This window comes from Rhinoraja longicauda, chromosome 34 (assembly GCF_053455715.1).
Source record: "Rhinoraja longicauda isolate Sanriku21f chromosome 34, sRhiLon1.1, whole genome shotgun sequence".
Lineage (NCBI taxonomy): Eukaryota > Metazoa > Chordata > Chondrichthyes > Rajiformes > Arhynchobatidae > Rhinoraja > Rhinoraja longicauda.
Window position 1 is genome coordinate 14,960,841 of NC_135986.1, and position 71,689 is coordinate 15,032,529.

At 47.2% G+C, this 71,689-nt stretch overlaps 4 protein-coding genes and 1 pseudogene across 4 annotated transcripts; 2 read left to right on the forward strand and 3 right to left on the reverse strand.

Moving 5' to 3' along the window:
• Positions 1-7,641: 7,641 nt before the first annotated feature.
• Positions 7,642-20,748, forward strand: LOC144609261 (histone H2A-like). The gene is made up of 2 exons (XM_078427689.1): positions 7,642-7,867; positions 20,347-20,748. The coding sequence occupies exon 2, from the start codon at positions 20,347-20,349 to the stop codon at positions 20,746-20,748; it is 402 nt and encodes a 133-aa protein (XP_078283815.1). The 5' UTR covers positions 7,642-7,867.
• On the reverse strand, positions 7,735-44,380 carry LOC144609591 (uncharacterized). The gene is made up of 4 exons (XM_078428095.1): positions 44,101-44,380; positions 30,829-30,996; positions 8,007-8,090; positions 7,735-7,850 (listed from the first exon to the last, which is right to left on the reverse strand). Exons 1-4 carry the CDS (start codon positions 44,285-44,287, stop codon positions 7,735-7,737), a joined length of 555 nt encoding a protein of 184 aa, XP_078284221.1. The 5' UTR covers positions 44,288-44,380.
• LOC144609186 (uncharacterized) lies at positions 16,264-17,010 on the reverse strand. Its single transcript, XM_078427605.1, has one exon. The coding sequence runs from the start codon at positions 17,008-17,010 to the stop codon at positions 16,264-16,266; it is 747 nt and encodes a 248-aa protein (XP_078283731.1).
• Positions 36,330-36,740, forward strand: LOC144609191 (histone H3). The gene has a single exon (XM_078427611.1). The coding sequence runs from the start codon at positions 36,330-36,332 to the stop codon at positions 36,738-36,740; it is 411 nt and encodes a 136-aa protein (XP_078283737.1).
• A 7,181-nt stretch (positions 44,381-51,561) lies between the features above and the next one.
• On the reverse strand, positions 51,562-51,871 carry LOC144609707 (histone H4-like; annotated as a pseudogene).
• Positions 51,872-71,689: the final 19,818 nt, after the last annotated feature.

The window sequence follows — 71,689 nt, forward strand, 5'->3', positions numbered from 1 at the left end:
AAAAATAAAACGGGGAGGGCGGCTCAACAGTGGATCACAAGGGAAATCACGGGAAGTGTTAAATCTAAGGAAGAGGCATATGAATTGGCCAGAGGAAGCAACAAACTGGAGGACTGGGAGAAATTTAGAACACAATAGAGGAGGACAACGGGGTTAATTAAAAGGGGGGAAAAGAGCATGAAAGAAAAAAACACTAGTCTTACTGTCTCCGACTACATTCTATCTTTGTCCCACCCCCTCACCTAACATCAGTCTGAAGACGGGTTTCGACCCGAATCAATAGATTCAGGATCAGGTCCTGTGGATTGGAGGATAGCTAATGTTATCCCACTTTTCAAGAAAGGAGCGAGAGAGAAAACGGGGAATTACAGACCAGTTAGCCTGACTTCGGTGGTGGGAAAGATGCTGGAGTCAATTAATAAAGAGGTAATAACAGTGCATTTGAATAGCAGTAAAAGGATAAGTCAGCATGGATTTATGAAAGGGAAATAATGCTTGACTAATCTTCTGGAATTTTTTGAGGATGTGACAAGTAAAATGGATGAAGGGGAGCCAGTGGATGTAGTGTATCTAGACTTTCAGAAAGCCTTTGATAAGGTCCCGCACGGGAGATTGGTGACTAAATTTAGAGCGCATGGTATTGGGGGTAGAGTGTTGACATGGATAGAAAATTGGTTGGCGGACAGGAAGCAAAGAGTAGGAGTAAACAGGTCCTTTTCAGAATGGCAGGTAATGGCGAGTGGAGTGCCGCAAGGCTAGGTGTTGGGGCCGCAACTGTTTACCATATATATTAATGATTTGGAAGAGGGAATTAGAAACAACACTAGCAAGTTTGCGGATGACACAAAGCTGGGTGGCAGTGTAAACTTGAAGAGGATGTTAGGAGGTTGCAGGGTGACCTGGACAGGTTGAGTGAGGGGGCAGATGCATGGCAGATGCAGTATAATATAGATAAATGTGAGGTTATCCACTTTGGTGGAAAAAACATGGAGGCAGATTATTTTCTCAATAGAATTAGGTTAGGTGAGGGGGAGGTGCAGCGAGACCTGGATGTCCTTGTGCACCAGGCACTGAAAGTTGGCATGCAGGTACAGCAGGCATTCAAGAAAACTAATGGAATGTTGGCCTTCATAACAAGAGGATTTCTGTATCGGAGTAAAGAGGTTCTTCTGCAGTTTTATAGCGCCCTGGTAAGCCCACATCTGGAGTATTGTGCATAGTTTTAGTCTCCTAATTTGTGGAAGGACATCCTTGTAATTGAGGCAGTGCAGCGTAGGATCACGAGATTGATCCCTGGGATGGCAGGACTGTCATATGAAGAAAGATTGAAAAGACTAGGCTTGTATTCACTGGAGTTTAGAAGGATGAGAGGGGATCTTATAGAAACATATAAATTTATAAAAGGACTGGAAAAGCTAGGTGCAGGAAAAATGTTCCCAATGTTGGGCGAGTCCAGAACCAGGGGACACAGTCTTAGAATAAAGGGGAGGCCATTTAAAACTGAGGTGAGAAAAAACTTTTTCACCCAGAGAGTTGTGAATTTGTGGAATTCTCTGCCACAGAGGGCAGTGGAAACCAAATCACTGGATGGATTTCAGAGAGAGTTGGATAGAGCTCTTGGGGCTAGTGGAGTCGAGGGATATGGAGAGAAGGCAGGCACGATTATTGATTGGGGACGATCAGCCATGATCATAATAAAGGGCCGAATGGCCTCCTCCTGCATCTATTTTCTATGTTGCTATGTTAAAACCACATCCTTCCTCCAATCTGGTGCCGTTTACTGTTCAGCCAAAATGCAACATTGTGCAGGTGTGTGAGTTAAGTTCCTTCTGCCATTCCTTGGGCCTCTGGACCAACTGATTTAGATCCAGCATCAATCTTAGATAACCTTATTCACTGTCCACTCTACCACTAACCAAGACAATCGCATAATCATCCAAATGATGGACATAGATGATAAACAACAGTGGACCCAGTGCTGATCTCTGCAGTACACCACTGGTCATAGGTCTCCAAACTGTCAAACAGACCTACAGAATCATCTCTACCAAACCAGTTTTGTATCAATTGGCTACTTCACTCTGCATCGCTTGTGATCTAACTTCTGGACCTGCCTACCATACAACACCATGTCAGGTCTTGCTAAAGTCCATGTAGCAACATCTGCTGCCTGTCCCTCACCAATTTTCATGGTTCCTGTTTGAAAAACTCAGTTAAATTCGTGAGTCACAATTTCCCTTTCACAGAACCACCGTGACTGTTCCTACTCAGTCCTTGCCTTTACAATTGCAAGCAGAACTTGTCTCTCAGAATTCCCCCCCAGTAACTTTCGCACAATTCACTTTAGGCTCACTGGCCTGTAGTTCCCTGCCTTTTCCTTGCAGTCCTTAAGTAAAGGCACCACTATAGCCACCCCGCAGTCTTCCAGTACCTCATCCATGGCTAACAGTGATGCAAATAACTCTGCAGAGCCCCTGCATTTTCTTCCTTGGTTTCCCACACTGTCCTCGGATACCCTTGATCAGGCTCCAAGGATTTCCACATTATGCACTTTAAGACCACTCTTTCATAATGGTGCAAAGAACAGTGTGGGTCCCTCACCCCACAATGTTTGTGCCAAACATGATGCCTGATTAGGTCATATGGTCAGAAGTGAGAGCAGTAGAATTAGGCCATTTGGCCCATCAAGTCTACTCCGCTATTCTATTATGGCTGATCTATCTCTCCCTCCTAACCCCGTTCTCCTGCCGCCTCCCCATAACGTTTAAGACCTGTACAAATCAAGAATCTATCTATCTCTGCCTTAAAAATATCCACTGACTTGGCTTCCAAGGCCTTCTGTGGCAAAGAGTTCCACATATTCACCACCCTCCGACTAAAGAAATTTCTCCTCGTCTCGTTCCTAAAGGAACGTCCTTTAATTCTGAGGCGCCTCTAGTGCAAGACTCTCCCACGAACGGAACCATCTTCTACACATCCACTCCACCCAAGCCTTTCACTATTTGTATGTTTCAATGAGGTCCTCGTTCATCTGTACTCCTGCGAGTAAAGGCCCAGTGCCTACAAACACTCATCGTAGGTTAACCTACTCATTCCTGGGACCATTCTTGTAAATCTCCTCTGGACCCTCTCCAGAGTCAGCACATCCTTCCTCAGCTTGGCTGTCTGAAACTGGTGCCATATTGCAGTAAGATGACACAAAACGTTGGAGTCACTCAGCAGGACAGGCAGCATCTTTGGAGAGAAGGAATGGGTAATGTTTTGGTTCGAAACCCTTCTTCCAAATAATCTTTAGACAGAGATCCTGCCTGTCTGCCTGAGTTACTCCAGCATTTTGTGTCTATCTTCGATTTAAAACAGCATCTGCAGTTCCTCCCGAGCCATATTATACTGATGTGTTCTAAGCTACACTATCCGCCTTTCCACCTATTTCCGTATCATCCACAAACTTGGCCACAAAGCCCTTAATCTCCACTGCCTGTACATGATCCATACCTCTCTATTCCCTGCACATTGTTGTGCCTATCTAAAAGCCTCTTGGACACCACTATTGTATCTGCCTCCACCACCTCCCCAGACAATGCGATCAAGGCCCCCACCACTCTGTGTAAAAACACTTGCCCCGCATATCTCCTTAATACTCCCCCCCTCTCAATTTACAGCTATTCCCACGAGTACTGTTCATTTGCAACCTGGGAAAAAAGTTTTGACTGTCGACTTTATCTATGCCTCTAATCTTGGGACATGTTTGCAGACATCACAGTTCTCGTCCCTGAATTCCACAGTTTATGTGACGTTCTCAATGGCTGCCAATATAGCATTCCACATTGATTCTTCAGGGACCCTAATCTCTCCTTCGTTGCCTTTCAATATGCTTAAATAATCCCCAGGTTATCTCCATAACCTTCTCTGCTAAAGATATCTCGTGTCTTCTTTTTGCTCTTCTGCTTTTCGACGTAAGTGTACTTCTTCATCACTTGCACTCCCCAAGAGATTTGCTTCATCCCAGCTATCTACACATGATATATACTTCTTTTATTCCTTCCTCTACTTTCTAAAAATATTGAGCAATTCAGTTTGTTGACAAATACTTTATTGAACTTTTACAGGTGTACAGAAGCGTACTGTTGCATCACGGTCTGGTTTGACAACTCAAAGGCCCATGTACGAAGGAGACTACAGCCACTCCACCCTGGCTGTGCTCACAATTCACTCCTACCATCAGAAAGAAGGTACAGAAGTCTGAAAATCATGGTCATCAAGTTCAAGAACAGCTCTTTCCCAGTAATTATCGTGATTTTGAACATGACACAATACTAACCTCAGCTATGATCTGCTGTGCACCATGTTTTTAGCTGCATTATGGATTTCCGTTGTTGCACAATTTTGGTTACCAAGTAATGTGGTTACAAATTTAATGTATGTTTAACTGTTAATTATGATCTGTGTGCTCCTGTGTTAAATGACATTTGAAGCTGCAGCAAGTGTGCATGTCATTGTTCTATTGCGGGTACATATCTATATACTAAAATTCTCGTTTGTTTGTTTGTCCCTGAACTACAGCCAAAACGGTACACGATAGTGCAGCGATTTTAGGACTACCTTACTCACCATCTGGTGCTAGTGGAAGAAGTTTAATTGAAGTAGGTGTTACATTTTTTAAGTTATTCACATTTTTAAAGTTTAAACCTATCTCCGAGGGAGGGAGGGGGCAAGGAGAGGTTGAGTGGGTGGGAGGAGAAAGGGGGAGGGGGGTGAGGGGCAGCGATGGGAGGAAAGAGGAGGAAGGGGGGTTGGGGGAGGGAGGGGGAGGAGGAGGGAGTGAGGGTAGGAGGGGGAGAGTGGGGGGGGGGAGGGGGAGTTGAGGTGAGGAGGATGAGGGGGGGGGGGGAGTGGGGAGGAGAGGGGAGGGGGGAGGAGAGGGTGCTGCACCAATGCAGGAGAGGTTTAGGCCCAACGGGTCCACTTGATTTAATGACAATTATGCGTCCTTGAATTTTGAGAGCCCAAATATCTCTTGTGGACCCAGCTTCCTTCATCCTGATGGTCACTTTCAATGAACTCTGATATATTGGTCAAAATGGACAAAACTGGATTCCCTTTCAGCATCTAGTTAACTTTGCCCAAATGATTTGGGTTTTACTCGAGTGTCATGTTATCTCTTTAGTAATAGCAGCTGACATTTTCCTGTGACACCAAATGCTGGAGTAAATCAGCCGGATAGGCAGCATCACTGGAGAGAAGGAATGGGTGACGTTTCGGATCGAGAAACATCTATCTTCGATTTAAACCTGCAGTTCTTTCCGACACATTTTCCTGTGGCAGGTGGTTGAGATCATTTGCCCGGTGTTTCCTGCTTCCCCCACCCCCCCCCCCCCCCCCCCCCCCCCCACCCACTCCACCTTTGTTGGTATGGAATTGTTCTCTTTGTTGTTGCCGGAAGGATACTGCCCCTAATCTGGGAATATTTGGAAAAAAATTAAAAATGCCAGCTCAACACCAACTTTTTTTTAACTCTGGAATGATGAGAAGATAACCTAGAAACTTGTCTGCCCTCAGCGCCAACAGCTGTCTAGATAACAATTTTGATTGCAATTTTTCAGGGATTCCCCTAACTTCCAGTTCCTGATTTACAGCCATTTGTGCGAGGTTCATTGTATCCTCTGTAGTGACTCTGACAGACTCATGGGATTGTGCAGTACAGAGACAGCCCATGTGGCCCTCCATACTGACGATTAAGAGCCCCACTGTACCAGTCCAGTTTATCATACTTGCTCCATAACCTTCAACACTGCAACGCTTAATGTGCTCTCCCAGATACTTGTTCACTTGTGTTATTGTTCTTGCATCCACCACATTTTCAGGCACCATATCCCACATTGCAACCACGTTCTGAGTGTAATACAACCCTCAGGCCCCATCTAATTCTCGCCTTCCTTATCTGGCAGCGATTCCCACTCACTCTGCTGTCAACAATTTACCACCATTGCCCCTCAGACTCACTTTGCACAGAATCACCGCTCACTTTCTCAATAAATTTCTATTTTATTTTATCTCACCAGAAACGCTTACTCTTTACACGATTCTGACTGGCTGCATCTCTCGCCTCTTACTTTGCCCTTTATCTCTTTCATTAATTTTTCGCTGATCTTTTTCACTTCTTCTGCCTTGGAAACAATTTATTTTGTTCAAGTTTCTGTCTTGAGAAAAGAGATTCTATTTCGCTTCCCCAGTTGCACATTTGACACCAAAATGTCTCCGGAAGCCGGGAAGCACTATGAGAGTCATTTTTTTTAACTTCTCCAGTGCTTAACACCATCCGGCCTGCACTTCTAGGCAGCAAACTGACGAAGATGCGGGTGGATGCACCATTGGTGTCCTGGATCACCAACTACCTGACTGGACGACCACAATGTCAGGCAACAGAACTGTGTCTCGGACATGGTACTGAGCAACACGGGGGCCCCACAGGGGACGGTACTCTCTCCCTTCCTGTTCAACATATACACCTCGGACTTCAGATATAACTGGGACTCCTGCCACCTGCAGAAGTTTTTGGATGACTCTGCAATTGTGGGCTGCATCAGTGAGGGGAGGAAAGCTGAATGCAGAGGGGTAGTCAAAGACTTTGTTGAGTGGTGTCGGTTTAATCACCTGATGTTGGACCAAACGGTGGTAGCCAGAGCCACCTTCTTCGCTGTTGTGTGCTGGGGCAGCAGGGCAAAGGCCGCGAACACCATCAGAATTCACAAACTCATCTGGCTCCATCCTGGGCGCGGAAGTGGATTCATAGGAGGTGGTCTTGGAGGGGAGGATACAGAACGCCACAGGATATCCCTCTTCCCTGAGGCTATCAAACTGTGCAACTCCTCCCCTTTCTGTCGTGGGGTAGACTGACCCACCTCACCTCCCCCCACCCTCAAATCTTTGCACATCCCCAACCCTTTCCACTCGTCACTTTAATTTCATGTTTCATGTATCTAGTGTTTTATGACTGTTGGCAGTAGGGTTGCCAACTGTCCCGTATTAGCCGGGACATCCCGTATTTTGGGCTAAATTGGTTTGTCCCGTATTAGGCCGGGGGGGGGGGGGGGGGTGTGTTTGGGGGGGGGAGGGGGAGGGGGGGGGGGTGGTGGTGATGTAAGCCTGGACGCTGCAGGCCCCGACGTTGTAGGTCCGGACAGTTTCGGTCCAGACAATCGAGTTTTTCGGCATTTTAGCTCCAAACACTCTGGACGTCATCTGTTCCACATTTGGGAGTGAGGTTGGCACCCCTACCGACGACAGTATTATTTTTACAATTATTAATATATTCAGTTTCTGTCAACTCAATATCAAATATCATGTACCTTGTGTTTTATGACTGTTGGCAGATCAGTTTCCCTCCTGGGAAAAGTGACTGATTGCCAGCTCACTTTGCCCTTCCCCGGGTTGCGGCCGCCCCTGTCACGTGATGCGAGACACCTTCGGCAAGCCATTTGCGCGATTACGTCACAGATACCGTGTAGCGTCACTGACGTCGTTCCCTAGGCAACCGGCCGGTCGGGGCGCGGGGCGGCGGCGAGGCCCACGGAGGGGGAGGGGCCTGGGCCCGGGGGTGGAGCCTGAGGTAAAGGACTGGACTGAAGGGGGTCGGTCTGTACTTGCTGGAGTTGAGAAGAATGAGAGGTGATCTCACGGATGCTCTTGTGGTTTGCAGACTGGTTTGGAGAGATGGAGAAAGCGGCGATTGTATCAGACGAGCTGGTCCTTGCTCTCTGCCATTCCCGTGTGGATCTGGGGCCTGACTGGTGGAGTCTTGTGGGCCTGACTGCTCCTCCACTGTGGACATCGGGGTCTTCTCTTCCTGCCTGCCGGGCAGTGAACAGTGAGTAACGATGATAAAGGAAACAGGCCATTGTTAGCTGTTTGTTGGGCGAAAACGAGAAGCTGGTGCGACTTGGGTGAGGGAGGGATGGAGAGAGAGGGAATGCCGGGGTTAGTTGAAATGAGAGAAATTAATATACCTCTGGGCTGTGAGCTGTTCAAGCGAAATATGAGATGCTGTTCCTCCAATTTGTGTTTGGCCTCACTCTGACAATGGAGGGGACCTAGGACAGAAAGGGCAGTGTCAGAATGGGAAGGAGAATTAAAGTGTTTAGCAACCGGGAGATCAGGTAGGTTCAGGTGGTACCTGGGGAGGGGGTGGTTTGGGTGGGAAGAGATGAGTTAACCAGGGAGTTGTGGAGGGAACGGTTTCTGCGGAAGGCGGAAAGGGGAGGAGATGGGAGGATGTGACTAGTGTTAGGATCCCGTTGGAAATGGAGCATTATGTCGGAACATTATGTATTGTATACGATAATAGACAATAGACAATAGCTGCAGGAGTAGGCCATTCGGCCCTTCAAGCCAACACTGCCATTCAATGTGATCATAGCTGATCATCCACAATCAGTACCCCATCCCTGCCCTCTCCCCATACCCCCTGACTCCGATATAATTAAGAGCTCTATCGAACTCTCTCTTGAAAGCATCCAGAGAATTGGCCACAGATTTACAATTCTCTGAGTGAAAATATTTTTCCTCATCTCCATTCTAAACGGCCAACCCCTTATTCTTAAACAGTGGCCCCTGGTTCAGGACTTCCCCAACATTGGGAACATGTTTCCTGCCTCTAGCGTGTCCAATCCCTCAATAATTTTATATGTTTCCATAAGATCCCCTCTCATCCTTCGAAATTCTAGTGTATCCAAGCCCAGTCGCTCCAGTCTTTCAACATACGACTGTCCCACCATTCCGGGAATTAATCTAGTGAACCTATGCTGCACTCCCTGAATAGCCGGAATGTCCTTCCTCAAATTTGGAGACCAAAACTTCACACAGTACTCCAGGTGCGGTATCACTAGGGCCCTGTACAACTGCAGAAGGACCTCTTTGCTTCTATATTCAACTCCTCTTGTCATGAAAGCTGACATGCCACTAGCTTTCTTCACTGCCTGCTGTACCTGCATGCTTACTTTCAGTGACTGATGAACAAGGACACACAGATCTTTTTGTACTTCCTCTTTTCCTACCTTTGGGACAGGTATTGGCTGATGGGGTGAAATTTAAGGACTAGGGGAAGTCTATCTCTGTTGCGACTACAGTGGTTTGCAGGGATCAGTGATCAGTGATGAATAAGGTTATCTTACAAGTTTACAACTGAATATATATCAACTGGAAAAGTAGCCAACAGAATAGCAGATGAAGTTTAATTCAGATAAGATAACGGAGATAAATCCACATAAGACAAGAACTTGTTTTTTGGATGACAAATAAAGATATCTTGAATCTTGAAGTTGAACCAGTGCAGAACATTCATAATAGAGTTCAATTTGAGTTTATTGTCACATGCACGAGTACAATCAGCTGTTGGAACAATAGAAAATCTTGCTTACAGCAGCATCAAAGGCATGTAGGCTTAGATAAATGCACAAAACAAAATACATATAAATTGTACATTAAAATAAATAAAATTCTTAAAGAAAGATGACTGCAAAACCAAAACAAAGCACAACAACAAAAGTCTATAACAGTGCAAGAGTTGTGCCATAGTGTTCCATTCTCGAGGTATGATTAGGATTGTGTAGGTCAATCCTGTTCAAGAACCTGAGAGTTGTATGAAAGGAACTGTTCCTGAACCTGGTGGTGTGAAACCTCAGGCTTTAATGCCTCCTGCCCAGGCAGGAGAATAGATTTGAGAGAGAAAGATGGATCAGCAATGATTGAATCGCTGAATAGACTTGGTGGGCCGAATGGCCTAATTCTGCTCCTGTGACATGAAATTAACCATTAATCTATTACTTTGCCCAAACCCTTTGCCCCTCCGCATTGGTTGCCACTTTGGTACCTCACAGCTTCACTCTTTGTCTACCCTCTTGTTTTCAAAATATCTCGGGCTCTGTGAGGTTTTCCCTAAGCTGAGCTGCCACTAATATTTCAATTTATTCACAAAATGCTGGAGTAACTCAGCCGGTCAGGCAGCATCTCGGGAGAGAAGGAATGGGTGACGTTTCGGGTCGAGACCCTTCTTCAGACTGATGTCAGGGGGGCGGGACAAAGGAAGGATATAGGTGGAGACAGGAAGATAGAGGGAGATCTGGGAAGGAGGAGGGGAAGGGAAGGACAGAGGAGCTATCTAAAGTTGGAGAAGTCGACGTTCATACCACCGGGCAGCAAACTGCCCAGGCGAAATATGAGGTGCTGCTCCTCCAATTTCCGGCGGGCCTCACTATGGCACTGGAGGAGGCCCATGACAGAAAGGTCAGACTGGGAATGGGAGGGGGAGTTAAAGTGCTCGGCCACCGGGAGATCAGCTTTGTTAATGCGGACCGAGCACAGCTGTTCAGCTAAGCGATCGCCGAGCCTGCGCTTGGTTTCGCCGATGTAAATAAGTTGACATCTAGAGCAGCGGATGCAATAGATGAGGTTGGAGGAGGTGCAGGTGAACCTTTGTCTCACCTGGAAAGACTGTTTGGGTCCTTGGATGGAGTTGAGGGGGGAGGTAAAGGGACAGGTGCTGCATCTCGTGCGGTTGCAGGGGAAAGTGCCCGGGGTTGGGGTGGTTTGGGTAGGAAGGGACGAGTGGACCAGGGAGTTACAGAGGGAACGGTCTCTGCGGAACGCAGAGAGGGGAGGGGATGGGAAGATATGGCCAGTGGTGGGGTCCCGTTGTAGGTGACGGAAATGTTGGTGGATGATATGTTGGATCCGCTGGCTGGTGGGGTGGAAGGTGAGAACGAGGGGGATTCTGTCCTTGTTGCGAGTGGGGGGAGAGGGAGCAAGAGCAGAGCAGCGGGATGTAGAAGAGACCCTAGTGAGAGCCTCATCTATAATGGAGGAGGGGAAGCCCCGTTTTCTGAAGAACGAGGACATCTCGGAAGCCCTAGTGTGAAACACCTCATCCCGGGCGCAGATGCGGCGTAGACGGAGGAATTGGGAGTAGGGGATAGACTTTTTGCAGGGGACCGGGTGGGAAGAAGTGTAGTCCAGATAGCTGTGCGAGTCGGTGGGTTTATAGTAAATGTCCGTCACTAGTCTGTCTCCTGTGATGGAGATGGTGAGGTCCAGAAACGGGAGTGAGATGTCAGAGATAGTCCAGGTATATTTAAGGGCAGGATGGAAATTGGAGGTGAAGTGTATGAAGTCAGTGAGTTCTGCATGGGTGCAAGAGGTAGCACCAATGCAGTCGTCGATGTAGCGGAGGTAGAGTTCGGGGATGGGGCCAGTGTACGTCTGGAACAGGGATTGTTCGACGTACCCGACAAAGAGGCAGGCGTAGCTAGGGTCCATGCGAGTGCCCATAGCTACGCCTCTGGTTTGGAGGAAGTGGGAGGAGTCATTTGACAGTTTGCTCTCCTAAATTCATGCTACAGAACTCCACCCTCTATGTAACCTTAAAGGACCTCCCCAGTCGCTAATCCTCTTAAATCTACCGTGCACTTCCATTTATTATTATTTTTTTCTTTCTTTTCTCTCGTTTGTCATATTGGTGTGTTGTGCTGCAGCAATTAAGAATTTCATTGTTCCATCTGGGACATATGACAATAAAACACTTTTGACACGACTCTTGTTTTAATCAACCCCTCAATATCCCTCAAAATCCACAGTTCCCAGGACTACATCTGCTTGCCCAACTTCATTCCTTAGGATTAGGTCCAGCACTCCCCCATTAAACTCAGACTATCTATGGACTATCTCCTGCACTTCAAAAGTCTCACTCCTTATCCTTTCACACTTAGGTGATCTTAATCGCATCAGCCTTTGTCCTCAGCTTATAGTTGTTTGATGATGCCATTTATATCTACACTTTGCTGAGATCTGCAAAGCCCTGTGTCCTCACAGTGCAACGCCCCGGGTTGTAAAGGCCTATGTCCTCACAGTGTGACGCTCTGTGTTGTAAAAGCCTGTGTCATCACAGTGCAATGCCCCACGTTGCAACATGCAACACTTAACACGCAACAAAAGGTTTTCAATGTACCTCTTTACATGTGACAATAAACAAAACTAAACTAAAGTAAAGGTCTGTGTCATCACAATGCGGCGCACTGTGTTGTAAAAGCCTGTGAGGCAGAAACTATAACATTTAAAAGACTTTCGGACAGGTACATGGGTAAGAAACATTTTGAGGGATCTGGGTTAAATATTGGCAAGTGGGAATAATGTGCATGAGCAAGATTGGGGTGACAGGCTTGTTTCCGTGCTGTTTGGCCCTATGACTCAATGAGTTCCACATTACGTTAGTACTGAACTTCCACAACAATGTATCCCCCCTCTCTTCAAATATCTCCAGTGATCCAGTCTCCACAACCCATTTGTGTCAAAAATGTTGCAGAGATTCACCTCCCCTTCCCGTGCTGAGGTTGCACCAGTTGGTGTCCCTGCAGGACTGTGGTTGTTTTTTCCTTGGGCAGTCCCTTTGCAGTCCAGAGCTGGTTTTGTCCGAGTCTGTGTCCTTCCAGTGTTGCTGTGGTTGGTGCAAAGCTCTCTGTTCCCACTGGGCTTGGTATGGTCTGCACTGGGCTGTGACTTCACAGTGTTGTGCAGGGGGTGTTACTGTCATTATCTGTCCAGCAGAGCAGTTGGTGCTGGGAATCTTTGGCCCCACAGGCTGTGCTGGGTTGTTGGGGTTTGTGTCACTAATTACTGTCCTGTGTTGCATGTAGTCATAAGTTCATAAATTATTGGAGCAGATTTAGACCATTTGGCCAATCAAGGCTACTCTGCCATTCAATCATGGCTGATCTTTCTTTCCCTCTCAACCCCATTCTCCTACCTTATCCCCATAACCCCTGACATCCGTGCTGATCAAGAATTTGTGAATTTTTGCTTTAAAAATAATAATTGATGGCTTCTGCAGCCTTTTGTGGCAATGAATTCCACAGATTCACTGCACCCTGTCTAAAGAAATTCCTCCTCATCTCCTTTTTAAAAGCCTTTTTTTCAAAAGTTGTGGCCTCCAGTCCTAGACTTTCCCACGAGCGCAAACATCCTCTCCACATCCACTCTATCCAGGCCTTTCATAGTCATAGAGTGATACAGTGTGGAAACAGTGCCCTTCGGCCCAACTTTCCCACACCGACCAATATGTCCCAGCTACACGAACCACCGGCCCACATATGGTCCATATCCCTCCAAATCTGTCCTATCCATGTACCTGTCCAACTGTTTCTTAAATGTTGGGATAGTTCCTGCCAAAACTACCTCCTCTGGCAGCTTGTTTCATACATCTACCACCCTTGGGTGAAAAAGTTACCCTTCAGATTCCTATTAAATCTTTTCCCCTTCATCTTAAACCTATGTCCTCTGGACCGCGATTCATCTACTCTGAGCAAGAGACTGTGTATCTGCCCGATCTATTCGTCTCTTGACCTTGCACACCTCTATAAGTCTTACACACCAGTCTGAAGAAGGGTCTCGACCCGAAACATCACCCATTCCCTCTCTCCTAGATGCTGCCTGACCTGCTGAGTTACTCGAGCACTTTGTGATCCCTTCGATTTGTACCAGCATTTGCAGTTATTTTCCTACACCTCTATAAGATCATCCCTCGTGCTCCTGCGCTCCAAGGAATAGAGTACCAGCCTACTCAACCTCTGCCTACAGCTCAGACCCTCCAGTCCTGGCAACATCCACGTAAATCTTCTCTACATTCTACAATCATCTTCACAATCTGCAAATCCACCCACTTCTGTATCATCTGCAAACTTGCTCGTCAATATCTTCACTATTCTGTAAATTTCATTGAGGTCACCCTCATCCTTCTAAACTCCAGCAAGTACAGGCCCAGAGCCACCAAAAGCTCATCATATGTTAACCCAATCTCTGTGGCCCTGTCATGCAGTGCTGTGTATGTTATGGGTCAACACCCTGACAATACAATGCCTGCTGATGTAAAGGTCTGTGCCCTGACAGTACATTGCCAACTATTGTCTATTGTGTTGCTCTGCATTCTTGCCCACTCCATTGAAACGGAAACTTCATCCTCTCCTTCCCCGTTTGTTTGTTTCTATCTTCATACACTTCTCTTGGTGATCTATCCCTTCAGAGTGGATTAACGTGAACAAGACGCTTGTGTTTGTTGCTGCTGTTGTTTTAATTGTGAAGTGACTGACTGTTGCAGTCTGTTGTTTTGAAAGCAGGCATCCCATTATCTATTCTAGAAAACAACATAGTGCCAGCTCTAGGACCCCTCTTCCTACCCATCCCTGGACCATGATCCCACACACCAGGTCATAATTTCACAGACCATTTCTAATTTTATCACTTCTGGCTGTCTGCCTTCCACAGTCTCCAACCTCATTGTTGGAGCCATTTATGCTTAATTCAGTTATTGTCATTGTGTTATGGCTATGTTTTAATATTTCTAGTTTATGTCTTTTTTGCCTGTTTGTGGGTGTGACTTAATGTGTAATGGGGAGTGTCTAGATTGGAGGAGGCTAGTTTGGCGACAGAGGTTGTGGGTCAGTTTAGACTCGGAGGATGGTGAGCATACAGTTCACACACGCGCTCGTACCATAGGCTTGTATCATCTATATTTGTAAGAACCATACGGTAATAACTGCAAGAATTCTAGATATTGTTTGAAGAATAAACAGTTGATAAAGTACGGAAACTGATGAATTACTCTATGATTTGTGCTACTTTAATAAAACCAATTAATGAAGAAAAGAAGTTTGGAAGATTCGTTTTGTCATATAAGGGTGCGACGTGTGCGTAAGCTATAACTACATTTCATCCCCGAGCAGTAATGGCTATCGAAGTGGGATTTCGAGATGGTTTAGAAACTGCCATTACACTCATTGTTTCCCATCGCCGCTCAGCCTGGTTTTACCTTCTCCCCAAAATCCATCATCACAACTGCCCTGGCAGACACATTGTTTCTGCCTGCTCCTGTCCCACTGAAATATTTTCCACATATCTCGACTCCATCCTATCTTCCCAGGTCCAATCTCTCCTGACCAATGTCCAATATATCTCACACGCCCTTCTTCTCTTTAATGACTTCCAATTTCCTACCCCCACTCCCTCATCTTCATTATGGATGTTCAGTCACTCTACACCTCCATCCCCCACAAGAAAGGCCTTAAAGCCCTCCGTTTCTTCCTGATCTGCAGAAACATCCAATTTCCCTCTGCCTAACGGAGCTGGTCCTCACCCTTAACAACTTCTCCTTTGACTCCTCCCACTTCCTCCAAGGCAAAGGGATAGCTATGGGCACCCCGCATGGGCCCCAGCCATGCCTGTTCTAAAAGGCCTTATTCTTAAACTGCGCCCCCTGGTTCTGGACTCCCCCAACATTGGGAACATGTTTCCTGCCTCTCGCATGTCCAATCCCTTAATAATCTTATGTTTCAATAAGATCCCCTCACATCTTTCTAAATTCCAGTGTATACAAGCCCAGTCGCTTCAGTTTTTCAACATATAACAGTCCTGCCATTCCGGGAATTAACTTAGTGAATCAATAGCAAGAATGTCCTTCCTCAAATTTGGAGACCAAAACTGCGCACTGTACTCCAGGTGCAGTCTCACTCGGGCCCTCGACAACTGCAGAAGGAGCTCTTTGCTCCCATACTCAACTCCTCTTGTCATGAAGGCCAACATGCCATTAGCTTTCTTCACTGCCTGGTGTACCTGCATGCTTACTTTTAGTAACTGATGAAAAGACACCCATTTCCAAATTTGACACCATTTAGATAATAATCTCCCTTCCTGTTCATACCATCAAAGTGGATAACCTCACATTTATCCACATTAAACTGCATCCCACTCACACAACCTGTCCAAATCACCCTGCATCCTATCATATATCATATCATATATATACAGCCGGAAACAGGCCTTTTCGGCCCTCCAAGTCCGCGCCGCCCAGTGATCCCGAGTTGGTGCTTGGGCTGAGACGGGGATTCTGTCAGTGTTACCGTCTCACTGACAATGAAAGGCTTTAAATTCAGCTTGAAGCCAAACGTATGCCCAGTCCGAGTGATGCTTAGCCCGGTCACACCATTTAGTTGTATTCCAGACACTGGATACCGGGGGGGGGGGGGGGGGGGGGGGGAATGGGGGATGCAGCGAATGTCAGCGAGTTACGAGGGACCCCCGGTAATTTAAATGATTTCCCCCGCTGGCACTGAGCTTGTCCCGGGACAGGGATCACTTGGGTCTGGATCAGCTCTTTCCTGAGAAATGTGAGTGGCTCTGAGAAGAGCCGTTGGGTTCAGGTCTTTACAATGTGCGCTTTTTAATTCACTTTTTGGTCACTGCCCTCTTGGGTTTAGCCGATTTCGGCTTCACCGGGCTTTTTACCGGCTTCTTTCCTGCCTTTTTCACTGCGACCTTTTTGGGTGTTATCGGCGATGCCTTCTTGGGCGATACTTTCTTCGCCGCCGTTTTTTTAGCCGCTAGTTTCTTGGCCCCAACTTTCTTGGCGGGAGATTTCTTCACCGTTGGTTTCTTGGTGGTAGTTTTTGCCAATGATTTCTTGATCGGGGTTTTCTTGGCCGTCGGTTTCTTGCTCTTGGATGTCTTGGCTGCAGGAACCTTCGCTTTCTTTATCGGTTTCACGGCGGCTTCTCCCTTACCGGTCTTGAAATAGCCCTTGTTCTGAACCAGGACACCGTTTGCTACTCTCTTCCTGATGCACAACAGGATCAGGCGGCGGGACTTCATCAGATCGACGCCTTCGGCCCCCAGACCCTTCTTTATCGCAACTAAAGACAGCCCATGGCGATCGTGGCAATCCGCAACAAGCTTGTCGATCCGGCAGCCCAGATTGGGACCGGCTGCTTTGCTCCGGGCGGCCGCCTTCTTCTTCTTGGGGGCCTTGGTTTTAGCGGCGGGGACGGCTTGAGGAGCCGCTTCGGCGGCTGCGGTCTCGGTCATGTCGGCGACTCTGCACAAGCTCTCTCTGACACTCAGGACTGAGTGAGAAATTAATCGAGTGGCGGCGGCAGAGAGCAATTTAAAGGCAGCGAGCGGACGGGGCGGAGACATCCTGCTGTCAGCTCCCGGCCCCTCCGCCTCGTTGTGTTTCTCTGTCTTCAAAAACCCTCCAATTCCAATAAAAATCGGACACCTCGGAGACATAGACTGACCTCGGTACATCTCTGAGACTGGAATGTTTATTGTAGAGTAAGTCCGATACGAATTAAAGGCAGCGCTTTCCATTTAAACCCATTTCACTGATGCACTGAGCGCGTTCTCTGTCCCGATCGCTGACATGTTCGCTGCTTTTCGGCAGAAATATCGAAACCAACGTAAACTTTGCCGTTAATTCCCACTTCAGGACTGAGCTGGGAAGTGGGGCGATCCCGTGCCACTGATATATTTACATTTTTCACCAGAGGGACTGGGAAATCCGGCGAAATGTTCGGACACACAAACACAGTGGCATCAATCTGAGTCGCCCGCCCTTTTAACACAGTCTCTGACACAATGTTCACATCTACACATTCACAGCTCGGACAGTTGGCCCCTTGCACAGTTCCCAGGGTGGGATTACCTCTCCGCTCCACCCATGCTGTGGATTCTCGGGGGTTGCGTGTAGTTTCCCAGCTCAGTAACTGTTAAACTCGCTGACGCCGCCGCTCATCAGAGTCTCTGATCCCTGGATTCGGATTCGTCTCGTCTCTTTCTTGCATGAGCGGCCCTGTATTTATAAACAGTCCAACGCCTGACACAGACTCCAGTTGTGCTATCAACAGCTCACTGCATGTCTGAAATATGATTTATTTACTTGTTCTTTTTTACCGGATAATATTATGGTAAAGGCTCCCCACTAACTCTTCAGTCACTTGCTCTTCCTGATTTCCCAATAGGAGGCCCAGTATCGCCTGCTCTGGAGAGAAGGAATGGGTGACGTTTCGTATTGAGAAATATCTATCTGCGATTTAATCCTGCAGTTCTTTCCGATACATTTTCCTGTGACAGGTGGTTGTGACTTGCCTGGTGTTTCCTGCTCCCCCCCTCCCTAAATTCACCTTGTAGGACCTCATTCCGCTTTTTACCTATATCGTTGGTGCCAATGTGCACCACAACAACTCTCTGCTCGCCCTCCCCCTCCAGAATGTTCTGCAGCCGCTGAGAGACATCCCTGACCCTTGCACCAGGGAGGCAACATACCATCCTGGAGTCTCGTTTGCGGCCGCAGAAACGCCTATCTATTCCCCTTACAATTGAATCCCCTATTACTATAGCCCTTCCACTCTTTTTCCTCCCCTCTTTTGCCGCAGAGCCACCCACGGTGCCATGAACTTGGCTGCTGCTGCCTTCCCCTGATGAGCCATCTCCCCCAACAGTATCCAACATGGTCTATCTGTTTTGGAGGGAGATGACCGCAGAGGACTCCTGCACTACCTGCCTACTGCTCCGCTATCTAGTGGCCACCCGTTTCCTTTCTGTCCGCTTATCTTTTAATTACGGTGTGGTCAACTCACTGTACGTGCTATCCACGACCTTCTCAGCATCGTGGATGCTCCAGTATGAATCCAACCGCAGCTCCAACCGTTCAATGCGGTCTGCCAGGAGCTGCAGCTGGACACACTTCCTGCACACGTAGTCATCAGGGACACCGACAATATCCCTGATCTCCCACATGTTGCAGGATGAACAATCCACGGGGCCGATCTCAAATGCCATGTCTTACCCCCAAATTAAATCAACTCACTCCCACTTAAAAAATCTTAATCCTTTAAAATGTACCTTTACTAAAAAGCACTGTATCCTTAACTCACTGAACCCTTACCTCACTGAACCCTTAACTCACTGAACCCTTACCTCACTGAACCCTTAACTCACTGAACCCTTACCTCACTGAACCCTTAACTCACTGAACCCTTACCTCACTGAACCCTTACCTCACTGAACCCTTAACTCACTGAACCCTTAACTCACTGAACCCTTAACACACTGAACCCTTAACTCAAACCTGGGGTTACTCCCAATCAGCTCCTTCCTCTAGTCCGCTTCCACCAATAAGCGGCTTCCTCCAGACCACTTCTTTTGAAGTGTGATGGAACGTTATTAAACCTCCAACTGGACGCTGTACCAGCCACTCCAACCGCTCCTGGGCCTCTGTGAAAACAAAGCCCTGCGCTCGGTTTTTAAACCTACCGCCCGGACGCTGCACCAGACTACATACACCAGACCTCCCACCATTAACTCCATCTACAGTTCACTCTGCCTCGAAAATGGGGGAAATAATCAAAGACATCCCACCCAAATCATTCCTCCTTTGCCGTGCTCTGGTCCAACAGAAGCTCGAAAGCTGCTGCGCCAGACTTGGAAACAGTATCCTCCCCTTCATTAGCAGTTTTCTGAACGGTTATTCTATAAGCTAGGGCACTGTCCGATTCTCCTCTATCCCATTGAGGACAATGCAAAGGAACCAATGTGCTAAAATGCTAACAGGTTTATTCTGCACTCTGTGTCTTCCCCTTTGCTCTAACTATTGTACGAGTTTGAACTGATTGTCTCATTGTATGGTACAGAAACATAGAAACATAGAAAATAGGTGCAGGAGTAGGCCATTCGGCCCTTCGAGCCTGCACCGCCATTCAATATGATCATGGCTGATCATCCAGCTCAGTAACCTGTACCTGCCTTCTCTCCATACCCCCTGATCCCTTTAGCCACAAGGGCCACATCTAACTCCCTCTTAAATATAGCCAATGAACTGGCCTCAACTACCTTCTGTGGCAGAGAATTCCACAGACTCACCACTCTCTGTGTGAAGAAATGTTTTCTCCTCTCGATTTCTGATCCTTTTGGATAGCAAGCAAAACAAAGCTTCTCGCTGTCCTTTGGTAACTGTGACAATAATAAACCTAAACCAAAAGCATCTCTCTCTGTGGAATTAATCCACATTCAGTGTGTACTGTAAGTGGGTCAGGATTGAGTGACTGGGAATGTGGGGAATCCGTGTTCATAACAGATTTACAATGGAGATTTTTAGACTATTGCTTGAATAGTTTTCACTTTATTTGGTTTTTCAAATTTCAGGCCCTTTTGGGGAACAAGGGTTATTTTCTGCACATCCCTTGTTGCTGTCTGATCATTGGACATTGATGCAGCTGTCTGATTGGGCTATTTCACACAAAGGGTGGTGAGTGTATGGATCGAGCTGCTGGAGGAGGTAGTTGAGCCAGATACTATTGCATTGTTTAAGAAATATTTAGACATGTACATGAATAGGACTGGTTTAGAGGAATATGGGCCAAACACAGGCAGGTGGGACTGTTTCCACACTGTATAACTCTGACTCTATTGTATGTGACCATTGACATTGAATGCTGTACCATCAATTGTAAGAGGCCGACTTTATTCCTCGAGATGCCACAAGAGCGAATGCGAGAAGATGTCCTCATTCTCTGTGCGCAGAAGTTTGTGGAAATGACTGGACGAGGGAAAACCGGCAGCAAAGCCAAGGCCAAGCCTAAATCGCGCTCATCCCAGGCCGGACTGCAGTTCCCGGTGGGCCGTGTTCACAGGCTCCTGAGAAAGGGCAACTATGATGAGCGTGTTAGTGCTGGAGCCCCGGTCTATCTGGCTGCTGTGTTCGAGTATCTGACGGCTGAAATCCTCAAGCTGGCCGGCAACGCGGCCCGGGACAACAAGAAGACCCGCATCATCCCCAGACACCTGCAGCTGGCCGTCCGCAACGACGAGGAGCTCAACAAGCTGCTGGGAGGGGTGACCATCGCTCAGGGCGGGGTGCTGCCCAAGAGCAAGTAAATCAGTGAACCATCAATCTAATGACCCAAAGGCTCTTTTCAGAGCCACCCACATTGTCTGTGGAAGGGCTGAGCACTGGCTTTGGAGGGTGCAGGGATTTCCATTCAGTGCAACCAGCTTGTGTATCTGCTGGAGATGAGTCGCCATTCACCCATCTTGCTCTAAATCCTGCAGAATAACCTTTGCTGCCTTGATTTCAACCATCATTTATTCGCACACTAAGAGGTCTGTATCAGACCGGAAGCTTTCCCAATCGCGATTCCCCACATTAGTCAGCAGTGTGTGTGGGTTTGGAACCACTGCTGGCCAATCTTCCACCACCTCGTTGACTACTCGCAAATACTAATCTCCACCTTGACTTGTCTGCTTTTAAAACTGGCAACAGCGGGATGTTACAAGGATTTTTTGTCTTGACGAGTACTCCCGCCTCCAACAAACCCTGTATAGTTACTGCTATGCCTTCCTCTGCTTCTGGCTTTAAGGGGTATTGTGGTTTCCTTGGCAAAATTGCCCCCTGCTTCAGTTCTATTTCTACCGGGTTTGCGGATTTCACTTTTCCAACATCTGTATCATGATGTGACCACGGGCCAAGTGGCAGCCTGGTTAACATGTCTTCCTTTGTCTGACCTTCTCCCTTCTGTAATAAACATAGATGTTGCTGGGGACTAATTTCAACCTCTTTTGTCGTTCCCACCATATCTATGCTCACCACTATCTTGACATAATTATCGTCCTCAGATTTCCATACCTTCGGTGTAAATCTTTTCCAGTTAACAATAGTGTTTACTTGCTTCATCATGAGCCCCAAGTCCCTGGACTGATATCCCTTATTTACTAGTAATGTCATATGGGGTGCAGCTCCCGGCACCCTATACCATTTGTCAAAAAAGGTTTTCCATTTGATCTGTAAGGCTGCCCCTTGTTTTCCAACTATTATAGCTTCTGCCCTTAAGTGATGCTGACCGCATGTTCCCAGGCGCCACAACGTTTCCTGCCCTATGTCCTGGGTTTCGTCAAAACATATTGTACAATGTAGTTCAGTTTTGGGTGGGGTTGCTTCGGGTAATATGGTCATTACTCCCTCTTTCCATCTGTTCCACGTATTCCAAATTTGATCTTCTATATTTCCTATCCAAATTACATTAGCTTTCCTAGCTTCCCCCATAAACAGCTGGGTATTTAATTTCTCCACGTTCAGGCCATTTCTGGTACATTCTAACTTTAATTCCAGCTTCAACAAGGCATCCCTACCTAGCAGATTAATGGGGGTTCCTTTAGATACCAATATCGGTAATATTATTTCCCTATTACTCATTTTTAAACTTACGGGGTTTGTGCATCGTGTTAACTGTGTTTTTCCCGAGAACCCTACAGTTTTAATAAATGTTCCTGACATGGGAAGGTGGGAGGCATACTGCGGCTGCACACAAGTATATGTAGCGCCAGTGTCTATCATCATAGGTGTTACTCGTCCCCCCAAAATTACCTGAACCATGGGTTCTTCTTCTGCCTCCTGTGTTATCATTGGGTAAAGTCTCTTCCCATCCGGGTTCTCTGGGCACCCCTAGTATCTAGCAAAGGGGTTCACAAGTCCAGTCGGGCCTCCGGCCGAGCCGGTTGGGGCTTGCCCCGGGTAAAAACCCTGCTCATCCCCTGTGGGTCCCTGTTGGTACGGGCCGGGCCACGGACGGTGTGGGCAGTTCCTCCTCAGGTGCCCTACCTGATTGCATCCCCAACATATTCTATCAACTACCTGTCTGCCTACTGTCCTTCCTCTTCCCCTTGCTTGTGCTCCCCCTTGAGGGCCCACACATATTCTATCAACTACCTGTCTGCCTACTGGCCTTCCTCTTCCCCTTGCTTGTGCTCCCCCTTGAGGGCCCCAATCCTGTCGGGGCTGATTCCCTGATCTGTTTTGCCCCTGATAGGACATTTGAGGAGAAGCTCCCCCAAAGACATTTATTATTGGCATGGGATTCTCCTGCCTCTGCCTGGCTCTGTCATAGGACTCACTCTGCATCAGTGTATCGTTCACTTCTGCTGTTTCAGCCAGGTCTGCTGTTACTGCCAGCATTTTCTTTCCTTTTTCACGCTCTTTCTTTTTTAGTTCTTCTAGTTGCATTTGCATCAACTTTCTCTGCACCTCTTCTTGTTGGTTCTCCATTTTTTGTCTCTCCTTACATTTGTCGACTGCATGAACCAGGTGGTCCCTGAACTGGGAGTGGGATATGGTTGACAATTCCACTACCACCTCCAGTCTGGACTTAACTGGAGGAGACATGGCGTCCACTATAGCGGTCCGAAACAAAGCGGTCATCAACTCGTTACCGTCTATGTTTCAAGTCTCCACTTTTTCAGTTGATCCTCCAGATAAGCCGCTGGGTTCTCCGTGTCCCCCAGCGGGTCTCCTTTCAATGTCTTTAGGTTCACTTTGAGCGGGTAACAGTCTCTGAGGGCCTGCCATACCCTCTGCCTGACTCGATCAAATGGCGTGCCATCAATCATCGGGTTATTTGCTGCGTTTTTTATCCCAGCCATTTCACATAGTTCTGCTAACTTCGTGGTTCCTATTACCTTCACCAGTAGTGCCTTCAAATCTCCCATAGCCAATAATCGTCCTGTAGTCTCCTCCTCAAAGGCCCTAATCCATTTTCCTGCCCCGTTATATATGCTGGGCAAGGTGTTTTTCAGCCCTTCTAGGTCTCGGGTCGCCCAAGGAATATACTGGGTTTGTCCTCCCTTTTTCAAAAGTAACGGCATCATTCCATCCCTCAGCTCCTGTCTCTCGTTCACCATCTCTTGTTGTGGCTCCATCTGTATACTTTCCCACCTCATTCTTTCCTGGGCGTACCCCTGGCTTTCCTTTCTTTCTCTTTCTATAGTTTTTTCCAACTCCCTCATCTCCATCTCTAAGTGCTTCATGGATGCCTCTATTTCTCTTCTATGCTCCCTTGTTCTTTCCCCATCACTTTCCAATTCTGCTTCATTCTCACAGTTTTGCCCTGTTGATTAATGCCTGTTGATTAATGCCTGTTGATTACTCACCTGTGTTTCTGCGTTGCGGTCTCCCTCATACTCCTCATTTGCTGCCTGACGGATCTCACAAATCTTTCTGTCCCTGAGATCCCTGAGGACCTGCAACCTTTTAATGTCTCCTTCTAGTTCCTGTTCTTCTTGCCTTATCCTTTCCTTTTCTCGCTGCCCCCTTCTTTGTCTATATTCCTTTATGTCTTGCCCATTCCTCCAAACTTCGACCTCTCCCTCTATCTCCACTATCCCTTTCACCAATGGGCATTGCTTTATTCCGTCCTGGCTGGAATAGGGAGGGGGGATACCCAGGGTCCCTTAGGCTGGGGTACAGAGTTGATTTTTCCCCTGAAGCTCCTGACTTTCATGCTGTTTTTCGGGTTTTTCACTCTTGTTTGGGGTGGTATTCTTTTCCTGGTATGCTTTCCTCAGCCTTTCTCCTTCAACAATTTAAGCACGCCTAGTTCTTTTTCCTTTTTTGTTACTCGGATTTCTGATTTATCCTTAGGCTTATAGTTCTTAATCAGCACTTCCATTTCGTCACACATATTTATATCAAATGTGCCTTCCCTGGGCCATTTTGTGACTAATTTTCCCGTCCTTTTTTCCCATTTTTTAGAGTGTTTTTTAATATCCTCTTTGGATATGGGGAATTTCTTACTTAGTATTTCAACTGCAGTTATTTTATTCATTGTACTTGTCTTATTTTAGTGCACTTAGTCAGTTTAAATGCAGTCCTTGTTCTCACTCCGTTCCGTCTCTATAGTCACTATGCTACCTACTACGCTATTTCTATTTTCTACAGTTCTACTATATTCCTTTAATATTTTGCAATTTTTATTTTTTACAGTTCTACTATAATTCCTTTAATATTTTGCAATTTTTATTTTTTACAGTTCTACTATATTCCTTTAATATTTTGCAATTTTTTATTTTTTATGTTACAGGTATGTAGGTTAATTGGCTGGGTAAATGTAAAAAATGTCCCTAGTGGGTGTAGGTTAGTGTTAATGTACGGGGATCGCTGGGCGGCACGGACTTGGTGGGCCAAAAAGGCCTGTTTCCGGCTGTATATATATGATATGATATGATATGTTATCCAATTATTCCAATTTTTGACCCTGCACGTACAGACCCCTAGCCGACCAGAGTAATCCCCGGTTAACTAGAGCGGTATCCACAGGACGTTTTATCCTGCCTATCCAGACCCCTAGCTAACCAGAGTGATCCCCAGTTAACTAGAGCGGTATCCACAGGACGTTTTATCCTGCCTGTCCAGACCCCTAGCTAACCAGAGTAATCCCCGGTTAACTAGAGCGGTATCCACAGGACGTTTTATCCTGCCCGTCCAGAACCCGAGCTAACCAGAGTAATCCCCGATTAACTAGAGCGGTATCCACAGGACGCCTCATCTATTCAGTCCCCTATCCTCTTAGGGCGGCGGTATCCACGAGGTCCTCGTGACGTCACAAATCCACTTTCTTAACTTATCTATTTTCTACTTACCCCACTGCGCAGCCCTCTTGAGCAATCCTCCGGGTCTCTTTTTAGAATAGTTTAGACAGATTCTTTGGATCGGAGAGGCCCTTTAACCGCCTAGACGCTTCTGTGTCACCAGCGGCCCCCCGTTTCAACAGGTTATAAGTCCAAATGAAGCGGAAAACCGCCTACCTTTTAGCGGGTGGCCACCCTTGTCCTGTTGTTCCCGGGAGCCCCCGTGGGGCTAGGAAGCGCCCTTGGCTGGTCGTCCTTTATCGAACAGGCCTCTTTCCAATCCTGCCGACTACGCCAATTTTGTCGTGGTTACCGGTGTTCGAAATGAAGCAGATGACACGGAGAATTCTTCAAGAAGTTAGAAGCCTTTATTTGCAAACAACGGCTGGAACAATCAGGATGTCAACCATCTGACTGCCCACTTAGTGCCCGGGCAGCCTATTTTTATAGGATTATTCTAAACCTTATCTCCTTTGCATTACCTCATACCCACACTCCTTTCTTCAGTCCTTCATTTCTTTGTAGTACCTGTTTGTCCCGCCACCATTAAATCCCATTTAGTAATATATCCTTATCTCAATGCTCATATCCCTTCATATTTCGCCTCCCTTATTTCCTGCTAGTCCATCCCTCACATCCATCCATCACCCCAAGGCCTATGTTTTTCCTTATCTCTTCTCTTGCCACCATTAAATCCCATTCATTGATGAATGTCTGCATCTCTTCGGATTCTGCTACCCTTATCATCTAGGCTAAAGCAAGGGTACAAGCTAAAGCAAAGGAGTGTTATGTTACAGAGACGTGTCAAGGGTAAAGAATGTCTAGAGCGCCTTAATTAGTTACAGAAAGACGCCTAATGCCTAAGTAGTTACAAACCTTAAACAACAATGTGTAAAATAATACACTCCTGGTCCTTTACACCACCCGCCTCACCCGCAAAGCATTGAGCATTGTGGGTGACCCCTCCCACCCCTCCAACAGCCTCTTCACCCTCCTGCCTTCAGGGAGAAGGTTTCGCAGCCTGAGGTCAAGCACCACCCGACTAAAGAACAGTTTTTTCCACCAGGCTGTCAGGATGCTGAACTCTCTCCCCTCCCTTCCTCCTCTCTCCCCTGCCCCTATTGGACCTGGACTTTAACACCCCACACACATGCACATCCAGCACCAGACACTTTTTAAAAAAAAATTTAACGCATTTGAAGTGACTATATTTTATATTTTATGTTGATTGTTGTTTGCTGTGCCTTTTTAATTTTAACTTAGTTTTATGCACTTTGTTCCTCGGGATTGTGGGAAACGGTATTTCGATTTTCTGTCTGTGTAAACTGGCTGAGGATTGACAATAAAATTGACTTTGACTTTGACTTGACTAATACCGTAACAATGTCTAATGTATAAAATAATATCATGCATAAAATAATATCGTATTATCTCCCATAGTCCCTGAACTGAAGAACGGATACGCTGGCTGAGGACTCAGCCCAGAAGAGCTACAGGAGGATGATTACTGGGAGATGGTTCACTAGGATGTTCCCTGGATCAGAACATTCTAGTTACAAGAAGAGATTGGATAGAATGGGGTGTTTTCCCCAGGGTGGAGGAGTCTGAGGGGTGATCTGATCTGAGGTGCACAAAATCATCAGGAGATCCATATGGTAAACATAAGGTGGTGCGGGCACCCAAAGCAGATTAGAGGGGAGGAGGTTTAGAGTGAACTTGAGTGGTATCTACTTCACACACATAGTGGTTGGAATCTGGAAAGCACTGCTGAGGAGGTTGTTGATGCAGGTAAGCTTGCAACATTGTAGCATCCCAATACAAATTCAATCACCAAGCAGAGAAAGCTACGGCCCACCGGGGATAAATGGGACCCATTCCGTCTCTCCGGTGATGCTGCCTGCCCCGCTGAGTTACTCCAGTATTTTGTGTCTATCTTCGATTTAAACCAGCATCTGCAGTTCCTTCCTACATACGGAGGCTAATCTTTGTAGGAAAGAAACTGGAGATGCTGGTATAAATCGAAGGTAGACACAAAATGCTGGAATATCTCAACGGGTTAGGCAGCATCTTTGGAGAGAAGGAAAGCAGACCTCCCAACACTTGATTTTACCAATTCAGAATTTTGATGTCCAAAATTCAGCATTTTACACCAAAATTCATAATATGGCGCGTAATGCAACTTTTCAGCAAACAAATGGTATGCACGCCCAATGCGCGTACGCGATGCGCTACATTCATGTGTGGAAAACTACTATTATTTCCAACAGTCTGTAGTTCTTGTACTACATGTACAATGTCAGACCTGTCATGAGTATATTCAGTCTGAAGAAGGGTCTCGACCCGAAACGTCGCCCATTCCTTCTCTCCCGAGATGCTGCCTGACCTGCTGAGTTACTCCAGCATTTTGTGAATAAATACCTTCGATGAGTAAATTCTGCTATTTATAGAAAGATTATTGAACAGAAATATTTTTCACAACACAAAGAAAAAATTGATTTGTTTTGTTATCTCTGTTTTGCTACACAAACTGTATGACTAAGTTATGAAGAAAGAGTTTCATTTAAAACTGCACATACCTAATTTCATTGAACACATACTTGCTCCAGTGGTCTTCAACAGCATATCACAACAGTCCATGGTCCCCCCACCCCCCGCTACCCTCTCCACCACCCCCACTACCCTCCCCATCCACTCCCCCCCACTCCCACTGTACCCCGACTCCCCCCTACTCCCCCTTTCCCCAGCCTCCCGTCCAACCCCCCACTCCCGCCTCCGCCCTACTCACCCCCTTTCCCGCCCTGCCTACCCCATCTTTTCCCTCACCTTCACTACCCCTCCCCCGACCCCCACTCCCCCCTCCCCTGCACCCCATCCCCTCTCAACATCAACGGGCCTCGCGCTATGCAGCGAGGCAAGCGACGAGGCGAGGCCAACGGCATGTCAAGGCGAGGCCAGCGGCGAGGTGAGGCGAGGCCAGCGGCGAGAGGCGGGGCGGGGCGAGAGGCAGGACGAGCGGCGATGTATGGGTTTTGCGGAACAATGTGAGGTGAATTCACAGTGGCGGAAATGAAATAAGAAAGCGGAATCTTTCCACCAAATCCGGAAGGGTTGGGAGGTCTGGGAATGGGTGACATTTTTCTGGTTGAGTCCCTTCTTCAGACTGATTTCAGGAGAGCGGGTGGGACAAAGATAGAATGTGCCACTTTATGTTTCTTTTTTTTTTTCCTAATCAGATGTGCAGCACTTTGGTCAACGTGGGTTGTTTTTAAATGTGCTATACAAAAAAAATTGACTTGACTTGACTTGACTTGGTCAGGAAGACTAGTGGGAGAACTGGAAAGGGGGAGGGGATAAAGAGGGAAAGCAGGGACTATCAGAATTTAAAGAAGTCAATGTTCATCCTGCTGGGGTGTAAACTACTCATGTGAAATATGAGGTGCTGTTCCTTCAATTTGCGCTGGGCCTCACTCTGACAATGGAGGAGGCCCGGGATAGAAAGATCAGATTGAGAATGGGGATCTAGTCGTGCAGGTCCATCGTTCCTTGAAGTTGAAGTCGCAGGTAGATCAGGTGGTCAAAAAGCTTTTGGAACATAGGCCTTCATCAGCCAGAGTATTGAGTATAGAACGTAGACACAAAATGTTGGAGTAACTCAGGGGGTTTGGCAATATCTCGGGAGAGAAGGAACGGATGACGCTTTGGTCGAGACCCTTCTTCAGACTGTAGAATTTGGGAGGTCATGTTGCAGTTGTATAAGACGTGGGTGAGGCCGTATTTAGAGTATTGTGTTCAGTTCTGGGCACCGTGTTAGAGAAAAGATGTCAAGCTGGAAAGGGTGTAGAGAAGACTTACGAGCATCAGTCACCTGAAAGGAAGCATGCAGGTACAGCAGGCAGTGAAGAAAGCCAATGGAATGTTGGCCTTCATAACAAAAGGAGTTGAGTATAGAAGCAAAGAGGTCCTCCTGCAGTTGTACAGGGCCTTAGTGAGACCACACCTGGAGTACTGTGTGCAGGTTTGGTCTCCAAATTTGAGGAAGGACATTCTTGCTATTGAGGGGGTGCAGCATAGGTTCACGAAGTTAATTCCCCGAATGGCGGAACTGTCGTATGTTGAAAGACTGGAGCGACTGGACTTGTATACACTGGAATTTAGAAGGATGAAGGTCTTATTGAAACATATAAAATTATTAAGGCAGGAAACATGTTCCCAATGTTGGGGGAGTCCAGAATCAGGGGCCACAGTTTTAGAATAAGGGGTAAGCCATTTAGAATGGAGATGAGGAAAAACCTTTTCACTCAGAGTTGTAAATCTGTGGAATTCTCTGCCTCAGAAGGCAGTGGAGGCCAATTCTATGGATGCTTTCAAGAGAGAGTTAGATAGAGCTCTTAATGATAGCGGAGTCAGTGGGTATGGGGAGAGGGCAAGAACGGGGTACTGATTGTGCATGATCACATTGAATGGCGGTGTTGGCTCGAAGGGCTGAATGGCCTACTCCTGCAGCTTTTGTCTATTATCGCATACAACAAATAATGCTCCTACATTTTCGCCATTTCCAACGGGATCTTAACACTAGTCACATCTTCCCATCTCCACCCCTTTCCACCTTCCGCAGAAACCGTTCTCTCCGCAACTCCCTGGTTAACTCATCTCTTCCCACCCAAACCACCCCCTCCCCAGGTACCTTCCCTGCAACCACAGGAGATGCGACACCTGTCCCAAAACCTCCTTCCTCGACTATGTCCAGGGATCCCAAAAGTCCTTTCAGGTTAGGTAGAAGATCAATTGCACCTCTTCCAAATTCATCTACTGTATCCGTTGTTCAAGATGCGGACTCATATACATCGGCGAGACCAAATGCAGACTGTGCGATCGTTTCGCTGAACACCTTTGCTCCGTCCACCTGAACCTACCCGATCTCTCGGTTGCTAAACACTTTAATTCTCCTTCCCTTTCCGACACTGACCTTTCTGTCCTAGGTCCTCTCCATTGTCAGAGAGAGGCCAAACACAAATTGGAGGAATAGCATCTCATATTTCGCTTGAGCAGCTTACAGCCCAGAGGTATATTGATTTCGCTAATTCCAACTAACCCCGGCATTCCCTCTCTCTCTATCCCTCCCTCACCCAAGCCGCACCAGCTTCTCGTTTTCACCCAACAAACAGCTAACAATGGCCTGTTTCCTTTATCATTGTTACTTTTTTGCATATCTTTCATCCATTGTTCTTTATGTTTCTACATCATACTCTAGATCTCTCATTTCCCTTTTTCCCAACTGAAGGGTCTCGATCCGAAAGTCACCCATTCATTCTCTCCAGAGACGCTGACGGTCCCGTTGAGTTACTCCAGTTTTTTGTGACACTGAGGCCTCCAATTTGTGAAACCAAAGAATGTGAGCAAATAAAGGGGGCCACAGATAGAGGAGAACAAAGATTTCAGAGGGTCACAGGAGTGGAGGAGGTGACAGACTGAGTGAGGGTGTGAGGACCAAGGAGGGATTGGTACACTAGGATGAGAATGCTCAAACTGAGGCAGGGAGTAAGACACTAACACACTCACTGTTCACTGCCCGGCAGGCAGGAAGAGAAGACCCCGATGTCCACAGTGGAGGAGCAGTCAGGCCCACAAGACTCCACCAGTCAGGCCCCAGATCCACACGGGAATGGCAGAGAGCAAGGACCAGCTCGTCTGATACAATCGCCGCTTTCTCCATCTCTCCAAACCAGTCTGCAAACCACAAGAGCATCCGTGAGATCACCTCTCATTCTTCTCAACTCCAGCAAGTACAGACCGACCCCACTTCAGTCCAGTCCTTTACCTCAGGCTCCACCCCCGGGCCCAGGCCCCTCCCCCTCCGTGGGCCTCGCCGCCGCTCCGCGCCGCGGACCGGTCGGTTGCCAGGGGAACGACGTCAGTGACGCCAAACGGTGTCTGTGGCGTCATCGCGCAAATGGCTCGCCGACGTTTTCCCGCATCATGTGACCAGGGCCGCAACCCGGGGGGAGGGGAAGAGTGAGCTGTCAATCAGAGGAGCCGCTGCGGGCAGTCACTTTTCCCAGGAGGGAAACTGATCTGCCAACAGTCATAAAACACAAGGTACATGATATTTGATATTGAGTTGACAGAAACTGAATTATTTTAATAATTGTAAAAATAATTAAATTCAATTTATCAATTTAAAGTACTTTATTGGCATGATAAGATACATCATTATATTGCTAAAGTATAGAACATAGCATACATATTTAAAATGCATGAATATAAAAACAAGTATACGATGCATGGGTCGATATGCCCCTGTACATATATATATATATATATATATATATATATTTATTCACGCAATACATTTATAGTCTTTTATCGATTGCTACTGGTTCTTGCAGTTGTAAACAGTACAGCAAGGTAGCACATTTAGCAGGTCGATATTAATTTCCTTAGAGTCAATTTATGTATGAGTGTATGTGTACATGTTGGTCATTCACTGTCCCTCAGGTTGTGGCATGCTGTTACGTATTGTGCGCCAAGATGTGCCGTATTTCCTTCGCCAAGGATTATTCTTAGTTTTGATATATCGTCTAGTTCTTTAAAATCTGGGGTCGCCAGACTGAGTTTTTCCAAATATATTTTTCTTATTTTATCGATTTTTTTACATTTTAAGAGAAAATGCACCTCTGTTTCAAACACATCTGTCAAGCAGTGACCGCATATTCTATTTTCTCTTGGTTGCCAAGATCTCTTCTGTCTTCCTTTTTCAACTGCCAAATGATGGTCACTTAACCTGTACTTGGTGAGGGTCTGTCTCTGCTTTATGTCTCTAACAGTTGAGAGATAGTCTGCCAATTTATAATCTCTTTTGAGGGCACGGTAACACTCTAGTCTGCTTTGGCTTTTAGTTACTTTATCCCAATGTTCCAAATAGATTTCTTTGCATTGTTTAATAATTTGGTTCACTCTAACTGGTGATTGGAAAGCAGTGTTGATCTGAGACTGGTCAAGGTTTAACTGAGTTGGGGTAGTTAGTCTCAGTACCAACTGACACAGGGAGCTCTTTTCTGGGTTCCCCTCTTGGATTTGGAGGGCTTTGAACTGGAGGGTGTCTGGGGGACTAGATTTAAGGTGATTCCAAAAAATTAGTGCTCGTCTAAATAAAAAATAATACTGTCGTCGGTAGGGATGCCAACTATCTCACTCCGAAATGCGGGACAAGATGACGTCCAGAGTGTTTGGAGCTAAAATGTCGGAAACCTAGATTGTCTGGACCTAAACTGTCCGGACCTACAAAGTCGGGGCCTGCAGCGTCCAGGCTTACATCACCGTCCCCCCCCCCCCCCCTCCCCATCCGGACAAACCAATTTAATACGGGACAAACCAATTTAGCCCAAAGTACGTGATGTCCCAGCTAATAAGGGACAGTTGGCAACCATACTGCCAACAGTCATAAAACACTAGATACATGAAACATGAAATTAAAGTGACGAGTGGAAAGGGTTGGGGATGTGCAAAGATTTGAGGGTGGGGGCAGGGTAGTCAGTCTACCCCACGACAGAAAGGGGAGGAGTTGCACAGTTTGATAACCTCAGGGAAGAGGGATATCCTGTGGTGGTCTGTACTGCATCATGGTGGAACTGTTACATAATGTGTCATTGAGTAGCATCCTCCCCTCCAAGACCACCTCATATGAATCCGCTTCCACTCCCAGGACGGAGCCAGATGAGTTTGTGAATTCTGATGGTGTCTGTGGCCTTTGCCCTGCTGCTCCAGCACACAACAGCGAAGGAGGTGGCACTGACTACAACTGTTTGGTACAACCTCAGGTATTTCAACCCACACCACTGAACAAAGTCTTTGACTACACCTCTGCATTCAGCTTCTCTCCCATCAATGATGCAGCCCACAATTGCAGAGTCATCCAAAAACTTCTGCAGGTGGCAGGAGTCTAAGTTATATCTGAAGTCCAGTAGATGTTGAACAGGAAGGGAGAGAGTACCGTCCCCTGTGGGGCCCCCGTGTTGCTCACTACCATGTCCGAGACACAGTTCTGTTGCCTGACATTATCATATCATATATATACAGCCGGAAACAGGCCTTTTCGGCCCACCAAGTCCGTGCCGCCCAGCGATCCCCGTACATTAACACTATCCTACACCCACTAGGGACAATTTTTTACATTTACCCAGCCAATTAACCTACAAACCTGTACGTCTTTGGAGTGTGGGAGGAAACCGAAGATCTCGGAGAAAACCCACGCAGGTCACGGGGAGAACGTACAAACTCCTTACAGTACAGCACCCGTAGTCAGGATCGAACCTGAGTCTCCGGCGCTGCATTCGCTGTAAAGCAGCAACTCTACCGCTGCGCTACCGTGCCGCCCAAATGATGACATTGTGGTCGTCCAGTCAGGTAGTTGGTGATCCAGGACACCAATGGTGCATCCACCCGCATCTTCGTCAGTTTGCTGCCTAGCAATGCAGGCCGGATGGTGTTAAGTACTGGAGAAGTTAAAAAAGATGACTCTCACAGCGCTTCCCGGTTTCCGAAGACAAATGTGTAACTGGTGTCAAATGTGCAACTGGCGAAGTGAAATAGAAACTATTTTCTCAAGACAGAAACTTGAACAAAATAAATTGTTTCCAAAGCAGAAGCAATGAAAAAGATCAGAGATAATTTAATGAAAGAGATAAAGAGCAAAGTAAGAGGTGAGAGATGCAGCCAGTCAGAATCATGTAAAGAGTACGCATTTCTGATGAGATAAAATAAAATGGAAATTTATTGAGAAAGTGAGCGGTGATTCTGTGCAAAGTGAGTCTGAGGGGCAATGGTGGTAAATTGTTGACAGCAGAGTGAGTGGGAATCACTGGCAGGTAAGGAAGGCGAAAATTAGACGGGGCCTGAGGGTTGTATTACACTCAGAACGTGGTTCCAAAGTAGGACATGGTGCCTGAGAATGTAGTGGATGCAAGAACACTCACACAAGTGAACAAGTATCTGGAACAGCACTTGAAGCGTTGCAGTGTAGAAGGTTATGGAGCAAGTGCTGATAAACTGGACTGGTACAGGGGGGCTCTTGTTCGTCAGTATGGAGGGCCACATGGGCTTTTTCTGTACTGCACAATCCCATAAGTCTGTCAGAGTCACTCCAGAGGATACAATGAACCTCGCAGAAATGGCTGTAAATCAGGAACTGGAAGTAAGGGGAATCCCTGAAAAATTGCAATCAAAATTGTTATCTAGACAGCGGGGTGCTGAAGGTTTTCCTGGAGAATGTCATCAGGGACGCAGTCACCGACACCGAGCACGCCAAGCGCAAGACGGTCACTGCCATGGAAATGGCGGCGCTGCCATAGCAGCTGCGGCTTACCTGCGGTCCATTTGTCTTTGTGTTTTTGTTGTTTTTTTGTCTTAATTGTAGTTGTGATGTGGTGTTTTTGTGTTTGTGTACTATGTGTGTATGTGGGGGGGGGGGGAACTGTAAAATTGTAAATAGGTGTCCCTTCCGAACGGAGACCCGACCTTTGTTTTCTGGGTGTTGTCTCTGTTCCTGCTGCGGCCTACCATCGGCCCAACTCCTGGAGCTGGCGGCCTCCAGGGCTCTGGTTCGCTGAGCCCGCGGACCAGACTTACCATCACCGGAGCCGGCCGTTCTCGGAGGCTGCGGGAGCGGCTGCGACTCGCCTTAGGCTCGGGCCGCGTGGATGCCTACATCGGGAGCTCCGGCAGCGGCAGCGTGTTCGCCCGCTGGGGCTTGGGTCGCGGACATTTCACCGTCCGTCGCGGACATTTCACCGTCCGGCGCGGCCCAAGACAGGCCGCGGGATATTTCGCTGCTGGGCGGGGGCTTCAATGTCGGGAGCCACGACCGCCCCGACGTGCAGCAACAGCGGCAGCAGCAGCGTGTTCGCCCGCCCGGATCGGACTTATCATCAGCGGAGCCGGCCGTCTTCGGAGGCTGCGGGAGCGGCTGGGACTCGCCTTGGGCTCAGTCCGCTGCGGACCGTCCGGCGCGGCCTGCAACCACAACAACCTGACCGCGGGAGAAGACGGCAGGAGAAGGGAAAGAAATTGTGGCCTTCCATCACAGTGAGGAGAGGACTGGAGGAGACTCACTGTGATAGATGTTTCTTTGATGGATGTTTCTTTTTTTGTGTGTTTTGGGGGTTGTGTAATTTTAATGCCTATTTAATGCTTTTATTGTTGGACTGTGGGTGACTGAATTTCGTCCAATATTGGATGACAAATAAAGCTATCTTCAATCTTGAATCTTGGATGTGGTGTACGCTCTGAAACGCCAGGGCCGCACTCTCTACGGGTTCGGCGGCTAAACAACTACCCCTTTATTCGAACACAAAACAAAGACTCTTCTAAGAGCCGCCCACAGCCTCACAGAGAGAGAGCAGTGACTCGGGAGTGAGAGTAGATGCAGATTGTAATGTGCTTTATGAAACGAGTTATTCGACCACTGAACACAAGAGTGTTTGGCTTGATCACAGCGGTCATTAGAAATGCAAATAACATCGGCAGCCGACAGTAAAAGATCACACACAAGGCGATGTCAGTTTCCCTTTAACCTTTATACCTCATGATTACTGCAGCAACAGGAGGGTCGACTCGAAACCGTTCTCTGGGTAACCGTCGCTTATTTCCAGTCACGAGCAGAGCAGAGCTGAATTCCGTCTGCACCGGGATCCGGTCTGGAAATCCGACAGAAACTGAATTTATTCAGAAATATCAATAAAATACCGTCCTCGGTTCCCGACTGCTGTGAAATTGCAACCAATGATACTGCAGTCCGTGCTCTCTGGTTGGCTGAGCTTCCCCCACCCCACCCGCCGGTCACAAATTTCTATCCCCCCCCCGACATCAGACCTTCTGAAACCGCCACCTGATGCTGACAGAACTGCAGCCACTCGCAGGCATGGGACACCGTGAGTGACATCTGTGCTCCAGCCATTCAGAGGCTGTGGGCCGGCGCTTCACCAACGCTTTAAAAGCCGGTCCCAGAGCCAGCTCCGTCATTTCAGTGCCTGTGTTTCACGCTGTGCTCCGACTGTTGAAAGAGAATGGCCCGGACCAAGCAGACAGCGCGCAAATCGACCGGAGGGAAAGCTCCTCGCAAACAGCTGGCGACCAAAGCAGCGCGGAAGAGCGCTCCAGCCACGGGCGGAGTGAAGAAGCCTCATCGCTACAGGCCCGGCACCGTGGCTCTGAGGGAAATCCGGCGCTACCAGAAATCCACGGAGCTGCTCATCCGCAAACTGCCCTTCCAGCGCCTGGTGCGGGAGATCGCTCAGGACTTCAAGACAGACCTGCGCTTCCAGAGCTCGGCCGTCATGGCCCTGCAGGAGGCCAGCGAGGCTTACCTGGTGGGGCTCTTTGAGGACACCAACCTGTGCGCCATCCACGCCAAGCGAGTCACCATCATGCCCAAAGACATCCAGCTGGCCCGCCGCATCCGCGGGGAACGCGCCTGAACCCCACCTCCACCAAGGACAACAAACGGCTCTTTTAAGAGCCACTAACCCGGCAGAAGAAAGTGCTGCGCCTTTGTCTTAATGTAATCCCCACTCTGACAATAGAGGAGACTTAGGACAGAAAGGTCATCATGGCAACAGGAAAGAGTATGGATTTGTTTAGCAACCAGGTGGACAGCAAAGGTGTTCAGCGACACAATCACCCAGTCCAATGTAATGGAGATAGACTTCGGGGATAGGTCCAGAGTAAACCTGGAACATGGATTGTTCGACGTCCCCTACAAAGAGGCAGGCATGGCTGGGGCCCATGCGGGTGCCCATAACTATGCATTTGCCTTGGAGGAAGTGGGAAGAGTCAAAGGAGAAGTTGTTAAGGGTGAGGACCAGCTCCGTTAGGCAGAGGGTATTAGATGTTTCTGCAGTTCAGGAAGAAATGGAGGGCTTTAAGGCCTTTCTTGTGGGGGATGGAGATATAGAGTGACTGAACATCCATAGTGAAGTTGAGGGAGTGGGGGCTAGGAAATTGGAAGTCATTAAAGAGAAGAAGGGCGTGTGAGATATCTTGGACATTGGTCAGGAGAGATTGGACCTGGGAGGATAGGATGGAGTCGAGATATGTGGAAAATATTTCAGTGGGACAGGAGCAGGCAGAAACAATGTGTCTGCCAGGGCAGTTGTGATGATAGATTTTGGGGAGAAGGTAAAACCAGGCTGAGAGGGGGTGGGGAAACAATGAGGTTGGAGACTGTGGAAGGCAGACAGCCAGAAGTGATAAAATTAGAAATGGTCTGTGAAATTATGACCTGGTGTGTGGGATCATGGTCCAGGGATGGGTAGGAAGAGGGGTCCTAGAGCTGGCACTTAATATGTTGTTTTCTAGAATAGATAATGGGATGCCTGCTTTCAAAACAACAGACTGCAGTCACTAAAAGTCAGTCACTTCACAATTAAAACAACAACAGCAACAAACACAAACATCTTGTTCACGTTAATCCACTCTGAAGGGATAGATCACCAAGAAAAGTGTATGAAGATAGAAACAAACTAACGAGGAAGGAGAGGATGAAGTTTCCGTTTCAATGGAATGGGTAAGAATGCAGAGCAATACAATAGACAATAGTTGGCAATGTCAAGTCAAGTCAATTTTATTTATATGGCACATTTAAAAACAACCCACGTTGACCAAAGTGCTGTACATCTGATTAGGTACTAAGGAAAAAAATGAAACATACAGTAGCACACAAACATAACAGCACATACAAAACAGTTCACAGCGCCTCCTCAATGGGCCTCAAACGCTAGGGAGTAGAAATAGGTTTTGAGCCTGGACTTAAAGGACTCGATGGAGGGGGCAGTTCTGATGGGGAGAGGGATGCTGTTCCACAGTCTAGGAGCTGCAACCGCAAATGTACTGTCAGGGCACAGACCTTTACATCAGCAGGCATTGTATTCTCAGGGTGTAGACCCATAACATACACTCATTCTCGTTGCTCCCCCTGTGTTTAGCAACATGCTCTCTCGTTGCTCCCCCTCTGTGTTTAGCAACATACACAGCACTGCATGTCAGGGCCACAGAGATTGGGTTAACATATGATGAGCTTTTGATGGCTCTGGTCCTGTACTTGCTGGAGTAGAGAAGGATGAGGGGGACCTCAATGAAACTTACAGAATAGTGAAGATATTGACGAGCAAGTTTGCAGATGATGCAGAAGTGGGTGGATTTGCAGATTGTGAAGATGATTGTCAAAAATTGCAGCAGGATCTTGATCGTTTGGCCAGATGGGCTGAAGAATGGCTGATAGAGTTTAATACAGATAAATGTGAGGTGTTGTATTTTGGGAAGTCTAACATGAGCAGGACCCACTGTGATTGGTAGGGCACTGGGTAGTGTTGTAGAACAGAGGGATCTAGTCATGCAGGTGCATGGTTTCTTGAAGGTGGAGTTGCAGGTGGATCGGGTGGTCAAAAAAGGCTTTTTGCACATTGGCCTTCATCAGCCAGAGTATTGAGTATAGAAGTTGGGAGGTCATGTTGCAGTTTTATAAGTCATTGGTGAGGCCAGATTTAGATTATTGTGTTCAGTTCTGGGCACCGTGTTATAGGAAAGATGTTGTCAAGCTGGAAAGGGTGTAGAGAAGATTTACGTGGATGTTGCCAGGACTAGAGGTTCTGAGCTATAGGCAGAGGTTGAGTAGGCTGGTACTCTATTCCTTGGAGCGCAGGAGCATGAGGGATGATCTTATAGAGGTGTAGGAAAATAACTGCAAATGCTGGTACAAATCGAAGGTATCACAAAGTGCTGGAGTAACTCAGCAGGTCAGGCAGCATCCAGGAGAGAGGGAATGGGTGACGTTTCGGGTCAAGACCCTTCTTCAGACTGGTGTGTAAGACTTATAGAGGTGTGCAAGATCATGAGACGAATAGATCGGGTCTCTTGCTCAGAGTAGATGAATCACGGTCCAGAGGACATAGGTTTAAGATGAAGGGGAAAAGATTTAATAGGAATCTGAAGGGTAACTTTTTCACCCAAGGGTGGTAGATGTATGAAACAAGCTGCCAGAGGAGGTAGTTGAGGCAGGGACTATCCCAACATTTAAGATACAGTTAGACAGGTACATGGATAGGACAGATTTGGAGGGATATGGACCAAATGTGGGCCGGTGGTTCGTGTAGCTGGGACATATTGGCCGGTGTGGGAAAGTTGGGCCGAAGGGCACTGTTTCCACACTGTATCACTCGATGACTATGAAAGGCCTGTATAGAGTGGATGTGGAGAGGATGGTTGCACTCGTGGGAAAGTCTAGGACTAGAAGCCACAACTTTAGAAAAAAAGGCTTTTAAAAAGGAGATGAGGAGGAATTTCTTTAGACAGGGTGCAGTGAATCTGCGGAATTCATTGACACAAAAGGCTGCAGAAGCCGTCAATTATTATTTTTAAAGCAAAAATTGACAGATTCTTGAACAGCACCGATGTCAGGGGTTATGGGAATAAGGTAGGAGAATGGGGTTGAGAGGGAAAGAAAGATCAGCCACGATTGAATGGTGGAGTAGCCTTGATTGGCCAAATGGTCTAATTCTGTTCCGATAATTTATGAACTTATGACTACATGCAACACAGGACAGTAATTAGTGACACAAACCCCAACAACCCAGCACTGCCTGTGGGGCCACAGATTCCCAGCACCAACTGCACTGCTGGACAGATAATGACAGTAACACAACACTGTGAAGTCACAGCCCAGTACAGACCATACCAAGCCCAGTGGGAACAGAGAGCTTTGCACCAACCACAGCAACACTGGAAGGACACAGACTCGTACAAACCAGCTCTGGACTGCAGAGACTGCCCAGTACAGTTCCAGCACTGACAGCAGGGCGATGGACAAGGAAAAAATAACCACAGTCCTGCAGGGACACAGACTGGTGCAACCTCAGCACGGGAGGGGGAGGTGAATCTCTGGAACTTTGACACAAATGGGTTGTGGAGACTGGATCACTGGAGATATTTGAAGAGAGGGGGGGATACATTGTTGTGGAAGTTCAGTACTAACGTAATGTGGAATTCATTGAGTCATAGGGCGAAACAGCACGGAAACAAGCCTGTCACCCCAGCTTGCTCATGTACGTTATTCCCACTTGCCAATATTTAACCCAGATCCCTCAAAATGTTTCTTACCCATGTACCTGTCCGAAAGTCTTTCAAATGTTATAGTTTCTGCCTCATCTACCTCCTCCAGCAGCTCTTTCCAAAGACGCACCATCCTCTTGTGAAAAAGTTACTTCTCAGATTCCTATTCTTTCCCTTCTCACTTGAAAGCTATGACCTCTGATTCTTGATTCCTCTGCTCTGGGTGAAAGAATGAGCACAGAAGAGGAGTTGAGGCCTGGGACACATCAGCCATGATCACAGTGAAGGATGGCAGGCCAGATGGCCAACTCCCACTCCTTGCTTTTGTGGTAATGAACGGACACAGGCCTTTACAACACAGTGCGCCACATTGTGATGACACAGACCTTTACTTTAGTTTAGTTTTGTTTATTGTCACATGTAAAGAGGTACATTGAAAAGCTTTTGTTGCATGTTAAGTGTTGCATGTTGCAACGTGGAGCATTGCACTGTGATGACACAGGCTTTTACAACACAGAGCGTCACACTGTGAGGACATAGGCGTTTACAACACGGGGCATTGCACTGTGAGGGCACAGGCCCTTAAAACACAAACCATTGCACTAGAGGACACAGGGCTTTGCAGATCTCAGCAAAGTGTAGATATAAATGGCATCATCAGACAACTATAAACTGAGGACAAAGGCTGATGCGATTAAGATCACCTAAGTGTGAAAGGATAAGGAGTGAGACTTTTGAAGTGCAGGAGATAGTCCATAGATAGTCTGAGTTTGATGGGGGAGTGCTGGACCTAATCCTAAGGAATGAAGTTGGGCAAGCAGATGCAGTCCTGGGAACCGTGAATTTTGAGGGATATTGAGGGATTGATTAAAACAAGAGTTAAGTGTCAAAAGTGTTTTATTGTCATATGTCCCAGATAGAACAATGAAATTCTTAAGTGCTGCAGCACAACACAATATGTAAACATAGTACACCGTAAATAATATAATAAACGAGAGAGAAAAGAAAGAAAAAAAATAATAATAAACGGAAGTGCATGGTAGATTCAAGAGGATTAGCGACTGGGGAGATCCTTTAAGGTTACATAGAGGGTGGGGTTCTGTAGCATGAATTTAGGAGAGCAAACTGTCTTGAAATATTAGTGGCAGCTCAGCTTAGGGAAAACCTCACAGAGCCCGAGATATTTTGAAAACAAGAGGGTTGTCAAAGAGTGAAGCTGTGAGGTACCAAAGTGGCAACCAATGCGGAGGGGCAAAGGGTTTGGGCAAAGTAATAGATTAATGGTTAATTTCATGTCATGGGAGCAGAATTAGGCCATTCAGCCCACCAAGTCTGTTCAGCGATTCAATCATTGCTGATCCATCTTTCTCTCTCAAATCTCTTCTCCTGCCTGGGCAGGAGGCACTAAAGCCTGAGGTTTCAACCACCAGGTTCAGGAACAGTTGCTTTCATACAACTCTCAGGTTCTTGAACAAATCTACACAATCCTAATCGTACCTCGAGAATGGAACACTATGGCACAACTCTTGCAATGTTATAGACTTTTGTTGTTGTACTTTGTTTTGGTTTTGCAGTCATCTTTCTTTAAGAATTTTATTTATTTTAATGTACAATTTATATGTATTTTGTTTTGTGCATTTATCTAAGCCTACATGTATTTGATGCTGCTTTAAGCAAGATTTTTTTATTGTTCCAACAGCTGATTGTACTCGTGCATGTGACAATAAACTCAAATTGAACTCTATTACGCATGTCCTGCACTGGTTCAACTTCTTGTCTTATGTGGATTTATCTCCGTTATCTTATCTGAGTTAAACTTCATCTGCTATTCCCTTGGCTGCTTTCCCAGTTGATATATATTCAGTTGTAAACTTGTAAGATAACCTTATTCATCACCGATCCCTGCACAGACCACTGTAGTCGCAACAGAGATAGACAGCCCCTAGTCCTTAAATTTCACCCCATCAGCCAAACCTGACCCAAAGGTAGGAAAAGGGGAAGTACAAAAAGATCTGTGTGTCCTTGTTCATCAGTCACTGAAAGTAAGCATGCAGGTACAGCAGGCAGCGAAGAAAGCTAATGGCATGTCGGCTTTCATGACGAGTTGAGTATAGAAGCAAAGAGGTCCTTCTGCAGTTGTACAGGGCCCTAGTGATACCACACCTGGAGTACTGTGTGCAGTTTTGGTCTCCAAATTTGCGGAAGGACATTCCGGCTATTCAGGGAGTGCAGCATAGGTTCACTAGATTAATTCTCGGAATGGCGGGACTGTCGTATGTTGAAAGACTGGAGTGACTGGGCTTGTATACACTGGAATTTCGAAGGATGAGAGGGGATCTTATTGAAACATATAAAATTATTAAGGGATTGGACACGCTCGAGGCAGGAAACATGTTCCCAATGTTGGGGAAGTCCAGAACCAGCGGCCACAGTTTAAGAATAAGGGGTAGGCCATTTAGAATGGAGATGAGGAAAAACCTTTTCACTCAGAGAATTGTAAATCGGTGTAATTCTCTGCCTCAGAAGGCAGTGGAGGCCAATTCTCTGGATGCTTTCAAGAGAGTTAGATAGAGCTCTTAATTATATCGGAGTCAGGGGGTATGGGGAGAGGGCAGGAACGGGGTACTGATGGTGGATGATCAGCTATGATCACATTGAATGGAAGTGTTGGCTCGAAGGGCCGAATGGCCTACTCCTGCAGCTATTGTCTATTATCGCATACAATACATAATGTTCCGACATAATGCTCCATTTCCAACGGGATCCTAACACTAGTCACATCTTCCCATCTCCACCCCTTTCCGCCTTCCACAGAAACCGTTCTCTCCGAAACATCCTGGTTAACTCATCTCTTCCCACCCAAACCACCCAAACCACCCCCTCCCCAGGTACCTTCCCTGCAACCACAGGAGATGCAACCTGTCCCAAAACCTCCTTCCATGACTCTGTCCAGGGATCCCGAAAGTCTTTTCAGGTTAGGCAGAAGATCAATTGCACCACCTCCAAACTCATCTACTGTATCCGTTGTTCAAGATGCGGACTCGTATACATCGGTGAGACCAAATGCAGACTGTGCGATCGTTTCGCTGAACACCTTTGCTCAGTCCACCTGGACCTACCTGATCTCCCGGTTGCTAAACAATTTAATTCTCCTTCCCATTCCGACACTGACCTTTCTGTCCCCTCCATTGTCAGAGTGAGGCCAAACACAAATTGCAGGAACAGCATCTCATATTTCACTTGACCAGAAGTATATTGATTTCTCTAATTTCAACTCTCCCTCTCTCTATCCCTCCCTCACCCAAGTCGCACCAGCTTCTTCTTTTCACCCAACAAACAGCTAACAATGGCCTGTTTCCTTTATCATTGTTACTTTTTGCATATCTTTCATCCATTGTTCTTTATGTTTCTACATCAAACTCTAGATCTCTCATTTCCTTTTTCCCAAATCAAAGGTCTCCACACGAAGGTTACCCATTCGTTCTCTCCAGAGACGCTGACGGTCCCGTTGAATTACTCCAGCTGTTTGTGACACTGAGGCCTCCAATTTGTGAAGCCAAAGAATGTGAGCAAGAAAAGGGGGCCACAGATAGAGGAGAACAAAGATTTCAGAGGGTCACAGGAGTGGAGGAGGTGACAGACTGAGTGAGGGTGTGAGGACCAAGGAGGGATTGGTACACGAGGATGAGAATGCTCAAACTGAGGCAGGGAGTAAGACACTAACACACTCACTGTTCACTGCCCGGCAGGCAGGAAGAGAAGACCCCGATGTCCACAGTGGAGGAGCAGTCAGGCCCACAAGACTCCACCAGTCAGGCCCCAGATCCACACGGGAATGGCAGAGAGCAAGGACCAGCTCGTCTGATACAATCGCCGCCTTCTCCATCTCTCCAAACCAGTCTGCAAACCACAAGAGCATCCGTGAGATCACCTCTCATTCTTCTCAACTCCAGCAAGTACAGACCGACCCCACTTCAGTCCAGTCCTTTACCTCAGGCTCCACCCCCGGGCCCAGGCCCCTCCCCCTCCGTGGGCCTCGCCGCCGACCGGCGGGTTGCCGAGGGAACGACGTCAGTGACGGTACGTGGCCTCTATGACGTCATCGCGCAAAAGACTCGCCGAAGTTGTCTCGCATCACGCGACAGGGGCGGCCGCAGCCCGGGGGGAGGGGCAGAGTGAGCTGTCTATCAGAGGAGCCGCTGCGGGCAGTCACTTTTCGCAGGAGCGAAACTGATCTGCCAACAGTCATAAAACACAAGGTACATGATATTTGATATTGAGTTGACAGAAACTGAATATATTAATAATTTGTAAAAATAATACTGTTGTCGGTAGGGGTGCCAACTATCTCTCTCCCAAATGCGGGACAAGATGACGTCCAGAGTGTTTGGAGCTAAAATGTCGGAAAACTCGATTGTCTGGACCTCAACTGTCCGGATAAAACAACGTCGGGGCCTGCAGCGTCCAGGCTTACATCACCCCCACCCCCAAACCCCACCACCCCGGGACTAATACGGAACAAACCAATTTAGCCCAAAATACGGGATGTCCCGGCTAATACGGGACAGTTGGCAACCCTACTGCCAACAGTCACAAAACACTAGATACATGAAACATGAAATTAAAGTGACGAGTGGAAAGGGTTGGGGATGTGCATAGATTTGAAGGTGGGGGGAATGGAGTCAGTCTACCCCACCACAGAAAGGGGAGGAGTTGCACAGTTTGATAGCCACAGGCAAGAGGGCTATCCTGTGGTGGTCTGTACTGCATCATGGTGGAACCAATCTGTTACATAGTGTGTCATTGAGTAGCATCCTCCCCTCCAAGACCACCTCCTATGAATCCACTTCCGCTCCCAGGGCGGAGACAGATGAGTTTGTGAATTCTGATGGTGTCCGCGGCCTTTGCCCTGCTGCTCCAGCACACAACAGCGAAGAAGCTGGCACTGGCTAAAACCGTTTGGTACAACATCAGTTATTTCAACCCACACCACTCAACAAAGTCTTTGACCACACCTCTGCATTCAGCTTCCCTCCCCTCACTGATGCAGCCCACAATTGCAGAGTCATCCAAAAACTTCTGCAGGTGGCAGGAGTCTGAGCTATATCTGAAGTCCGAGGTGTAGATGTTGAACAGGAAGGGAGAGAGTACCGTCCCCTGTGGGGCCCCCGTGTTGCTCACTACCATGTCCGAGACACAGTTCTGTTGCCTGACATTGTGGTCGTCCAGTCAGGTAATTAGTGATGCAGGACACCAATGGTGCATGCACCCGCATCTTCGTCAGTTTGCTGCCTAGCAATGCAGGCCGGATGGTGTCAAGCACTGGAGAAGTTAAAAAAGATGACTCTCACAGTGCTCCCGTCTTCCGGAGACATTTTGGTGTCAAATGTGCAACTGGGGAAGCGAAATAGAAACTGTTTTCTCAAGACAGAAACGTGAACAAAATAAATCGTTTCCAAGGCAGAAGCAATGAAAAAGATTAGAGAAAAATTAATGAAAGAGATAAAGAGCAAAGTAAGAGGCGAGAGATGCAGCCAGTCAGAATCGTGTAAAGTGTAAGCATTTCTGGTGAGATCAAATAAAATGGAAATTTATTGAGAAAGTCAGCGGTGATTCTGTGCAAAGTGAGTCTGAGGGGTAATGGTGGTAAATTGTTGACAGCAGAGTGAGTGAGAAATATTACCAGGTAAGGAAGGCAAGAATTAGACGGGGCCTGAGTGTTGTATTACACTCAGACCGTGCATGCAAAGTGGGACATGGTGCCTGAGAATGTAGTGGATGCAAGAACACTCACACAAGTGAACAAGTATCTGGAAGAGCACTTGAAGCGTTGCAGTGTACAAGGTTATGGAGCAAGTGCTGATATACTGGACTGGTACAGGGGGGCTCTTATTCGTCAGTATGGAGGGCCACATGGGCTGTCTCTACTGCACAATCCCATGAGTCTGTCAGAGTCACTACAGAGGATACAATGAACCTTGCAGAAATGGCTGTAAATCAGGAACTGGAAGTCAGGGGAATCCCTGAAAAATTTCAATCAAAATTGTTATCTAGACAGCTGTTGGAGCTGAGGGCAGCTCTGGGTCGTCTTCTCATCATTCCAGAGTTATTTAAAAAGTTGCTGTTGAGCTGGCATTTTTATTTTTTTTCCAAATATTCCCAGATTAGGGGCAGTATCCTTCCGGCAACAACAAAGAGAACAATTCCATACCAACAAATGTGGAGGGGGTGGGGGGGGGAAGCAGGAAACACCAGGCAAGTGATCTCAACCACCTGTCACAGGAAAATGTGTCGGAAAGAACTGCAGGATTAAATCGAAGATAGATATTTCTCAATGCGAAACGTCACCCATTCCTTCTCTCCAGCGATGCTGCCTGTCCCGCTGAGTTACTCCAGCATTTTGTGTCACAGGAAAATGTCAGCTGCTATTATTAAAGAGATAACATGACACTCGAGTAAAACTCAAGGCATTTGGGCAAAGTTAACAAGATGCTGAAAGGGAATCCAGTTTTGAACATTTTGACCACTGAAAGTGACCATCAGGATGAGGGAACCTGGGTCCACAAGAGATATTTGGGCTCTCAAGAGTCAAGGACGTTTAATTGTCACTAGACCAAGTGGAACGTTGGGCCCAAACCTCTCCTGCATTGGTGCAGCACCCTCTCCTCCCCCCTCCCCTCTCCTCCCCACTCCCCCCTTCCTCCTCACCTCTGCCTCCCCCTCTCCCCTCCCCACCCTCCCCTCTCCCCCACTCCTCCCCCTCCTATCCTCATCCCTCCCTCCCTCCCCCAACCCCCCTTCCTCCTTCCTACCCTTTCCTCCCCTCGCTCCCCCCCTTCTCCTCCCACCCACTCAACCCCTCTTATCCTCCCTCCTTTTCCCCTTCCCTCCCTAGGAGATAGATTTAAACTTTTTAAATGTGAATAACTTAAAAAATATAACACCTATTTCAATTAAACTTCTTCCACTAGCACCAGATGGTGAGTAAGGTGGGCCTAAAACTGCCGCGCTATCGTGTACCGTTCTGGCTGTAGTTCAGGAACAAACAAACGAGAGTTTTTGTATATAGATATGTACCCGCAATAGAACAATGGCATTCACACTTGCTGCAGCTTCAAATGTCATTTAACACCTTAGCACACAGATCATAATTATCAATTAAACATACATTAAATTTGTAACCGCATTACTCGGTAACCAAAATTGTGCAACAACGGAAATCCATAATGCAGCTAAAAACATGGTGCACAGCAGATCACAGCTGAGGTTAGTATTGTGTCCTGTTCAAAAGCACGATAATTACTGGGAAGGAGCTGTTCTTGAACCTGATGACCATGATTTTCAGACTCCTGCACCTTCTTTCTGATGGCAGGGGTGAATTGTGAGCACAGCCAGGGTGGAGTGGTTTTATTATATTAGCTGCCTTTAAAGCAGTGCTTTCTCTGGATCCCTCTGATGGTGGAGAGGTCAGCACATGTGAGTGACCTGGTCGTGTCTACCTCTCTCTGTAGTCTCCTTCGTACATGGGCCTTTGAGTTGCCAAACCAGACCGTGATGCAACAGTACGCTTCTGTACACCTGTAAAAGTTCAATAAAGTATTTGTCAACAACCTGAATTGCTCAATATTTTTAGGAAGTAGAGGAAGGAATTAAAGAAGTATATATCATGTGTAGATAGCTGGGATGAAGCAAATCTCTTGGGGAGTGCAAGTGATGTAGAAATACTCTTACGTCGAAAATCAGAAGAGCAAAAAGAGGACACGAGATATCTTTGGCAGAGAAGGTTATGGAGATAACCTGGGAATTATTTAAGCATATTGAAAGGCAACGAAGGAGAGATTAGGGTCCCTGAAGGATCAATGTAGAATGCTATATTGGCAGCCATTGAGAAAGTCGCATAAACTGGGGAATTCAGGGAGGAGAACAGTGATGTCTGCAAACATGTCCCATGTTTAGAGGCATAGATAAGGTCGACATTCAAAACTTTTTTCCCAGGTTGCAAATGAACAGTACTCATGGGAATAGCTGTAAGTTGAGAGGGGGGAAGTATAAAGGAGATATGCGGGGCAAGTGTTTTTACACAGAGTGGTGGGGGCCTTGATTGCATTGTCTGGGGAGGTGGTGGAGGCAGGTACAATAGTGGTGTACAAGAGGCTTTTAGATAGGCACACAAATGTGCAGGGAATAGAGAGGTATGGATCATGTACAGGCAGTGGAGATTAAGGGCTTTGTGGCCAAGTTTGCGGATGATACGGAAATATGTGGAAAGGCGGGTAGTGTAGCTTAGAACACATCAGTATAATATGGCTCGGGAGGAACTGCAGATGCTGTTTTAAATCGAAGATAGACACAAAATGCTAGAGTAACTCAGGCGGGCAGGTAGTGGTACAGGCTGGTGGCTTCCTCAGCACAGGGTGAATTTTCTGGCGTGGCCCCTGCGTTGCTCCCAGTTTCCTGGAGCTGGGGCCCATTGGCCACTGCACTGCTCCTGGTATCCCGGAGCTGGGGCCCATTGGCCACTGCACTGCTCCCAGTTTCCTGGAGCTGGGGCCCATTGGCCGTTGTGCCGCTCCCGGTCTCCCAGAGCTGTGGCCCATTGGCCGTTGTGCCGCTCACGGTCTCCCGGAGCAGGGGCCCATTGGCCGCTGCACTGCTCCCATTCTCCTGGGGCTGGGGCCCATTGGCACTGCTCCCAGTCTCCTGGGGCTGGGGGGCAACAGACACGTTCTTCCTCTTAACTTCCTCCTCCCCCGTTTTCTTCCTCTGCCTCTGCTTCCGTTGTCGGCTCCTCCCGGTTGTCTCATCCTCCGACGCGGAGAGGTTGCTGGCCTCGTCCTGGGAGAGGACTCTTTTTTGGGACTTGCTTGCCCCCTCCGGCTTTTTCTCTGTACGCACAGCCTTCAACGTTTTCCTCGACTGTACCACCTTCCATTCCTCCTCTTCCTGTTCCCCCTCTTCCATCGACTCACCCTCGTGGGCAGGGGCCTGGGGGGCTCTGTCCTGCGGTTGGGGGCTCGAGGTGGTCGCGCTGTCATCGCCCCTGCCCTCCTTTCCTTTTTGGGCTTTTGCCGTGGTAGGAGACGTCTCGTCCACCCTGGGGGTGCTGGCAGCGGCCCCTCTTATCGCCTGTGCATACGTGCCTGCTCTTTTTGGGCAGGCCCTGTAAAGGTGGCCTGCCTCCCCACACAGGTTGCAGCTCTTACTCTCTTTGCAGTCCCTTGTCTCGTGGCCTTCTAGTTTGCAGTTTCTGCAGACGACTGTCCTGCATTCTGCCGCCACGTGCCCAGGTTTGTTGCATTTCCTGCACACCCTGGGCTGCCCCGCGTACGTCGTGTAGCCCCGGTTCCCTCCGATGGCCAACACCGAGGGAGGGTGGATGATAAATCCCTTCCCGTCCACCCTCAGCTTCACCTTTACTTGCCTCTTGCTCGTCCAGATCCCGAACAAGTCCTTTATGTCCACACAGTTCCCGGCCCCTTCGACGTAGCGCGCAAGGAAGGTGAGGACATCCACGACGGGCACATGTGGGTTGAACATGTGCACCGTGATCATCCATTCCCTCTGGGTGGGGAGGGTGAAGAGCGGCTGCACCTTCAGGAGCGACAGCGGGGCTTCGTTCCCCTTCTCCCGGAAGTCCTGCAGCAACTTCTGCCATCTCGCCGGGTTCTGGAAGGTAACGTCGAAATATCCGTTACCTGGGAAGTCCTGGAGGCAGAAGATGTCCCCGGCCTTGAATCCACAGGCCTCCAGCAGCACCTTCTTGGTGAAGAGGTCCCTTGAGAAAGGGATCCCCTCCCTGAGGTCCTTCACCGATACACGCAGGGTATTCCGGATACCCTGTCCTCCAGCTCCACTTGCTGCTGCCATCCCACCTGGATAAGGGTGTTAGGTTGGTTACCCAACCAGCATGGATCCACCCCTAAACCAGCCTCGTGCTCCTGACCTCCGCTCCTCGTCACTGATTCACGCCTCAATACAGATACTGCTTTTATACTGTTCTTATAAGAACATTAGGTTGTGCAAGAACAGATACTACACTTGATCTTAGCCAAAAGGCCGACTGGCCCACTGCAGACTGCAGGAGTACGTGCTGACGGACGCACTGAAGCTCGGTGCAGCCAACGCTAAGGCCCTGTGGGGGAGGACCACAGTCTAGGGTCCTTCCGCTGCTGGACATGGGGGGGCAGGGTGTGGTGGAGAGAGACGCCCCTCCAAAAAAGGGATACTGGGTAAATGTCTAAATGTAAGTAAATGTCTAAGTGAATGTCTGTACCAAATGTAACCTCCGGAAATGTCGGATGGGCTTGTTTAAGAATATGTTTTGTGAATGATATTTATTATTTGAATAAAGTATTTTTTGATCCAGGCCGTGCTGTTGCCCAAGAAAACCAGCGCAACCTCTGGCACTAAGAGCAAATAGATCAGCGAAACGTCAATCTAACGACCCAAAGGTTCTTTTCAGAGCCACTCACAGTGTCTGTCGAAGGGCTGAGTACCGGCTGGGGTGGGCGGTTTCCGTTCAGTCGATACGTTCACGTATGAAACAACCGGATCTACTCACGTTCCCCTTTGCGTCCCGCCAACTCCCATGAATAAAGCCAACATCTGCCCCGCACAAAGCGATCCGCTTCTGTCCGGCTTCCTCCACAGTCCACATTCTCCTCTCCGTCAGTTACACGGAGCTCTCACCCAACGGGATCAGTGAGAGGGGAGCAGGGTAATTTCAGAAAAGCCGATGTTTCTAGAACATCAATCCGTGGAGGGAAAATTTAACCTACATACCGTCACCATCTGCGTGACGACTCCCAAATACTGGGAATAACAACCGGTCACAGCATCTGTGAAGGGAATGAATAGCGGACATTTCGCCGACACGAATCTTTGTCTCCATGGAGCAACGCCTCTCTTCATGACCGAATGCCGCCCAGACTGTTCCGATACCGGACCGGTGTTAAACAGGCGGAGACACCACTCCGCAACAGTACAACCGATCACCAATGTCACAAAATGTTCCTTTACCGGATCATATTGACTGCTGCAGGATTCAATATAATTAGTTGAAAATCTCATCGGCCCCAGTGAACCTTTAACAAATTATAATTAACTAAATCGGGTGGTCACTGCTCTCTCTGTGAGGCTGTGGGCGGCTCTTAGAAGAGCCTTTGTTTTGTGTTCGAATAAAGGGGTAGTTATTTATCCGCCGAACCCGTAGAGAGTGCGGCCCTGGCGTTTCAGAGCGTACACCACATCCATGGCAGTGACCGTCTTGCGCTTGGCGTGCTCGGTGTAGGTGACCGCGTCCCTGATCACATTCTCCAGGAAAACCTTCAGCACCCCGCGGGTCTCCTCGTAGATCAGACCCGAGATCTGCTTGACCCCGCCACGCCGAGCCAGGCGGCGGATGGCTGGCTTGGTGATGCCCTGGATGTTATCGCGGCACTTTTCGGTGCCGCTTTGCTCCGCCTTTGCCCAGACCTTTGCCCCCTTTCCCTCGGCCAGACATGATGCTGCTTCACTCGAGTCGCTGCTCAGTGACAATCTCGCTGTTGCTGTCTCCTTTTATACACAGCGCCTCGACCTGCCGGGAAAATGCAGAGGAGGAGAAAAGGCAGAATCATTGTGACAGGCAGAAAGAGGGACGCCTCTCATCTTCCAGCTCCGCCCTCCGTTTTCTTTAACCGCCAATTTCCAACCGTCAATAAACAATACAATTTAAATTTAGCGTTCCCGCCAATCCCCATGTTGAACTGGTCGAAATAAGGAACTGCAGATGCTGATTCATACGAAAGATGGACACAAAGTGCTGGAGTAACCAGCATCTCAAGAGAAAAGGGATAGGTGATGTTTTTGCTCGGGACCCTTCTTCAGCCTGAAATTGGGGAGGGGGTGTGGGGGAAATTGAGGAGGCAGTGGAGAGGGCATGGAAAGTTGGAGGTGAGAAAAGACCGAGACAAATCAGGGCCAGCAACAATTTACCTTTCCACTTGCAGCAACAGCAACTGATGTTTAGCTTGTGGAGGGATGTGAATGGTTAATTCTCTGCGTTTAAATGACTTCTACCAACACTCTCCTCCCCTCCCCCTTTGCCCCCATCACCCTCTAGTCGTTTAACCAGATCCACAGTTTTCCCCATTGTATCCCTCTTGGGATCGCACCTTCCTTAGCCACAACTTTGCAACAAGGTCCAGAGCAGTTGGGAAGGTGGGACTAGGAAGGGCAGATGGCAAATAAGAGATGTTGCATTTTGGCCTGTGAAACAATGGACACGACTTGCACGTAAATGGTAGGACCCTGAAGTGTGTTGCAGAACACAGAGATCTGGGTGTGCAGGTGTATGGCTCCCTGAAAATGGTCAGTCAGGTGGACAGCGCGGTGTAGGCTGTGTTTGGCATGTTCTGTTCTCTCTCCCCCTCAATCCTCCTCCTCGGTGATTTCAACATCCATATGGACTCCACAATAACCGCTGACTTCACTGAAATACTCAACTGCTTTAACCTCACTCAACACGTCAATTTTCCCACCCATAACCATGGGCACATTCTGGACCTTGTCTGCTCCACTGGACTAAATCTACATCACCTCTCTGGCTCCGACCCCACCCTCTCTGATCACTTAGCCATCACCATGTCTGTCAACATTCCCACCCCAGCTCCAAAGCAAAAACGCAAAATCAACTTCCGTAAGCTGAACTCTGTTTCACCTACCTCGCTCTCATCCTCCCTCTCTGAAATAATGTCCACCTCTCCCTTCGTTGACCTCCACCGCCCCTCTGACCTCACTGACTACTACAACCGCACTCTCTCCTCCTGCCTCGACCAGCTTGCACCTATAAAAACCAAAACAGTTTCCTTCACCCACTCTGCTCCCTGGTTTACCCCTGAACTCCGCGTGATGAAAACTCATGCCCGCCAACTTGAAAGACTCCGCAACAAAACAGGTCTCACAATTCACTCCCAAGCCTACAAAGACCACATGCAGCACTACAAAGATGCCCTCTCCCGCGCCCACTCCACCTACTACTCTCAAATAATTCACTCTGGCTCCGGAAACCCAAAAACACTTCTTTACAATAAACAAACTCCTCAGCCCCCTGGACACCATCTCCCAATCATTCACAGTTGACAAATGCACCACTTTCCTTTCATTCTTCCAAAGCAAAATAGACAACATCTACAGCACCTTAACCACCAACGCACCTGCTCCCCCTCAAACCACCTGCCCCCCTTATCCTGTCAGCCCCTGCCTCAATTCTCCCCAATCTCCACCACCGACCTCTCTGACCTCTTCACAGGAATAAAAACTGCCACCTGCTCTCTGGACCCCATCCCCTCCAGCTTTGTCAAGGCCTGCCTTCCTGCTCTCTCTCCACTTATCACTGCAACAATAAACTCCTCCCTGTCCACTGGCATCGTCCCGCCATCCCTCAAAATCGCTGCTGTCACCCCCATTCTGAAAAAACCTGGTCTAAACCCTGACACCCCAAACAACTTCAGACCAATCTCCAACCTACCCTTTCTGTCCAAAGTTTTGGAACGTGCTGTAGCTTCCCAACTCAAATACCACCTCTCTACCAATAACCTGTATGAAACTTTCCAATCCGGATTCCGCTCAAACCACTGTACTGAAACTGCGCTCCTCAAAATCACAAACAACATTCTCCTCTCCTCCGACGCTGGCAACCTCAACATCCTCATCCTACTTGACCCCAGCGCCGCCTTTGACACCATAAATCACTCCATTCTCCTCACCCGACTTGAAACCTCCCTTAACATCACCGGCACAGCCCTATCCTGGTTCAAATCTTACCTCTCTGACAGACACCAGTTCATCTCCATTAACAACTGTAAATCCCCCACCGCTCCCCTCCCCCAAGGTGTCCCCCAAGGCTCAGTCCTTGGCCCCCTCCTCTTCATCCTCTACCTGTTCCCCCTTGGTCAATTAATCCGCCGTCATGGTCTCAACTTCCACTGCTTCGCCGATGATATCCAGCTCCTCATCTCCACCAAGTCAATCTCCCCCACCACACACTCTACACTGACAAACTGCATCACTGAAATAAAATCTTGGCTTCAATCAAATTTCCTCAATATCAATTGCAACAAATCTGAAATCATCATCATTGGTCCAAAAACGCTCACCAAATCCACCCAAAACTTCATCCTCAACATTGATGGTCTCCCAGTATCCACCTCACCTCACATCCGGAATCTTGGAATCATCTTTGATCAAGCCCTCTCCTTCGACAAACACATCAAACACATCACAAAGACAGCCTTCTTCCACCTCAAAAACATTGCCCGTCTCCGTCCATCCCTCTCCTCCACAGCTGCAGAAACCCTCATCCACGCCTTCATCACCTCCCGTCTGGACTACTGCAACAGCCTCCTCTATGGCGCACCCTCAAAAATCATCAGTAAACTTCAATACATTCAAAACTCCGCTGCCCGTCTACTCACCCACACCCCGATCCGTGACCATATCACCCCCGTCCTTTATAAACTCCACTGGCTCCCCATCCCCCAGAGAATCCAGTACAAAATCCTCCTCATAACCTACAAAGCCCTCCATAACCTGGCCCCATCCTACCTGACCGACCTCCTCCACAAGCACACTCCCACCTGCACCCTCCGCTCTGCTGCTGCCAATCTCCTATCCCCCCACATCCGGACCAAACTCAGATCCTGGGGGGACAGGGCTTTCTCCATCGCTGCTCCCACCCTATGGAACTCACTACCCCAAAACGTTAGAGACTCCTCCACACTCACCACATTCAAAACATCGCTGAAGTCTCACCTGTTCAGTACTGCCTTCAACCACTGAAGGTCACCTCACCTTCTGTCTCCTTTCTCTGTTCGTTTATTTATTTACTTATTTATCTATTTATTAATTTCCCTATGTTCTCTAAATCTCTGTAAAGCGTCTTTGAGTATATGAAAAGCGCTATATAAATAAAATACATTATTATTATTATTATTATTTACTTCACTGGGAAGGATAGAGTACAAATGTTGCCACATCATCATGCAGCTGAGCAAGTCGTTAGTTTTAGAGGGATTTGGGCCAAATGTAGGTAAAAGGGACCAGCACAATATGCCAACTTAGTTGGCATGGACAAGGTTTCCATGCTGCACAGCTCTATGACTTTATGACTGGTATTTAAACGATGATAGATGACTGGCACTCACTGTGTGACCTAAAAAGATTTAAGGTTATTATTATTGTCACGTGCACCAACGGGAAACAATAATACTCCCCTGCACTGTACTGTAGGGAGACTGTGTGACCATCACACAGCACAATAATATAAAGACAAGGAACCTCAAACTGCTCTGTGGGGCAACAGATTTCCAACACCAACCCCTCTGCTGCACAGATAAAGACAGGAATACCCCCTGCACGACACTGTGAAATCACAGCCCAGTACAGACCACACAGCCTGTGGACAGAGAGCTTTGCACCAGCCACTCCCAACACTGTAAGGGCACAGACCACACAAACCACCTCAGGACTGCATGGAGACTGCCCAGTACAGCACCAGCACTGACAGTAGGGAGATGGACAAAGGGAATCCAACCACAGTCCTGCAGGGACACAGATTGGTGTGATCTCAGACTGTAACGCATAGGACTGTAACTCCCTGGGATGGCAGGACTTACATATGAGGAAAGACTGGATAGACTGGGCTTGTACTCGCTGGAATTTAGAAGACTGAGGGGGGATCTTATAGAAACATATAAAATTCTTAAGGGGTTGGAGAGGCTAGATGCGGGAAGATTGTTCCCGGTGTTGGGGGAGTCCAGAACCAGTGGTCACAGCTTAAGGATAAGGGGGAAGTCTTTTAGGACCGAGATGAGAAAACATTTCTTCACACAGAGAGCGGTGAGTCTGTGGAATTCTCTGCCACAGAAGGTAGTTGAGGCCAGTTCATTGGCTATATTTAAGAGGGAGTTAGATGTGGCCCTTTTTGCTAAAGGGATCAGGGGGTATGGAGAGATGGCAGGTACAGGTTACTGAGCTGGATGATCAGCCATGATCATATTGAATGGCGGTGCAGTCTCGAAGGGCCGAATGGCCTACTCCTGCACCTATTTTCTATGTTTCTATGTTTCTATGTAACACGGCATTCAATATCATCATCCCCTCCAAACTGGTTACCAAGCTCAGGGAACTGGGTCTCTGCACATCCATATGCAACTGCATCAAATTCCTGGGCATGCACATTTCTGAACATCTGTCCTGGCCCGAGCACATTGATGCAATCATAAAGAAAGTATATCAATGTTTATACTTCTAAGATTCAGGAAATTCAGTATGTTAACAAACACATTATTGAACTTCTACAGGTGTATAGTAGAGAACATATTGACTGGTTGCACCATGGCCTGGTTCAGGAACTTGAAACGCCCAGGATCAAAGATGATTGCAAAAATGGATGAACACTGCCCACTCCATAGGCACAAAAAGCTGGAGTAACTCAGTGGGACAGGCAGCATCTCTGGAGAGAAGGAATGGGTGACGTTTCGGGTCGAGACCCTTCTTCAGACTGGTTAAGGACAATGGAAACGAGAGATATAGACGGCGATATGGAGGTAAAGAATAATGAATGAAAGATATGCAAAAAAGTAACAATGATAAAAGAAACAGGCCATTGTTAGCTGCTTATAGGGTGAAAATGAAAAACTAATGCAACTTGGATGGGGGAGGGATAGAGAGAGAGAGAGGGTATCTCAGGGCTACTTGAAGAGAGAAACATAGAAAAATAGATGTAGGAGTAGGCCATTCGCCCTTCGAGCCAGATCAATGTGATCATGGCTGATCATCTAAAATCAGTACCCCGTTCCGGCTTTCTCTCCATGTCCCTTGATTCCTTCAGCCCTGAGAGCTAAATCTAACTCTCTCTTGAAAACATCCAGTGAGTTGGCCTCCACTGCCTTCTGTGGCAAGGAATTCCACAGATTCACAACTCTCTGGCCGAAAAAGTTTTTCCTCATCTCAGTCCTAAATGGTCGCCCCCTTATTCTTAAACTGTGACCCCTGGTTCTGGACTCTCCCCCCCCTCCCCCTCATCGGGAGCATTTTTCTGCATCAAGCCTGTCCAATCCCTTAAGAATTTTATATGTATCTACAAGATCCCGTCTCATCCTTCTCAATTCCAGTGAATACAAGACCAGTCAACCCATTCTTTCATCATATGTCTGTCCCTCCCTCTGGGAATTAATCTGGTGAACCTTCTCTGCAGTCCCTCAATAGCATTAATGTCCTTCCTCAAATAAGACATAAATTGCACACAATACTCCAGGGTTGGTTTCACCAGGGCCCTGTACAACCTGCTTGCTCCTAACTCAAATCCTCTCGCAATGAAGGCCAACAGATTTCTTCACTGCCCGTTGTACCTGCATGCTTACTTTCAGTGTTTGATGTACAAGCACACCCGGGTCGTGTTGCACCTCCCCTTTTCCGAATCTGACACCATTCCGATAATAATCTGCCTTCCTGTGCACCACCAAAGTGGATAACCTCACATTTATCCACATTATACTGCATCTGCCCACTCACCCAACCTATCCAAGACACCCTGCAGCCTCATAGCATCCTCCTGGCAGCTCACACTGCCGCCCAGCTTTGTGTCATCCGCAAACCTGGAGATGGCACATTTAATTCCCTCGTCTAAATCATTAATATATATTGTAAATAACTGGGATCCCAGCACCGAACCTTGCAGCACCCCACTGCCTGCCATTCTGAAAAGGACCCGTTAATTACTAATCTTTGCTTCCTGTCGGTCAACCAGTTCTCTATCCATGTCAATACCCTAACCCCAATACGATGTGCTCTAAATTTGCACACTAATCCCTTGTGTGGGACCTTGTCAAAGGCTTTTTGAAAGTCCAGTTACACCACACCCACTGGCTCTCCGTTATCCATTCTACTTGTTACATCCTCAAAAAAATCCAGAAGATTAGTCAAGCATGATTTCCCCATCATAAATTCATGCTGACTTTGACCTATCCTGTTACTGCTTTCCAAATGCGCAGATATAACATCTTTAATAATCAACTCAAGCATCTTCCCCACTACCGATGTTAGGCTAAGTGATCTATAATTTCGTTTTCTCTCTCTCTCCTTCTTAAAGAGTGGAGTTACATTGGCCACCCTCCGGTCCACAGGAACTGATCGAGAGTAGAAAGAACATTGGAATATTGTTTATCAATGCATCCACGATTTCTAGGGACACCTACTTGAGTACTCTGGGATGTAGACCATCAGGCCCTGGGGATTTATTTGCCTCCAGTCCCAACAGTCCTAACACCATTTCCTGACTAATGTGGATTCTCTTCAATTCCTCCCTCCCACTAGATCCTCCGTCCCCTAGTATTTCTGGGAGATTGGTCCTGTCTTCACCAAGGAAGACACAAATAAAGTACTCATTTAACTGTTCTGCCATTTCCTTGTTTCCCATTTTAAATTCACCTGTCTCTGATTGTAAGGGACCTACATTTGTCTTCACTAATCTTTTCCTTTTTACACATCCAAAGAAGCTTTTACAGTCAGTTTTTATATTCCCCGCAAGCTTTCTTTCTTGTGTAGGAAAGAACTGCAGATACTGGTTTAAATCGAAGGTAGACACAAAATGCTGGAGTAACTCAGCGGGTCAGGCAGCATCTCTGGACAGAAGGAATGGGTGACGATTCGGGTCGAAACCCTTCTTTAGACTGATGTTAGGTGAGGGGGTGGGAGAAAGATAGAATGTAGTCGGAGACAGTAAGACTAGTGTTTTTTTCTTTCATGCTCTTTTCCTCCCTTTTAATTAACCCCTTTCTCCTCCTCTATTGTGTTCTAAATTTCTCCCAGTCCTCCAGTTTGCTGCTTCCTCTGGCCAATTCATATGCCTCTTCCTTGGATTTAACACTTCCCTTGATTTCCCTTGTGAGCCACTGTTGAGCCGCCCTCCCCGTTTTATTTTCTCACCAGACAGGCATGAACATTTTTTGGAGTTCATCCATGCGGTCTTATAAATCTTTGCCATTGCATCTCCACTGTCAACCTTAAGTATAATTTGCCTGATTATCCAAGCCAATTCCCATCTCGTACCATCAAAGTCCCCTTTCTTCAAGTTCAGGACCCCAGTCTCTGAATTAACCGTCTCACTATCCATCCTAATGCAGAATTCCATCATATTTTATTTATTTTCATATTTCATATTTCAGATACAGCGCGGAAACAGGCCTTTTCGGCCCACCAAGTCCGCACCGCCCAGTGATCCCCGCACATTAACACTATCCTACACACACTAGGGACAATTTTTACATTTACCCAGTCAATTAACCTACATACCTGTACGTCTTTGGAGTGTGGGAGGAAACGGAAGATCTCGGAGAAAACCCACGCAGGTCACGGGGAGAACGTACAAACTCCTTACAGTACAGCACCCGTAGTCAGGATCGAACCTGAGTCTCCGGCGCTGCATTCGCTGTAAAGCAGCAACTCTACCGCTGCGCTACCGTGCCGCATATTATGATCACTGTTGCCCAAGGGGCTTTGCACAACAAGATCGCTAACTAATCCTTCCTCATTATACAATACCCGGACTAGGATGACCTGCCCTCTAGTCGGTTCCTCAACATGTTGGCTTAAACAACCATCTTGTGTACATTCCAGGAAATCCTCCTCCTCAGCGATGTTACCAATTTGGTTGGCCCAATCTATATGTAGATTAAAGTCACCCATGATGTCTGCTGTACCTTTACTACACGCATCCCTAATTTCCTGCTTTATGCAACCCCCAACCTCCCTGCTGCTGTTTGGTGGTCTGTCTACAACTCCAACAAGCATTTTCTGCCCTTGGCTATTTCGCAGTTCTACCTATATCGATTCTACAACATCCAAGCTAATGTCTCTCCTTGTGATTGCATTCATCTCCTCTTTAACCAGCAATGCCACCCCATGTCCTCTTCCTTTCTATCTATCCTTCCTGAATATTGAATACCCCTGCATGTTTAGCTCCCAGCCTTGGTCACCTTCAAGCCATGTCTCCGTAATTTCAACCAGCCCGCCTGAACCTACCTGATCTCCTCGTTGCCGGACACTTTAATTCTCCTTCCCATTCCTACACAGACCTTTCTGTCCTTGGTCTCCTCCATTGTCAGAGTGAGGCTAAACGCAAATTGGAGGAACATCATCTCATATTTCGATGGGGCAGCTTACATCTCAGTGGTATGAATAGTGATTTCCCTCACTTCAGGTAGCCCCGTCATTCCCTCTCTAACCCTCCCCCACCCAAGTCACACTAGCTTCTCATTTTCACCCTACAAACAGCTCACAATGGTCTGTTTGCTTTATCATCATTACCTTTTTGCATGTCTTTCATTCATTGATCTTTATCTCTCCATTTCACAGTTTCCCTTATCCCTAACCAATCTGAAGAAGGGTCTCGACTCGAAACATCACCTATTCCTTCTCTCCAGAGATGCTGCCTGTCCCACTAAGTTACTCCAGCTTTTTGTGTCAATCTTCCGTTTAAACCAGCATCTGTAGTTCCTTCTTCCACACTGCCCAGTCCATAACAGCTACTGACCTCCCCACTGTCAAAGTGATCTAGCGGAGTCGCAGGCTCATGAAGGCAACCAGCATCATCAGAGACCAACATCAACCTTGCCATGCACTCATTTCACCAATGTCATTGGCAAGGTGGTTTCGGAGATGGAAAAGTCTAACGTCCAGGTTTTGGACCAGGTTATTCCCAACATCATCTGGCTATTACACACTACAAACTCCAAATAAGCCCCATAGCTACATTGACTTGGGACAATTAATTTTGGCTTTGCACTATTATTGTTCTTTTTATCTACTGAACTTCACAGTTGTCGGTTATTATGACGTTTGCACAGTATAATGTTTACATATCCGTTTTGCTGCTGCAGGAAAGAATTTCACGAATATATTCCTTTATTCGTCCCACACCGGGGAAATTTACAGGATACAGTATCTGACAATAAAACACTCTTGACTTGACTCTTGAGGACACAGGCCCTTACAACACGGGCCGTTGCACTGTGAAGACACAGTCCTTTACAACACGGGCCGTTGCACTGTGAGGACATAGGCCTTTACAACACGGGCCGTTGCACTGTGAGGACACAGGCCCTTACAACACGGGCCGTTGCACTGTAGGATTTTGCAATATAACATATATATAACAACTACAGCATGGAAACAGGCCTGTCCGGCCCTACCAGTCCACGCCGACCATTCTCCCTGACCTAGTCTCATCTACCTGCACTCAGACCATAACCCTCCAATCCCCTCCTATCCATATACCTATCCAATTTACTCTTAAAGATACAGGCCAACAAACAAAACACCAGTGGATTTTACGGGTACAGGCATTTAAATACCCACATTGCATGGACTTTGTATCTCCCAGCATGATGCAGACACAGGTGTCACCATCAGACCACTGTATGAGCTGCACTACGAGGACAGAGAATATACAAACCACAGTCCTGCAGCTTGAGGGTACAACCAAATAAATATCGCACACTGCATTGCGGAGAAACAGTCAGCAGTGGACAATAAGGACAATCAACTTTGCAGCACTGAGAACTTCACAAGAAGATCTATAAATACACATAGCACTGTAGAGAGCACACAAATCTGTTCATACCCAGCACAGAATTACATGGTTGATCATTGCAACATCCACAATATTAACTGGATTCCCTTTGTGTGAAGGATCAGGGGTAGGGTTTTTAAAAGTGCATCAAGGAGAATGTTTGTTTCAGTACATTAATTGTCTCACTGGGGATGGGGCATTGCCTGTCCCAATCCCAGGCAATGAGGCTGGGGAAGTGGATAAAGTGTCAGTGTGCAATCACTTTTGGGATAGTGAGGGCAACTCAAAGTTTCAAAGTAGTTATGGAAAAAGAAGTATTGTCTGGAAATGAAGTGTCTGAATTGGCGAAAGGACCATTTCATTATCATTATAAAGAACCTGGCAAATGTGGATGGGGAGAAGTGACTTGCAGGGAAATGTACATGTACAGAGAAGTGGGAGTTGTTTCAGAGTTCATGGCCAACATGCTCCATTGAGGCAGAAAGTCCAGGGATTCCTGAATCTCGAGGGATGTTGAGGGATTGATTACATGAATTAAGAAAAGTAGCAAAGAGAGAAGTGGTTCACATGGACATCAAACAGCCTTTGACAAGGTCCCGCGCAGAGACTTCATGAATGGAGAGAGGGGGCTGGGGAGAGGTTCACTAGGTTGATTCCCGGAATGGCGGGACTGTCGTATGTTGAAAGGCTGGAGCAATTAGGCTTGTATACACTGGAATTTAGAAGGATGAGGGGGGATCTTATTGAAACATAAGATAATTAGGGGATTGGACACATTAGAGGCAGGAAACATGTTCCCAATGTTGGGGGAGTCCAGAACAAGGGGCCACAGTTTAAGAATAAGGGGTAGGCCATTTAGAACGGAGATGAGGAAGAACTTTTTCAGTCAGAGAATGGTGAAGGTGTGGAATTCTCTGCCTCAGAAGGCAGTGGAGGCCAGTTCGTTGGATGCTTTCAAGAGAGAGCTGGATAGAGCTCTTAAGGATAGCGGAGTGAGGGGGTATGGGGAGAAGGCAGGAACGGGGTACTGATTGAGAGTGATCAGCCATGATCGCATTGAATGGCGGTGCTGGCTCGAAGGGCTGAATGGCCTACTCCTGCACCTATTGTCTATTGTCTATTGAGAAAAATTAAGAAGGGAAAGAGGAATCTGGAAAATTAGTGGCAGCTCAGATCAAGGAAAATTTCAAGAAGATTGCTAGGTAGATTATGAGCAAAAGTGTTACCAGGGAAAGAATCAGGCCTGTTTGTTCTCACCTGTGTTCACTTAAAATTCATTGTGGCAGGAGATTTTAAGTATGAAGTGAATTTCTGGAGAACACTCAGATATCTTAGCAGGCACAAAGGTCGATAATTCCCCAAAACTACTTTGTTGGGCATGGAGATGATTACTGGGGCACTGACGGGGAGATTTAAATCTTTACTGGCAACAGCTGAGATGCTAATTGACTGGAAGACAACAAATGAGGCACCTTTATTCAGGAAAGGCAACAGGGATAAGCCAGACAATAACAAGCTAGTTAGTCTTGGGTCAGTTGTGTGGGAACAATTAGATAAAGCTTTGAGTGACGGGAATAATCTGCACTTGGCAGGGATTGTTCAGTAACACTGATTTGCTGGTGGGAGATCCCATCTGACTAATGTAATGGAGATTTATAAAAAAGTAACTAAATAAATTGACGATGGCTGTTTGGTGGATGTGGTTCACACAGACCTCAGACAGGCATTTGACAAGGTCCCAAACAGAAGGCTGGTCCAAAACATTAGACCCATGGTATTCAAAGTAATATGGCCAAAAGTACCCAAAAGTAGCTTGATGATAAGAGATGGAAGGTGATGGTGGAAGGTTACTTTTGTGATTAAAATTCTGTCAGCAGTGGTGTACCACAGGGATCAGTGCTGGGTCCCTTGATGTTTGCATCTTATTTAACAATTCAGATGCAAATACAGGAGGCACGGTTGACAGGTTTGTAGATAACCCTGCTGGTTTTGTTGACATTGAGCAGTACAGTCTAGGACAATAAAATATGGATCAGCTGGTAAATTGACAAATGGAACATAATCCTGATAAATGTGAGGTGAAGCATTTGCCAGCGTTAAACAAGAGTCATATGTACTCTGAGGAGATATTGTGGAATAAAGAGATCTTGATGGGCTTGCAAAATACTCCTGAACGTGGCGGCACAGTTAGGATGAGTGGTGAAGAAGTTCTGTGGGATATTTGTCTTCGTCAGAACACACGTTTTACTAGAATCTTTTAAAACTTTGGTAAGGGCACAGCTGGAACAGTGTGGACTTTTCTGGTGCTGTATTGTAGGAAGAACGAGAATACACTGGAGAGGAGATTCACCAGGATGTTCACTGAGGTGGAATCATTCCGTTATAAGGAGAGACTGGACAGGCTGGGCTTGATTTCCTTGGAGCAGTGGAAGCTAACCAGGTGAAGATGAATAAGATTGTGTGTGATCATTGTGTACTCCTACCTGGTTTAACTTTCAAAATGCATCACTACACACTTGTCCAAATTAAATTACATTGCCATTCCCATGCCCGCTTTCCCAGTTGATCAGTCTTCAGTTGTAAACATACATACCCTTCTTCACTCTCCACTCTACCATAAACTGTGGAGAGAGCTGTAAACTTGATAATTATGCGACTTATTTATGGTAATATGCATGACACACAACAGCAACCAACATTGATCCCTGCAGCATCTAAAAAGAGAAGAACATAGAACAGCGCAGGAACAGGCCCAAATGATTCCAACTATGGGTATTGTCTGTACAGAGTTTCTACGTTCTCCCCATGACCGTGTGGATTTTAATCAAAATCTTTGGTTTCCTCCCACTCCAAAGACGTACACAGGTATGAAGGTTAATTGGCTTGGCTTGGTGTCTGTGCAAATTGTCCTTAGTGTGCAGGGATCGCTGGCCAGTGCAGACTTGGTAGGCCGAAGGGCCTATTGCCATGCTGTATCTCTAAACTAAACAAACATGGCAAGACCACATGTGGAGTATTGTGTGCAGTTTCGGTTCCCTAATTTGAGGAAGGACATCCTTGTAATTGAGGCAGTACAGCGTAGGTTCACGAGATTGATCCCTGAGATTACGCGACTGTCATATGAGGAAAGATTGAAAAGTCTAGGCTTGTATTCACTGGAGTTTAGAAGGATGAGAGGGGATCTTATAGAAATATATAAAATTATAAAAGGACTGGACAAGCTAGATGCAGGAAAAATGTTCCCAATGTTGGGCGAGTCCAGAACCAGGGGCCACAGTCTTAGAATAAAGGGGAGGCCATTTAAAACTGAGGTGAGAAGGAACTTTTTCACCCAGAGTTGTGAATTTGTGGAATTCTCTGCCAGAGGGCATTGGAGGCCAAATCATTGGATGGATTTAAGAGAGTTAGATAAACCTCTAGGGGCTAGTGGTCAAGGGATATGGGAGAAGGCAGGCACGGGTTATTGATTGTGGACGATCAGCCATGATCACAATGAATGACAGTGCTGGCTCGAAGGGCCAAATGGCCTCCTCCAGCACCTATTTTCTATGTTTCCATGCCAAGTTTAATTAATCCCCTCTGCCTGCGTGTGATTCATATCCGTGTATATCCAAGTGTCTATCCAAAAGACTCTTAAATGCCACTATTCTATCTGCGTGCACCATCTCCCACGCAGCACATTCCAGGCACCCATACCACCCTGTGCAAAACAGCGGTCACACACATATCGTTTAAACTTTGTGTCTCAAACCTTAAAGCTAAGCCATCTAGTTTATGACAATTTCAGCCAGGGACAAGGATCAGACTATCCACACTTTCTATGCCCCTCCTAATTTTATCTACTTCAACCTCAGCCTCCGATACTCCAGAGAAAACAATCCAATTTTATGCAACCTTGCCTTGGACCTAATGTCTTCTAATCCAGGCAACATTCTGGTAAACTTCTTCTGCACTCTCACCAACATTCCTGTAATGGGGTGACCAGACAATACTCCAAGGCTGCAACATGGGTTCCCAACTCTTACGCAATACACCGACTCACAAAGTATATCATGTGCCGTCTTTACCATACTATCTACTTGTGATCTCACTTTTAGGTTGCTGTAGTGTCCCCCAAAATCCCTCTACATGTCAATGCTTTTGAGGATCCAGACATTAACTGTATACTTTCCCCTAACATTAGACCTAACAAAGTGCAACCCCTTTCATTTGCTCCAATCAAACACCATCTGCCATTTATCCACCATTTCTGCAGCTGATCTGTATCCTGCTGTATACTTTCACAATCATTTTCACTGACCACAACTTCATCAATTTTGGTGTTGTCTCCGAAGTTACGTACCAACTCTTCTACCTTTATGCCGTGTGCTGGAAGAACTCAACTGGTATATGCTGCATTTATGGAGGGAATGTTTGAAGTCGGGACTGGAACAAGGGAATTAAGTTGTTTAGACAAAAGAAAGGACCAAATAATAATTCCTGCAGCACACCTGTAGTCAGAGTCCTCCAATCTGAAAAGGGAAGGGACATGACGTTGCCATAGGTGGAGGAGAGCAAAGATTTCAGAGCGCCAGAACAGTGAAGGAGGTTACAGAAAGGGTGAGGGCAAAGAAGGGATTTGAACACGAGGATGGCATTGTTAAAACTGAGGCAGGGACTGGTGGAGTAGGTACCAACATACACTCACTGTTCACTCGACGGCAGTCAAGAAGAGAAGACCCCAATGTCCACGGTGGAGGAGCACTCATGTCCACAAGATTCCACTAGCCAGGTCCCAGATCCACATGAGAATGGCACGTTTGATGCAATCGCCATCTTGTTCATCCCGCCAAGTCAGTCTGCAAACACAAGAGAAGCCGTGAGATTACCTCTCATTCTTCGAAACTCTAGCAAGTACACACCAACCCCAGTTCAGTTCTTAACCTCAGCTTCCAATTGTTAGATGGGAAGAAAATAAAATCTGCAGATGCCGGAAGTCCGAGATGAACATAACACCTGCTGGGAATTCTCAGCAGCCCAGGCAGCGACCGTGGTGAGAGAAACAGAGCTGAGACCTGGAACCGAAACTCTGCTTTTCTCCCCGGAGATGCTGACCGACCTGCCGAGTGTTTCCAAACTGTTCTACCTTTATTTCTCAGTGGGAGCGCCTGTCGACCGCTCTCAGATTTACCTGCTGCAGGGAACAGTTTCTCTGCATCGACCGTTTCAGTTCAGTCGAGTCAATACTTCCCCTTCCCAGCCCACGACCCCTGGTCCCAGGACGTGGAATAAACCCCATGGTCCTGCATCCTCAGGCCGGAGATCAGGACCAGGGCCCACACTTCCATCCTGGGGCAGCCTCGGCCGGACCCATTTTGAATTCGGTTCCTCTTCTCCGCCGCGCTGATGAAGGCGAGGCTCCATCCGCCTCTTCTCACCCTGACTCCCTTCAGTGCGGCCCCGGGACCGGGACGAGCTGGAACCGCGCTCCAGCACTTTGGACACGGGCCCCCGGTCGCCACAACACCTCCCGCCCGGGGAATCTCTCGCGTCCACCCCCGGGCCCAGGCCGCTCCTCCTCCGTGTGCATCGCAGCCGGTTGCCGAGGGAACGACGTCAATGGCGTCGTGACGTCAAGTCACAATTAGCTCTGTGACGTCTCCTCGCGTCACGTGACAGGGGCGGCCGCAGCCCGGGGAGGGGCAGATGGAGCTGTCAATCAGACGAGCCGCTTTGCAAAGTGACACTGTGTAAAGTGAGCCGAATGATGGAGAATTCGGAGACAGCAGAATGGGTGCGAAGTATTTTGAGTGAACTGTAAAACGTTGCTGAGGCCACAGCTGGAGTGCTGTGTGCATTTCTGGTCACCACACCATAGGAGGGGTGGGAATGCACTTCAGATGGGCAAAGGAGATTGACCAAACTGTTCCCTGGGACAGAGCGTTTCGGACATGAGGGGAATCTGGTCAGAGCGAGCTGTGGGTTATGTGGGTAGGAGCAGTGTGGATAATGAGAAACCTTTCCCCATAAACGAAGATATTTGAAACCAGTTGACATCATTTTCAGGCGAGCAGGGAGAGGGTGAGAAAAACCTAACGATTTTTCTTTCACCAAGGAGTGGGTTGCAATGAGGGACCACCCCGAGAAGGTAGTGGATGCAAGGACACTCACAAAATGTGAGAAGTATCTGGATGAGCTCTGGAAGCGTCATGGTGTAGGTGTTTGCAGACCAAGTGGCAGAACAGTAGCTTTACAATAGACAATAGACAATAGGTGCAGGAGTAGGCCATTCGGCCCTTCGAGCCAGCACCGCCATTCAATGTGATCATGGCTGATCATTCTCAATCAGTTCCCCGTTCCTGCTTTCTCCCCATACCCCCTGACTCCGCTATCCTAAAGAGCTCTATCTAGCTCTCTCTTGAATGTATTCAGAGAATTGGCCTCCACTCCCCTCTGAGGCAGAGAATTCCACAGATTCACAACTCTCTGACTGAAAAAGTTTTCCTCACCTCTGTTCTAAATGGCCTACCCCTTATTCTTAAACTGTGGCCCCTGGTTCTGGACTCCCCCAACATTGGGAACATGTTTCCTGCCTCTAATGTGTCCAACCCCTTAATAATCTTATACATTTCCATAAACCATTAGCAAATTTGCAGATGATACTAAGCTGGGGGATAGTGTGAATTGTGAGGAAGATGCAATAAGGTTGCAGGGTGACTTGGACAGGTTGTGTGAGTGGGCGGATACATGGCAGATGCAGTTTTATGTAGATTGGTGTGAGGTTATTCACTTTGGAAGTAAGAATAGAAAGGCAGATTATTATCTGAATGGTGTCAAGTTAGGAAGAGGGGATGTTCAACGAGATCTGGGTGTCCTAGTGCATCAGTCACTGAAAGGAAGTATGCAGGTACAGCAGGCAGTGAAGAAAGCCAATGGAATGTTGGCCTTCGTAACAACGGGAGTTGAGTATAGGAGCAAAGAGGTCCTTCTACAGTTGTACCGGGCCCTGGTGAGATCGCACCTGGAGTACTGTGTGCAGTTTTGGTCTCCAAATTTGAGGAAGGATATTCTTGCTATTGAGGGCGTGCAGCGTAGGTTCACTAGGTTGATTCCCGGAATGGCGGGACTGTCGTATGTTGAAAGGCTGGAGCAATTAGGCTTGTATACACTGGAATTTAGAAGGATGAGGGGGGATCTTATTGAAACGTATAAGATAATTAGGGGATTGGACACATTAGAGGCAGGAAACATGTTCCCAATGTTGGGGGAGTCCAGAACAAGGGGCCATAGTTTAAGAATAAGGGGTAGGACATTTAGAACGGAGATGAGGAAGAACTTTTTCAGTCAGAGAGTGGTGAAGGTGTGGAATTCTCTGCCTCAGAAGGCAGTGGAGGCCAGTACTTTGGATGCTTTCAAGAGAGAGCTGGATAGAGTTCTTAAGGATAGCGGAGTGAGGGGGTATGGGGAGAAGGCAGGAACGGGGTACTGATTGAGAGTGATCAGCCATGATCGCATCGAATGGCGGTGCTGGCTCGAAGGGCTGAATGACCTACTCGTGCACCTATTGTCTATAAGATCACCTCTCATCCTTCTAGATTAGCCTGCAGCAAGGTTGTGGGGTTATTGAAACTCCAGAAATTTCACTGCTTAGTCCTGTGCTTGATTGTGGTCCTGCCATAGAGAAAATAGTTATTAAAAATTAATAACTATATTAAGTCATCTATATTGGGTACTGCGCTAAGACTGGATAGGACATGTTTAGAAGGAATATGGCAAGTGGGACTAGTGTAGATGGGACGTGAAGCATTATGGTGTAGATGTTTACAGACCAAGTACCAATGAACTGGGTCGGTACAGTTGGGTTTTTTGTTAGACAGTATGGTGGATCACAGTGACTGTCTTTGTGCTGTGCACCTTCAGGAATCTACTAGGTATCACTGCAGAGGATACAAACAATCTCCCAAAAAAATGTTTTAGATCAGGTTCCCATCTGCTTTACCTTTGGCCAAGAAGAATATGGTGACGTGCCTCAGTGACTAGGTATATGGTGATGAAGTGCTTTGAGAGGTTGTTTATGGTGCATATGAACTCCTTCCTCAACAAGAACATGGACCCGCTACAATTTGCCTCCCATCACAACAGGTCAACAGAAGATGCAATCTTGCTGGCTCACCGCTCTGCACTGGACTGATTGAATGATAAAAACACATACATCAGGATGTTTAACACCATGATCCCCTCCAAGCTGGATACCAAGCTCATGGAACTGGGTCTCTGCACAACCCTCTGCAACTGGTTCCTAGACTTCCTTGTCAACAGACAATGATCTGTACGAATTGGCAGCAACACTTCCTCCTTGATAACCATCAGCATTGGAGGACCTCATGGCTGCGTGCTCAGCCTGCTGCTCTACTCATGACTGTGTAGCCGGACACAGTTTGAACTCCATCTTCAAGTTGGCCAATGACACCACTGTTGTTGCATAAATTATAGATGACGATAAGTTGGAAAATAGGAGGAAGATCGAACAACTGATCAAATGGTGCCAGAACAACAACCTTGCTTTCAACGTCAATGTTGTGAGGCAAATGAAAATTCTAATTAATTAAACTTTATTTAAGCTTTAAGCAACTCATTTCTGTCTTACACATCTTCAAAGCGCCTGGAAATTATCGCTGATTCAGCAGGCCTCGCCGGCCCAAGCCCCGCACATGCGCACACTTCATTCTCCCCTCCTATTTATAAGTTGAGATGGTCAGGAGGTTTAGTATGTCTTGATGACCGTCGCAGCACTGGAGCATCAGGAGATAATGGTATTTCAATAGCTGGTGGTACATATATTGTTTGGTCATCAACTTCACTCATATTGTTATTTACATTTTCAATTTTAGAATTACATAGAAGTTTTCATAGGGGACAGTGGGAGTGTTGAAGGAAGTTCTTGATTAATATTATAAAGGAGTGATGGAGCTGATGGAGAAGATGGACATGGTGCAAGGTCACGAAGTGAGAAGTTGACTGACGTCCATCCTGATACTTGATAGTTGCATAAGAAGGGTTGACATCAGTCAGTTCAACTTCATCAACTAAGGGCTCATTCTTATTTGATCGGACATACCAACGAAGCAACACAGTCCCAGGGCTAGTCAACCATGATGACAGAGAAATACCACTGGAAGAATGCCGTTTGAAGTTAAAGTACCGCTCATGTGGAGTAGTATTGGTAGCAGTTGACAGTAGAGATCTGATGGAGTGTAATGTTTCTGGTAGAACACATTCCCACTGCTGATCTGGTATGTCATTTGACTTTAAAGCCAGTTTCACTACTTTGCAAATGATTCCGTTATACCTCTCAACCTGACCATTTCCAATAGGATGATATAGTGTTGTTTTACTTGTTGCAATTCCTCTATTAGAAAGGTAGTCTTTTAAATCGTTTGACATGAATGAGGTGCCCCTATCAGACTGTATGTAACGTGGAAATCCACAGAATTAAAACAGTTGATCTGAACATTTGATAACCGTAGCAGCTGACATATTTGGACAAGGAAAGGCAAATGGAAACCTCGAATATTCATCAAGTATGGTAAGTATATAAACATTTTGAGAGGAGGATGGTAAAGGCCCTTTTAAGGTTTTCCTGTTCAAGACACGTTCCATAGGTTGAGTAGCTTTGATCAATCTTCCTTCTACAGAATGGAAGAACCTTGGTTTTAATTCAGCACAGAT

What these genes read in the sequence shown, in the direction of transcription:
- LOC144609186 (XM_078427605.1), bottom strand. Translation starts at nt 17,010, where the DNA reads ATGTCTCCGCCCCGTCCGCTCGCTGCCTTTAAATTGCTCTCTGCCGCC.
- LOC144609261 (XM_078427689.1), top strand. Translation starts at nt 20,347, where the DNA reads ATGCCACAAGAGCGAATGCGAGAAGATGTCCTCATTCTCTGTGCGCAG.
- LOC144609191 (XM_078427611.1), top strand. Translation starts at nt 36,330, where the DNA reads ATGGCCCGGACCAAGCAGACAGCGCGCAAATCGACCGGAGGGAAAGCT.
- LOC144609591 (XM_078428095.1), bottom strand. Translation starts at nt 44,287, where the DNA reads ATGCTCTTGTGGTTTGCAGACTGGTTTGGAGAGATGGAGAAGGCGGCG. An exon ending in TGCCTGCCGGGCAGTGAACA is followed by an intron (nt 30,997 to 44,100) that starts GTGAGTGTGTTA and finishes TGTGGTTTGCAG; the next exon opens with ACTGGTTTGGAGAGATGGAG. An exon ending in TGCCTGCCGGGCAGTGAACA is followed by an intron (nt 8,091 to 30,828) that starts GTGAGTGTGTTA and finishes TTTCTGTCCTAG; the next exon opens with GTCCCCTCCATTGTCAGAGT.